The sequence below is a fragment of the Lathyrus oleraceus genome, chromosome 1, assembly GCF_024323335.1.
Source record: "Lathyrus oleraceus cultivar Zhongwan6 chromosome 1, CAAS_Psat_ZW6_1.0, whole genome shotgun sequence".
NCBI classification, from domain to species: Eukaryota; Viridiplantae; Streptophyta; class Magnoliopsida; order Fabales; family Fabaceae; genus Lathyrus; species Lathyrus oleraceus.
In genome coordinates, this window is record NC_066579.1 from 70,696,697 (window position 1) to 70,768,785 (window position 72,089).

Below are 72,089 nucleotides of genomic sequence, written 5' to 3' on the forward strand. Positions count from 1 at the left end.
GTGTTTTTCTATTAAAAGCGGTGTTCCCTGTTTTTCATTTGTTTTTGCAGTTTAAAAATAATAAAAAATGGCAATGTTTATTTTCATTTTTTTCTTCCTCTTGATTGGCTTCGTTCCGACTTCTATATTCTCCGGATCTCATTGATAACAATTCGGTTACACCTTTGTATGACTTCGACAATCCAATCTATCATGTCGAAGAAGAAGGCGAAGAAGATTGTGAATTACCGGAAGAATTAACCAAGTTGTTGAAACAAGAGGAGAAGGTGATTCAACCGCACGAGGAGCGGGTCGAGATTGTTAATCTAGGCACCGAGGTGGTCAGAAAGGAAGTAAAAATTGGGGTTTCCTTGAAGGCGAGTGTCAAGAGCGAAGGTGATGCCATTCAGTCTCAAGAACGCCGGTGCCACGTATCAAAGGGTCATGGTGACTTTGTTTCATGATATGATTCATCATGAAATCGGATGCTATGTTGATGACATGATAGCAAGGTCCCAAAAAGAAGAGAGGCATTTGGTAGATCCGGCAAAGTTGTTTGGCCGGTTGAGACAATTCAAACTGAGGTTGAATTCAAATAAGTGCACTTTTGGAGTGCAGTCCGGTAAACTGCTGGGGTTTATTGTAAGCGAAAGAGGAATTGAGGTTGATCCTGCTAAAAAAAAGCAATACAAGAAATGTCTGAACCGAGAACAGAAAAAAAGAGGTTCGTGGTTTCTTAGGTAGATTGAACTACATTTCATGGTTCATATCTCATCTAACAGCCACGTGTGAACCCATATTCAAAAAAAAAAAAGATCAAACGGTCAGGTGGAATGATGATTTCCAGGAGGCATTTGAAAAATAAAAGAATATTTGCAGGAGCCTCCGATTCTATTGCCTCCCATGGAGGGACGACCGTGAATTCTGTACTTGACGGTCCTCGAGGGGTCTATGGGGTGTGTACTGGGTCAGCATGACGAGTCTGGTCGAAAAGAGCATGCAATTTACCTTAGCAAAAAGTTTACCGACTGTGAAACAAAATATTCACTGCTCGAGAAAACTTGTTGTGCTTTGGCATAGGCTGCTCGCCGACTGAGACAGTATATGCTGGTTCATACCACTTTATGGATTTCCAAGATGGATCCGATCAAGTACATTTTTGAGAAGCTAGCATTGACCGGACGGGTTGCTCGTTGGCAGATGATTTTGACAGAGTATGACATTCAGTACATGTCTCAAAAGGCCATCAAGGGAAGTATTCTGCCTGATTACCTTGCCCAGCAACCCATTGAGGATTATCAACCGATGAAGTTTGAGTTCCCTGATGAGGACATCATGGTTCTCAAATCGAAAGATTGTGAGGAACCGATCCCGGAGGAGGGGCCTGACCCTGAGTCCGAACGGATTCTGATGTTTGATGGGGCAGTTAATGAGAATGGTCGTGACCTATAAGGATTGGCACGAGATGTTACCGTTTGCATTGCACGGGTATCAAACCTCGGTGCGTACATCTACTGGGGCAACGCCTTTTCGCTATGTATGGGATGGAAGTCGTGCTACCAGTTGAGGTCCAGATCCCATCATGGGGAGTCCTGATGGATGTAAAATTGAAAGAGACGGAATGGATAAGGACTCGGTATGAAGAGTTGAGCCTGATTGAGGGAAAGAGGCTGGCAACCATTCGTCATGGGCAGTTGTACCAACAGCGAACGAAACGTGCTTTTGACCGAAAAGTGCAACCTCGTGTGCATCATGTAGGAGATGTGGTGTTGAAAAGGATCCTTCCTCCCCAGAACGATCGTCGGGGCAAGTGGACACCCAATTATAAAGGTCCATTCGTGGTCAAGAAGGTTTTCTCTGGCGGAGCCTTGTTGTTGACGACCATGGATGGTGAGGATTTTCCATCCCCTGTGAATGTGGACGCAGTTAAAAAATACTTTGTATAAGAGACCCGCTGGACGAATAAAAAAAAAGTCCAGGCAAAAAAGGGCATCCCGGCGAACCAAAAGAAAAAAGAAAAAGGTTCGGGCAAAAATTAGGGATAAAAAAGAAAAAATTGTACACCCGGCAAGTCGAAAACCCCACAAGGGCGGCTTGGGCAAAAAAGGGTATCCCGGTGGACTGAAAACCCGAAAGGGCGGTCCAGGAAAAAGAGGGATTGAAACGAACAACTGCGTCTAGCATGATCGTTTGTACTTTGGTTATGACACCTGGATAATCCCCAGAAGGGATCAATCGGAAGCGTCTTGTTCAGAAGGCAGAAAGCACGGAGAGTCTTGAGGACATATGGGGTGTAACCGAGTTGGAACTCGATGAGATCACGGGTTCACATTGCCATTAGGATAGATTTTCCTTTTGTGCGCAATTACCTCTTTTCAGGGATTGCGTCCTGTGCTGCTCAGTCACGAGCCACCTTTTTCAATCAATAAAATGCATAGTCAGTCAAATAATTTTGTTTTTGTTTTCATTACCGCTGTGATTGCAAAAACATCCGTTTATTTTGATAAGAATCTTTGCATTTTGAGACATAGAGGTCCCTTCTGACGCATGTTTACAAGATTGAAAATGTGAAATCTTATTCGGAAGTCTGAGTGACCTAAGTGTTGAATCTTTGGCCCGCCTGGGGCACGTTTTTATCTAACGATCTCTTTTGCAGGTGTTGTTGGTTATTTTCACTCACTTGCAGGTTGTGATATGAAGCCTTTTGACAAAAGATCCCCGTGGAGTCCAATCAGGGACAAGGGATAGAAGAACGGTGAAAAGACGGCGAAAGAGCGGCGACGATCCTAGAGGGTAATCAAGAAGACTCTTCAAAGTCTGAGGATTAGAGAGTTGGCCCGGATCTGAGGAGATCGATTGTCTCGAAATAGAGAAAAGCCGAGAATACAAGGTGAATCAGAAGAGACCAAATGAGTATGGGAGCTCTCAAAAATGGAAAATTGACACCATGATTAGATGGTGAATGCCGGTGTTCGATGAGTCGACAGGTGTTCCATGTCAAAATTTCGTACCTCCCCAGCGGTTTGAGATTGTTATCTCCCCAGCAGTTCCGAGATCGGTGTTTCCTCAGTAGCCAGGCTTGAAGGGTTGGGATTGTTATCTCCCCAGCGGATTCGAGATCGGCGTTCCCTCAGCAGCCAGGCCTGGAGTTTGCTGCAATCCCCAACAGGGTTGAGAATGTTATTTCCCCAGCAAGTCTGAAGGTTGCTGTTTCCCCTAGCAGGGTTGAGAGTGTTTTCCCCAGTAGGGTCAGGATGGTTATCTCCCCTAGCAGGGTTGAGAGTGTTTTCCCCAGCAAGTCTGAAGGTTGCTGCTTCCCCTAGCAGGGTTGAGAGTGTTTTCCCCAGCGGAGGTGTCCGTGGATAGCTTGTTCCTCAACAGCCAAGTCTGGAGTTTGCTGCAATCCCCAGCAGGGTTGAGAATGTTATTTCCCCAGCAAGTCTGAAGGTTGTTGTTTCCCCAACGGAGGTTTGTGTTCGTAGTTTCTTCCCCAGCAAAGTCCCCAAGCGATCGGGTTCAGTGGAGGTCGTCCCCAGTGAGGATTATCCTTTCCCCAGCAGCAACACTATTCCCTAGCAGGGTGGAGATTGGAGTGATATCGAGTTCCTCAGCAGAGTGGCTTGTGCCATCCCCGAAGGGAGATATTTTTATGCATTCATCATTTAGAGAAGCGTAGCATATTGCATCATTAATCGCGTAGCATTTCCATGGTTATGGAGCATTACGCTGTAAAATTCATGCATTAGCATTACAAGCATAAGCTGGTCCCCAGCCGTGGTTACCTTTCGAGGATTGGTTTAGCTGGTTGGTGAATATGTTACTCCGAGGAGTTTAGCATCGCGACGTTGGGTCATCTGGGTTGATTTTAGAATTGGTTTCCCCAACATGGTTGAGAGGTTGGTGTTTTCCCAACAAGTGACTCCCTAGTTGAGTGGGTTTCTCTGTCGTTCCGAGAATGTCAGATCAGCAAGTATCCGCAGCAGAATTATTATGTCTCCCCACAGAGTTGGGAGATCGAATCAGGAATCGTGTGCTCAGCAAAGTGATCATTTGCTTTCCCAGCAGGAGTTTTCCTCCCCTTGCATCTTGCAGGTTTGGATCATATCCCCAGTAGAGGTGGGTCATTGTGCAACATCTGTATGGCACATTTGCAGCAGTTGTTCTTGACAGCATTCAGGATTGATAATCCCCAGAGAGGTTTATTTCCTCACCCGTCCGTGAAAGGAAAACGTGACTCCCCAGTGTAGTCCCTGGCAAGTGTCTACCTTGTTTGACATAAGTAGATGTCGTCCTTGCGATACCAGTAAGTGTCGTGTTGACCCCCGTAAGGTCTGTTTCGTTGGTGTCGATAAACATCATCCTTCGATGTTGATGAACATCGAGTCTCTTCCCATTCATCCGTTGATGCCTGGTCGTGGTTTCTCTCTTCCCATTCATCCGTTGATGTCTGGTCGTGGTTTCTCTCTTCCCATTCATCCGTTGATGTCTGGTCATGGCTTCTTTCTTCCCATTCATCCGTTGATGTCTGGTCGTGGTTTCTCTTCCCATTCATCCGTTGATGTCTGGTCGTGGTTTCTCTTCCCATTCATCAGTTGATGTCTGGTCATGGTTTCTCTATTCCCATTCATCCGTTGATGTCTGGTTGTGGTTTATCTATTCCCATTCATCCATTGATGTCTGGTCGTGGTTTCTCTTCCCATTCATCCGTTGATGTCTGGTCGTGGTTTCTTTATCCTCATTCATCCGTTGATGTCTGGTCGTGGTTTCTCTCTTCCCATTCATCCGTTGATGTCAAGTCGTGGTTTCTCTTCCCATTCATCCGTTGATGTCAAGTCGTGGTTTCTCTTCCCATTCATCCGTTGATGTCTGGTCGTGGTTTCTCTCTTCCCATTCATCCGTTGATGTATGGTCGTCGTTTCTCTCTTCCCATTCGTCCGTTGATGTCTGGTCGTGGTTTCTCTCTTCCCATTCATTCGTTGATGTTTGGTCGTGGTTTCTCTCTTCCCATTCATCCGTTGATGTTTGGTCGTGGTTTCTCTCTTCCCATTCATCTGTTGATGTCTGGTCGTGGTTTCTTCCTTCCCAGTCATCGGTAAATGTCTAGTCATTCTTTTTTGGTGTCGGTAAACATCATCTTTCGATGTCGGTAAACGTCGAGTTTCTTCCCAATCATCGGTAAATGTCTGGTCGTTCTTTTTTGGTGTCGGTAAACATCATCTTTCGATGTCGGTAAACATTGAGTTCCTTCCCAGTCATCGATAAATGTCTGGTCGTTCCTTTTTTGGTGTCGGTAAACATCATCTTTCGATTCGGTAAACATCGAGTTCCTTCCCAATCATCGGTAAATGTCTGGTCGTTCCTTTTTTGGTGTCGGTAAACATCATCTTTCGATGTCGGTACACGTCGAGTTCCTTCCCAGTCATCGGTAAATGTCTGGTCGTTCCTTTTTTGGTGTCGGTAAACATCATCTTTCGATGTCGGTAAACGTCGAATTCCTTCCCAGTCATCGGTAAATGTCTGGTCGTTCTTTTTTGGTGTCGGTAAACATCATCTTTCGATGTCGGTAAACATCGAGTTCCTTCCCAGTCATCGGTAAATGTCTGGTCGTTCCTCTTTTGGTGTCGGTAAACATCATCTTTCGATGTCGTTAAACGTCGAGTTTCTTCCCAATCATCGGTAAATGTCTGGTCATGTATCTTTTCGTTTATAAATATCAAAATCCTCGGTAGAGTCGTCGGTAAACGTCTGGTCTGGTTCCAGTTGTAAACATCTTTTCCTCCCTAGTCGAAGCCGCCATCGATAAATGGCCCCGCTTTCCTTGATATCAGTGTATATCAAGTCGACTGTTGTGAAGCCGCCATCGGTAAATGGCCCCTCTTTCCTTGATATCAGTGTATATCAAGTCGACTATTTTGAAGCCGCCATCATAAATGGCCTCGCTTTCCTCGATATCAGTGCATATCAAGTCGTGGTTTCTTTGGTTATCCCCTGCAGAGTGCAAATTCCAGGTTCTTTTGGTATTCAATCCCTGCTTACCTTGAAGGTCTGATAGCCGTTGCTCTCATCCATTCAGGTTCTCAGTTGATTGAATAGGGGCAGCTGTAGCACCTCAAATTTGCACCCCCCATTCATGCATTCATGTCATTTTTTTAGGTCATTAACATTACATATTGCATTGCATCATATCCACAAGAATTGGCATCAAGAGAATTCATCAGTGCAAGAGAGCAAGTTTTTTCTTGAGATGAAGGTCACATGATCATTCTAGAGAGATTATATGAGCCAAAGGTTCATTCTGAAGCAACTTTGCCAAGTGGTAGAGGCCCAAAGTCATCAGTGCATTGCCAGGTCATCTGAGGCCCATAAAAGTCAACTGAAAGTCAACTGAGGGCTAGGAGGTGGAGAAATGGTTTGAGACACTTCATTCATGTCAAAAAGGAGCTTATTCATCATGTCAAACATCTACCTTGAAGATTTTGAAGTCAGATCAAAAGTTTTCAAAAATGGAAAGTGACCTGTAATTCCAAGTTTCCAAAAATGGCAAGTTTTTAGACCACATTCAACTTGACTTTCCAACATCAAAGAAGATTCAAATGAAATTTTGGTCAACATGAAAGTTGAATATCTTTCTCTCCTCTTTCCAAAAAGTCCAAGATCATGATCATCTGATGAATGGTTAAGGAGTTATGAGCAAATGATCACCAAGTGTACATGAAACTTCAAAGTGCCATAACTTTTGATCCAAAAGTCCAATTTGAGCCACTCTTTCTGCATATTGCTTCTTGTGACCAATATTTTCCAAATCTATCATTGCATTGCATAAAAAAAATCTCACATGGCCATTGGTGCATACATGTGCTTTTTGGAGGGAAAATGAAGAATTTAAATTTGGTGCATCATACATGCTAAATTCCAAGCCAATTATACTCATGAGCTGATTTTAAGTGTATTTGAACCATGCATGTGTACTGTTCACGTCCATTTGGCCATGCATAGGGTGAATTTACCATTTGTGCATCACACCTCATATCTTCTTAATTTTTCATTAGCCAATGCCTAATCATGATTACAGCATCATTAACATGTGATATAAAAGCTTAATTGTAACAAAATTTCTCAGTTTCACAAGTTCTAGATCTAGAATCTCATTTCCCTCCAAATTTTCTCTCAATTGAAACTTCAAATTTTTGCATACAACTCATTGATTTTACTGCATAATTGTGTTCATTGAGTGTGATTGATGAAGAATCAAGCATTGATTTGAAGATTTTGGCCAAGATTCGTGCACATCAAGCTCATGAAGATGAACATGGAAGTTGCAAATTAATCAAGATCCACGCCATTTCAAGTGAGATTTCGTGCACAAAGCTTCATAACAAGAGTAAAGGAGAAGATCTGGACATTGCTAGAGCTTGAATTCACTGTTTCGTCATTCTGCTCTTCAAGAAGGTTGGATTTCGAACTTCATGATTCTTCATTTTATTGCCATAATTGTGTAGATTTTTTGTCACTGATCATCCTGATATAAATAGTTTTGGATTTGGTGAAGTATTGCATGAGATATGTTGGATTAAAGTTTTGCCATGCATAATGTTTTCCTTCGATTTGCATTATTCATGGAGTTATAGGCCTAGATAATGATAGATTCATGTTCCTGGCTTCGAGACGGTTCCAATGATATATGCCATGCGTAATTCTGGAAAAAATTTGATGAATGTCATTGTTCCTCCGCCGGTCTCGCCGGAGAAGAAGGCTGAGCTCCTCCGCCAGCCGCCGTCTGCAATTGATTGCTAGGGTTTGTTCCTAGCTGGCGCCACGCATGCGCCTGTTGGCGTAACCATTGGTTTGTATCCTTTGACCAGCGCCTCGTGGCATTTGACCTGATGACTGGGAGCCACATCAATTAGTGGAACACTGCGTTTCACTATTGAACACGCTCTCAACCCTGCGTTCCTCTGTTCGATTCCAGCGTTCGTTTGATTTGCATTTTCTCAATTGTTTTATTTGAGCGCTTCTATGACCTTGCAAACCCTGGTTCGAATCTCTGCCATGTATTTTTGAATTAATTCCATGCGCTTGTTTTACCTTGAATACTATGGTTCGATCCTTGACAATTGTTACTTTGTGAATTTGTTTTTTGATGCGCTTCTATTAACCTCATGGTCATGTGTTCAATACTCTGTCACAACATTTTCTGAATTAATTTTGCCAACGCCTCTATTAATCTACATGTCCTGGGTTCAATTCCCACTGACTGCATATTTTCAAATTTATTTCACCATTTCTTTTTCCCTCCATATTTTCTCATGCATTATTCATGTTATTTCAATATTATTTCATCCAATTCAAAAAATCATAAAAAATAGAAAATGAATCCAAATAAATCCAATTTTTTTTCTACGTGATCATTTGATTGTCTAATATTTTGTGATGCTGATTTCTTGATTTTATCATTTCTTGATTTTTAATTGAGATTGTGTGTTTGAACATGTATGCAAAATTACCGTGCTTCATTCAATTGATTGTGAAATGCTCATTAATTGTCCAATTGCCATGAAATTTGACATACTCATTCATAACACATAATATGATCTTTTGGCTTTTATTTGGCATTTTTTGCACATTCCATCTCTGTTTTGGACACATGTATGTATGGTGTGACAATGTGTCTCACACATTTTGATGTTGCTCTTGTTCATTTTCATATACATGTCAATTGAGCTCCTATGATTCTCATTTTTTGCATGATGCTTGTGTTTAACATGTTGTATGCACATAAAAAAATTCATGATCATTGGATGAGTTTCTGATTTAATGTGCATTTTCTCATTTGTATGCCCAATTGTTGATCTCATTGTATGCCTTTGCCTTAGCATGATCATTAGATGGATTTTCCTTAGGATTTGAGTCTGGTCCTTTTTAGGACATGTTCTTACTTGATTAAATGTGCTTCATATGGAATATTAGCTTCTGTTTTGACTTTTTGCTTTGCCTTTGACCCTAGTCTTTGCACTAGTGGTTTGTACTCACCTTTTGAGCTTTGTATTTCAGGTTCAAGCAATTGGCTCTAGTGGTTGATGTGATCTCACTTCATGAGATGCAAATTACTTTGTCCTCTAACCTTTTTTGTGTTGTAGGTTCATTGGTGATGAACTCACTTGAGTTGCATTTGACTTGTATTGTGTACATATTGGTTGCACCACTGTTGATTGTCTGTTTGGTTGTCTGAATACCATATTGACTTGTTTGACTTTCTTACAGGTACATTAGTCGCTTTTAGGTCATTGCTTGAGCTTTGCTTTGCTTGTGGTTGGCATACCACCTAGGTAATCATTCTCTAACTCCATGTAGTCTGGAAGCCCTGTCGTTTCTTTTGGCAGGCATTTGGCTGAAGTCCTCCTTAAGAGGCAATGACTGTGTTTATTTACATTTGTGCTAAAGACCTCCTTGTCGAGGCATGTTACTTAAGTCCTCCTAAGTGAAGAGGCAATTGACAGATAGAAGGGACTAGCAATCAATCCCCTGTTAATCGTTGTGTCGTTCATTATGCTCGCACTACGTGCTGAGGCTCTTGAACCTAACCCAAGATCCTTGTATATAGAGTCAGTCAAGTGGAGTAGGGTCCCACATTCTGGATCCCCACGTTTCCATTGATTGAAGCTCACCCAGGCCCGGGTTAAGAGCTATGAGGTCTTATTCTCATTACCTTTCATCTGCTCACCCTGACGGTCAATGTCAGTGGTTAAGAGCCCTCAGATACCCTTCCAGTTGGCTTGTTTGTCGAGGTTGATATGACCCCTTGACTAAAGCCCGACTTGTTTGTCGAGGTTGATATGACCCCTTGACTAAAGCCTCACCCTTGATGTTTGAGCCCCCTTGTTGGTGTGTTTACTTCATGTTATATGTTTTGTGTGGTATGATTGTATCCCCCTAGGTTTGCTAGACTTCACATAGTCTCTCGTTTGCATGTCAATTAAGGTAGCACGGCTCCTTCGTCTAGGACTTCCTTTCTTGCGTGAGCATTCCTAAAACACAAACAAACTTGATCTTCTCTTAAGGACACGTTGACTCCTTCTACTACAGGTGAGTAAGTCTCCCAAGGTCGAGCATCCGGTAGATTGCATAGTGACGTTGTTCACCTAAAAAACACAAAACAAACAGTAATAGTTTAGCCGAACTACGATAACTCTGATTCTCATGTCCATATGAGATACGTAGGCACGAGATGCGATGTCTTGTCGAGTTTGACTGACGACTAACACTAATCCTTGCTGGTTTTTGCCCTCGTTGCGATTCTTTTCTCTCGCCCTCGTTGCGATCGAGACCTTCCTTTTCTCTTGCCCTAGTTGCAATCGAGACCCTTCTTCTTTTCGTGTGTATGTGTTAGGAGTCGGATGTAAGACCAGCCATTGGCACTCCGTTTCCTGTTTGCGTTTGTTTGTTCGGAGTCTGATGTAAGTCCATCTATTGGCATTCGGTTTCCTGTTTGTTTGTTGTTTGTTTGAGGAGTCGGATGTAAGACCAGCCATTGGCATTCCGTTTCCTGTTTGCGTTTTGTTGTTCAGGAGTTAGATATAAGTCCAGTTATTGGCATTCCGTTTCCTTGGTGCGTATTTCTTTTGACGTCTCAGCGTCTTTTCAGCGTTTTGTTTCGGCGTGCGTTAGCCAAGCTACGAGTGCTCTGATTCTTACTCTGGTTAGAGAAGATACGTATGCATAGGATGCGATGTCCTAGCGAGCACGTTCCCCATTTCCCCGAACTACGTCGACTTTGATGTTTGTTTCTGACAAACTACGTAGGCCCAGGATGCGACATCCTGCCGAGTCCCCTTCCTCCGTCTTCTTTCACCTGTGTTTCATTCCAGTGTGTGTGCATTCTTTGAGCAGTTATTCAGCAACCTTATTCTATTCTTTTGAGTGTGGATCCCGTCGAGTACGACGGACGTGAGGGGTGCTAATATCTTCCCCTTGCGTAACCGACTCCCGTACCTTGCAATCTCTGGTCGTAAGACCATTCCTTTCCCTTTTTCAGGTTTACTTCGAGCGTTTCCTTTCCCTCCTTTGGGATAAATAACGCACGGTGGCGGCTCTGTGTCTTTTCCCGTCGGTTGTTTTTCGCGTATGCGACACCATGTAAATTACCATTTTTCAACTTTTGTAAAGATCTATGGAGTCTTGTCATTTACAAACTACCACTCCATTAAATAAAGTTGAACTTTTTATCCAATTGTTTCTACTCTTGTCTAATTCAGCCAAATAGATTTAAATTTTATTATGATCATTTTGAAATTAAATTTTAAATTAAAATTATATTTTCTTAAATACATAAAAGCAGTTATTTTAAGCAATCGATATCATTTAAAAGGAATGTCAACAGTACTTTGAAAAGCGGTAAGCCCTAAAATATAGAGCATTATTGGTTCTCCCCAAGCAGTGGGTGTAATCCCTATTTCATCCTCGACAACATTTTAGTAGCCGAATTTTGTTGGTTTCCCAGCCGAGTTTGTTGGCCTCCCTTGAGTTGGAGGCGCGTTATTTCGGCGGTTTGCACAGCTTCGACAGAATTTTGATTCCTCGTAAATCGTCAGAGTTGCTCCTAATTTTGAGCAGCTATTGCGTTTGTCCCCTGCAGTGTTATCTCCCATTTGATATGGTGTTGACCTAAAATTCCCCGCAAAGTTTGAAGCAGTTTCCTCAGCAGATCCTTTCCTTGTGCTTTACCCAGCCAGGATTGAGCCTTCAAAATGTTTGTTTGTTTTTCTCCAGCAGTTATTTCCCTCCCGTGAGGATTGGCTAGGGGTTGTATCGATGATTCAAATCAGTGACACTTGTATCCTTTGTGATCGTTTTGTCAGCATAATCATCATATATACATATACATATACACTCATATAATTTCATTATTGCATTGTGGCACTTTATGATTCATTGTTCGTTTTGATCCTCTGCTATGATGGTTTACTTTTTCCCCATGCAGATGTGGTTTGTCTATCCTCTTTCAATTGTAGAGTGTCAGCCCATTAAGCAGAAAGACTTTAACCTTTCTCTTTCCCCACTGAGATATTTCCTCGTGGATGATCATTATTTCAGTTTCCTCCGTAGTTGATTATCTGGATGGAACCATTCCCCCTGAGTTATATCCTCATTGGGATGAGTCCTTTGATTGACCTTTTCTTTCTAGATCTTACTTGGATAGAAGCTTTTGGTCCCCTGAGAACCTATTACCCAGTAACTGGTAATATTTTTCTCATGTGTTTTACTTTTACCCAATACCCGGCAAAGGTAACCTTGTTTCCCTAGCGGATTCGTCTCTACGTCTCCCGGGAAGTATATCCTTGATATGTTCATCCTAACCGATGGCGTATATTTTCTTCCCTTGTTTAAGTCTATCCTTGATATGTTCATCCTAACCGGTGACATATATTCTCTCTTCTTGGTATTCTACCCAGTAACCGTTAGTTGTAATCCCTATTTTTGTTCCCCATATAGTTAATCCTTGATATGTCCATCCTAACCGGTGACGGATTTCCTTCTCTTTGCGGTCTTCTGCCCAGTAACTGCTAGTTGTAAATCCTGCTTTTATCCCCTTTGCAGAGTTTATCCTTGATATATTCATCCTAACCGATGACGAATACTCTCTTTTTGGTATTCTATCTAGTAACTGATAGATGTAATTCCTATTTCCCCCTCTGAGTCTATCCTTGATATGTTCATCCTAACCGATGACAGATATTCTCGTTTCGGTATTCTATCTAGCATTCGATAGATGTAATTCCTACTTTTTCAGGCAGTTTATCCTTGATATGTTCATCTTAACCGGTCACGGATATCCTCCCTAGATTTCCCAAGGCAAGTCTATCCTTGATATGTTCATCCTGGCCGGTGACGGTTTTTCTTTCCTTTTTGAGTCTATCCTTGATATGTTCACTTTAACTAGTGACAAATATTCTCTCTCTTTGGTCTTCTGCCCAGTAACTGGTAGTTGTAAATCCTATTTTTGGCTTTCCCCATAAGTTTATTCTTACCCAATAGCTGGTAATGAATACACCTCTTGGTCGCCTTCAGCGAGTCATCCTTGATATGTTTACCCTAACCGGTAACGGATGTCCTCCATGTCAGATTTTTGTTATCCCTTTACCCAGTAACCAGGTATAGATAATAGATTTCTGCTCCTCCTGTGTTGAAGATCTTTTCTTCCCCAGTTGAGTTTGAGTGTGCATTCCCTCAGTGGAATCGTTGTTTCCTGTTTGGTTCAAGTATTTCAACTTTGTTCTGATTTACCCGTTCCCCCTACAGATGTTCCTCTTGTTCCTCGGCTGAGTCTTTCCATTGATTTATTTTTTATGGAATTCCTCGAGTCCCCCAGTTGTTCTTAAGTCGTTGTCTGGCCTACGCACACCCCTTTTTTCCCCAGAGTCTCTGTCTCCCCAGTGAGCTTTCCTTATGGAATGCATTATACTCCTGTGGACCTTCAGTCTCTCCGGATTCTTTTCCTTTGTGACAATATTTCCCCACAAAGATTATTTTAACATTCATATCATATGCATCATGAGGTCTCTTAGGGACCAAAATTTGTTTCTATATGTTGTTGTTTAAGCCCATTCTACTGAGTCGATGCGAAGATTTCAACCTTCATCTCCTCAGTTAGAACGTATTTAAATAGGGGCAGCTGTAAGACCACAATTTTGAATCTAAGATCCCTCATGATATCTCATCATATGCATTAGCATTGGAATCCCACCTTGGCATCCTCCTTGCCCCTCATTCATTGGGTTTGCATTAGGAGAGATCGCCAAGCATCATGTGATTGTATCATACTTTGTATTTTATCATTTTTACTAACCAAAATACCAAAAATATGTCTTTGTATAATCTAACTCTTTTGTAGGTAGAGCATGTGCTCACCTTTGATCTATCAAGCTCACATCTAGGGTTTTAGACCCTCAATGCCAGGAGTTCAATCAAAATTTGGTTTACTATGGCTCTAAGCATCATATATGAATCCCCATTATCTTCACATGTTATTTTGATCAAGAAATCATCAAGAGTTTGGAATTGGTTTGCCTTGGAAACCCTAATTCATCTAGGTATCTTGTGTAACTTCTTCAACAAGCTTCTTCACCAATTGATCAAATATTTCAATGGATACTTCAAATTCCATCATCTTATGCATATATGATCCTCCATTAGTCCCAAAAATCAAGAGAATGGCAAGCTAGCAAGTTGGTTCATGGTGGTTGACCAGAGGAATTCATCTGATCAAAACTGGGGTTCCCTAGACCCTATCTCCTACACTTTTTGTCATATGAAAATGATTCCAAGAGAAAAGTTAGTCTAATTGACATTCCAAACAACTTTCATGTTGAGGTCTAGAGCTAGTTTGGCTTGGAAAGTCATTTTTTATGGTGAAAGATTATAGGTCATTTTGTCTAAACCCTAATTTGGAGGTCAACTTCCCAAGGCCATAACATTCTCAATTTTTATGAGATAAAAATTTTCCAAGTTTCACAATCAAATTCAAGATGTCTACTTCAACTTTTATGTTTGGAGGAAGAGCAAATTCAACCATTATATGCATGTGATATAAGGATACATTATAGGTCATTTTGGACCAATGTCCTTGAACAAGTCATTTTCCCCAACTTCAAAAATGCATAACTCCATCATATTAAATCCAAATGAGGTCAAATTTATGACCATTTTTAAAGGATTTGAGATCACTACAACTTTTATGAATGAACTTTTCTCATTTGAAGCTCACATAAAATGTTAGCCAAGGTGGAATAAGTGAACATATGGCTTGACACTTTGAAATTTTTTTGACATATTTGATTTTCCCAACTTCCACCTCCAAATTCATCATGATCCAAGTTTCAAATGAAAAAGTGTTCAACACAAAAGTTGTTCCTCTTGATCTATCCTTTCTAAAAAGTCGAATTTCATCCCATTTGGACAAGATATGAGTGACTTGCGCATGGATGACCATTTGGCACAAGTGAGCTTGAAACTTTCATACATAATTGCATGGCTTACCAATGTGACTTCAGCAATGTTTGTATTTGTTTTTGGACCTAAAGAGATTATTACATGGGCCTATCACACACCCATGCACCCATGCAATGTACATTGCTATTTTTGGAACTTTGATTTCAAGTGGGCATTTAGCAATCATATGGCTATAAATAGAGACCCTTGTTATCAGAATTAAGGACCCTGTGCGCCATCTTTGAATCCCAATCTCCCAAACCCTCTTATTCAAAGGATAACCTTGATAATTTCCTTTGGAAATTGAGTTTGAATCTCACTGTTTTGAGATTCAAATCTCCAAGAGTCTTGTACCTTTTGCTGATGCATTTCCATTCCTTCAAGTGTCCTGAGCAAGATCAAGAGCAAGTGGAAGCAAGATCGAGTCTATAGAGACCTGCATTGAAGGTATTTTCCAGAAATTTTCATCTCTTCGATTCTCACTCAATTCTCCATAATCCTTCTTGATCTTTGGTTGTCTGAAGTCCTACCAATGTAGGCAACAAGATTGAGTTGTTTTGAGGACCACTTGATCTGCCATCTCAATTAATGAGGGAGATCAAGTGGTCCACATTTTTTACTATTTCCTGATTTTCATTTTATTTGGTTTATTTTCATTAATGAAATTCTGGTATCAGATATGAGATGTCGAAGGTAATGTCACGACACTAATATCTGAACAATATACACAGGATAAAAGATAAAGAACGGTAATGCAAGTGACACAAGCAATTGTTAACCCAGTTCGGTGCAAACTCACCTACGTTTGGGGGCTGCCAAGCCAGGAAGGAAATCCACTAAACAGAATTAGTTCAAAGACTCTCAGTAAACAACTTCAAGTTACAGTCTTTTCACCTAATCTCTACCCGTGTGACTTCACCTAAGAACTCTTAGATATGAGATCCTACTCACTCCCCCTCAATCACAGCAGTGATGTAAAACAAGTATGACAATGAAAAGAAGACACTCTTCAAGAACACATACTTGATCTTGCTTAAAAGCTTCAACCAAGTAAACACACACTCATGCTTCAAAGCTTAGAGTGGACAAATCACAACTCATAAGTCAGTCCAATTCAATCATTTATGGATGAATGAATGGCTCACAATACACACGACCACACAAGACTAAAACCCTTATTCTCTCTCAATATTTCGTTCGTTATTTCTTGTGTTTAAAACCAGGTATTCCATGCCCTTTTTATAAAAGTGTTTGGCTGGCTTGGACATCATAAAACCCTAAAACTATTTTCCATTCATATCTTCTCATGACAGCTGATTATATCTCGTTGGAAAATAAGTCAATCTGGTTGTAATTACTGATTGAATGGCGTGTTTGATCATCTCATCAATCACACAGAGATTAGCATAAAAAGCGCAATCACACAATACATAACATTTAGACTGAATGTTCTGTATACAAATGTCATGACACCAGGTCTGACATCTCAGTAAAATCCTGCACATTCACATTTTAAACACCCTGCAGGAACCTGTTATCTTATGTCAAGACAACACTTGTGACAACTTGTGAACAATATAGATTTTACCAAAATTGCTGCCAACACATAGAACCAACAAACTCCCCCTTTGGAAAATTTTGGCTAAAACATACATCAGACCATTTGGTTCACAAGAGAATAATCACATCAGCAGTTTAAGCAGTAGAAGTTATAAAACACACATTACTAGCTAGGATAGCAACTAGTAAACACATATTAAGCACACATGCGCTTGTGCTCCTTCTCCCCCTCGGTCTTCTCAACACAGATAACACCTTCAACAACACCTGTAACATACACCTCCTCATCTAACATCACCTGTACTAAACAGATTATCTCCAACATACATCATCTTCAATATCATCGGTCATCTGTTTATAGCATAACTACTTTAGCTACAGCTCCTTTAGCTACTTCTCCCCCTTTTTAGCCAAAAGAGACCAAAGAGACCAATGAGACAAAGTAAATTTCTATTAGTCAAATAGAATGTCACACAGAGTGTCAAAACATAATGTTAGGTGTTACATAACCACAAACAAACACAGCTCAACAAGCTGAGATAAAAATCCAGAAAAATCAAAAGGAACCAAAAAAAAATACATCAAGGCATAAAAACATGACTGCCCAAAAGAACCACCATCAGAACATCCAGAACAACACACCATCAGTACAGTGGGGGACAACTTCAATAACATTTAGTCAGAGGAGCTTGCATCTTCATCAACTTCAGACCCAGACCTGCCACTTGATTCATCTTGAGATTCAGACCTCTCACTAGAGGTTTGGGCTTCTGTTGCCTTGGCCTGTCCAACATTATCTCTATCAGCTTGATCCAAGCTTTCAATCAGAGCCTCCAAAGCTTCTTTCCTGGCTTTAGCTACCCTTATCCCAGTCTCCAATTCCTTACAAGTTTCTTTCAGTTCAATAATCATACCACCTTAAGAGGCTAGCTTCTTCACAACAGATGTCATGACAATGTCATTGACATGACTGCCTTCAAATAATTTATAATGAACTGACAGAGGAGGTTTTCTTCTACTAGGAAGATCATTTATGCTCATAATTCTAGGTTGTTGGCTCAGGATTATCCCACAAATCATTGAGGGAAACGATATGGGCAGCTTCACGACATTTGTAGAAGAATGTTTGACAATTTGTTCAAATATGAACCTACCATAATCAAACTTCAGCTTTGTTCGAACAACAAATATGAACCTTCCAAGAGCATTTGAGATTGTAGAGATGTGATTGGTTGGTACCCAGTTTGCTGACCCTATCTTGTGCAAGATAGCATACTTCACAGTTAGCTTTCCAGCAGGGAGATGCTTCTTGCTAGGCCATTCCTTGACCTGACTAGCAGTTATTTCCCTACAGACCTCATTGTCTGTGGCTTCTAGTTCACATGCACCTTCTGTTCCTCTTCCTAAGAACTTATTAATCACAGTTGGAGAAAAATTGATACACTTCCCTCTAACAAACACTTTACAAAACTCCTTGCTGTTTTTATCAGCAATGTCCTCAGGGATGTTCACCACAAATTCTTTCACCAGTCCTTCATAACACTGAGATAACCCAGCAACAATTTTCATTAATCCAGCAGATTTAATCAGGTTCATGACCTCTTTAACCTCCACAACATCCTTGCCCAGCTCTCTTTCCACAGCCACTCTTCTTTGGATTACAAACTTCCATTTCGCTGCTCCATCTTCAAGATGGAAGGAAATATTATCCAAGTGTACAACAACAACTTTTGTAGGGGATTTTCTAACAGTTGTCTTCTTGATAGGAGAGATGTCAGGGACATCTTCTTCAACATCTTCATCTGAGTAAGAACTTTCTCTTACTTTTCTCTTCTTCACCTCCACTTTGCTCCAAGACTTTGAGGGGCCTACAACAGTAGCCTTCTTAGCAGTTTTAGGTGTCATCATCTCAGCCACAGACCTTCCCTTTCTGGTCTTCATCCTCTTAGCCACACTAGGCTTCAAGTGATGAAGCAAACTATCATCTTCATCATCTGAACTCTCAACTTCTAGGTCAATCACCTTCTTAGCAGAGTCATGCTTCTTAGACTGAGAAGCATGGGCAGTAGGTGATGCCACAGATTTACTAGACAAAGTTTGCCCTAAAGAGCATAATCCTTCAGCAATTATATCTTTTTCAGACCTAAAGGAATCATCCTCCTTCTCATTGTGAGGTCCAACCTCAGGAGAGGGTCCCTTCTTGATAGAGGAGTAGAAATTTCCTTTACAGAGTGTCCTTCATTGAGGATCCTCGTGACAAGATTTCTAATGACACGATCAGTGTGATGCATGTCATCCTTAGAGCTATGGGTATTAGAACTGTTACCTTGAGTATGGCATGCAGTGGAGGAAGAACCAGGAGCGTCGCCTGGAATGATAGACAGGGGAATCACATCCAAAATATCTTCATTAAGAAAGTCCATAGAGGGTGTTTTATCTTTGTGCGCAGGTTTGGTAGTTTTAGAACCAGATGGTGAGGGATGTTGTGACATCTTGTTGTTCTTGTGGAAAGTTTTATGTTGCCCTAGCAGATAAGGTTGATGAAGTTAAAGGAAGGTAGAAATTTTTGAGTAGAGGCTGCGTGTGAAAAGGCTATAGATGGAAGTTCCAATACTAGGTGATGATTTACCATAAATGGGGCACTTTATTTTAGGTGGGCAGACAATATTTTTATTACCTTTTCCACTCCAAATTAATTGCTATAAATTCTCATGGACACAAATCCCTAATTTCCCTCTTAGACATTCAAATTGATTAGCATCCAAAGCCTTTGTAAATATATCATCTAATTGCATTTCAGTAGTAACATGCTCCAGGGCTACGATTTTCTCTTCCACTAGTTCTCTAATAAAATGATGACAAATATGAATATGTTTTGTCCTGATGTGCTGAATAGGATTCTTAGAAATATTTATAGCACTCAGGTTCTCACAGTACAATGTCATGACATCTTACGTGACATTGTATTCAGTCAGCATCTGTTTCATCCAAACCAGTTGAGAACAACTACTTTCAGCTGCTATGTATTCAGCTTCAGTAGTGGACAGAGACACACAATTTTGTTTCTTACTAAACCATGATATTAAGTTGTTCCCCAAGAAGAAACATCCTCCTGATGTGCTTTTCCTATCATCAGCACTTCCAGCCCAGTCAGCATCACAGTATCCAGTCAGCATAGATCCAGATCCATGAGTGTACAACATCCCATAGTCACTAGTGCCATTGACATATTTCAGTATCCTTTTCACTTGGTTTATGTGACTGACTGTTGGTTCAGCTTAATATCTAGCACAAACACCTACAGCAAAAGCAATGTCAGGTCTGCTTGTTGTGAGATATAGCAGACTTCCTATCATGCTTCTGTAGAGACTTTGATCTACACTAACACCATTTTCATCTTTGGAGACTTTCAGATGTGTAGGAGCAGGTGTTCTTTTATGACTTGCATTCTCGATGCCAAACTTCTTAACAATGTTATTGGCATATTTGCTTTGAGATAGAAAGATAGAATCTTCCATCTGCTTGACTTGTAGCCCAAGAAAATAGGTCAGCTCTCCAACAAGGCTCATTTCAAAATCAGACTGCATTTGTTTAACAAAATGTTCGACCATCTGATCCGACATCCCACCAAACACAATATCATCCACATATATTTGAGCCACCATGAGTTTTCCTCCTTTATTATTAACAAATAAGGTCTTATAAATGCCTCCCTTCCTGTATCCATTGTTAATGAGAAACACTGTGAGTCTATCATACCGAGCCCTAGGAGCTTGTTTCAAGCCATAGAGGGCTTTTCTCAACTTATACACATGCTTTGGAAGATTTGGATCTGTAAACCCTTTAGGTTGTTCAACATACACTTCCTCATTTAAGTAACCATTCAAGAAGGCACTTTTTACATCCATTTGAAATAGTTTAAACTTCAGAATACATGTCACTCCAAGCAATAGTCTAATGGACTCAAGGCGAGCTACAGGGGCAAATGTTTCATCAAAATCAACTCCTTCAACTTGAGTGTATCCTTGTGCTACTAATCTTGCTTTATTTTTAGTAACCACCCCTTGTTCATCAGATTTATTTTTGTAAACCCACTTTGTTCCAATAACATTTATTCCTTCAGGTCATGGAACCAATTCCCATACTTCATTTCTCTTGAATTGGCCTAACTCTTCCTGCATGGCATTGATCCAGAATTCATTAGTTAAGGCTTTCTTGACATTCCTAGGCTCAATCTTGGACATAAAACAACTATGTGAGATCACTTCCCTTGATCTAGTTGTGTCCCCTTTATTTGGGTCTCCTATAATGAGATCTTTGGGATGATCCTTCTGAATTCTGATGGAGGGTCCCTTATTAATTTTGTCAGCTTCAGGTTCAGCTTGAGTGAGTTCACTCTCATTACTTTTGTCTGGGAAATCAGCTGGGGCATCATTTAGAGATGTCTCAACATCGTTTGTGACATCAGTCTGTTGATCATCAACCACAATATTGATAGATTCCATCATTACTTTTGTTCTGGAATTAAAGACTCTATATGCTCTGTTGTTTGTTGAGTAGCCCAGAAATATTCCTTCATCACTCTTGGGATCCATCTTCCTTCTTTGTTCATGATTAGTCAAGATATAACATTTACTACCAAACACATGGAAGTATTTTACTGTAGGTCTTCTTCCTTTCCAAACTTCATATAAAGTAGTAGGAGTCCCTTTCTTCAAGGTTACTCTGTTGTGAATATAGCAGGCTGTGTTCATAGCTTCAGCCCAGAAGTGGTAGGGCAATTTCTTAGCATGAATCATAGCTCTGGCAGATTCTTGGAGAGTTCTATTTTTCCTTTCTACCACACCATTTTGCTGAGGGGTAATGGGAGATGAGAACTCATGACTAATTCCTTCAGATACACAGAATCCAGCAAATTTGTTGTTCTCAAATTCTTTCCCATGATCACTTCTGATTCTAATAACCTGACTTTATTTTTCTCTTTGAAGTCTTAGACAAAGATCTTTGAAAACTTAAAATACATCAGACTTTTCTCTTATAAAATTGACTCAGGTGTATCTGGAGAAGTCATCCACCACCACATAAGCATACTTTTTCCCACCAAGACTTTCCACCTGCATAGGTCCTATCAAGTCCATGTGAAGAAGTTCCAGCACTTTGGAAGTGGTGTCATGTCTGAGCTTCTGATGTGACATCTTTGTCTGTTTTCCAATCTGACACTCCCCACAAACTCTTCCTTCATCAATCTTTAAGTTTGGAATTCCTCTGACAACTTCAACAGATATAACCCTCTTCATTCCTTTAAGATGCAGATGGCCCAATTTTTGATGCCATATCTTCACTTCTTCTTCTTTGGCTAGAGTACACATTGATGAATAACCAGTTTCTTGAGAACTCCACATATAGCAGTTGTCCTTAGACCTGACTCCTTTCATGATCACTTCATTTTCTTTATTAGTAATCAGACATTCAGTTTTTGTGAAGTTTACAGTTAGACCTTGGTCACATAGTTGACTGATGCTTATTAGGTTTGCAGTCAGTCCTTTAACAGGTAGGACATTGTCAAGGTTAGGGACTCCATGGCAGTTTAGCTTTCCAATCCCCTTGATTTCACCCTTTGCTCCATCACCAAAGGTTACGTACCTGGTGGCATGAGGATGAAGGTCAGTTAGCAGGTTTTTGTTTCCAGTCATGTGTCTAGAGCATCCACTGTCAAAATACCAGTCTTCTTTGGCTGAAACTCTGAAGGAAGTGTGAGCTATTAGGTTAGTAATACCAGTCCTAGGAACCCATTGTTTTCTGTTGACAGTGATGTGACATTTGGGTCTAGGTTGATGATGAGAAGGACTAGGATAACCATACAACTTAAAGCAGAATGGTTTTATGTGACCAAATTTTCCACAGTAATGACATCTCCATCTTTGGTGTTTTCCTTTATGTTGTCTTTCCTTATGGTGTTGTGACACATGCTGTGACATCTTTGGTTTGCTACCAGTGTGACTACACTCAGGTTTGGATTCATTGAACCCAAGGCCAGACTTGTCTCCTGCCATTTTTCCAGTCTGGAGAATTTTGTCTAAGGTGTCAGATCCATTGCTTAGCATTCTGACATACTTTGTCATCTCATCCAGTTTGGAGTTCAAGAACATTGTTTCAGTCTTTAACTTAGAGATGGTTTCCAAGTGTTCTGCCTTCTCATTCTCCAGTTGTGTTATCACTTTCTTCTGACTTTCCACTTGTTGACACACTTCTTCACTTCTGTGACATAACTTTCTATAGTTATTGACTAACTCATCAAAGGTTACTTCATCATCACTTGAGTCTTCATCAGAACCCCATCTTCTAGTCAATGCAGTCACAAGATTTGCAGACTCTTCTGTTTCACTTTCATCAGACCAAGTAGCAGCAAGACTCTTCTTCTGTTTCTTGAGGTAGGTCCCACATTCAGCTCTAATGTGTCCATGCCCATCACATTCATGGCACTGAACTCCTTTTCCTTCTTTGGACTTTTCATCAGATCGTGTTCTTCTTCCAGCATTATTGGACCTACTGATGTCAGATGAGATGTTCTTGACATTAGACTTAGACCTTACATCCATCTTTTTCAGAAGTTTGTTGAACTGTCTTCCTAATAATGCTACGTCATTTGCCAGATCTTCATCAGTATCTTGACCACTTTCTTCCTCTTTCTCTCCAGATTTTGACATGAAGGCTATGCTTTTGACTTTCTTTTCAGATCCATCACACATTCCCAACTAAAATGTTTTGAGGGATCCAATTAGCTCATCCACTCTCATATTGGAAATGTCTTGAGACTCTTCTATAGCTGCCACTTTCATGGCAAATCTCTTTGGAAGTGACTTGAGTATTTTCCTCACTAGTTTTTCATCTGACATCTTCTCACCCAGGGCTCCTGAGGGATTAGCAATTTCAAGGATATTCATATGAAATTCATGAATATATTCATCTTCTTTCATCCTCAAATTTTCAAACTTGGTAGTGAGCAGCTGCAGTTTAGACATCTTCACTCTAGAGGTGCCTTCATGAGTGGTTTTGAGAATATTTCAAGCATCTTTAGCCACCTCACAGTTGTTCACCAATCTGAAGATGTTCTTATCAACCCCATTGAATATAGAATTCAATGCTTTAGAGTTCCCAAGGGCTAGATCATCCTCCTCCTTGGTCCATTATTCCTCAGCCTTCTTATCAGTTGTAACTTCTCCTTCCTTAGTAATAACTGGATGTTCCCAGCCTATTAAAACAGCCTTCTAAGCCTTATTATCCAAAGATTTCAAGAAGGCTACCATTCGAGGTTTCCAGTAGTTATAGTTGGATCCATCCATAATAGGTGGTCTATGAACAGATCCTCCGTCTCTATCCATAGTACCAGAAAGTAACATCCCTAGATCTCACCCAGAACCAGAGCAGGATGTCTGCTCTGATACCAATTGAAATTCTGGTATCAGATATGAGATGTCGAAGGTAATGTCACGACACTGATATCTGAACAATATACACAGGATAAAAGATAAAGAACAGTAATGCAAGTGACACAAGCAATTGTTAACCCAATTCGGTGCAAACTCACCTACGTCTAGGGGCTACCAAGCCAGGAAGGAAATCCACTAAACAGAATTAGTTCAAAGACTCTCAGTAAACAACTTCAAGTTACAGTCTTTTCACCTAATCTCTACCCGTGTGACTTCTACCTAAGAACTCTTAGATATGAGATCCTACTCACTCCCCCTCAATCACAGTAGTTATGTAAAACAAGTATTACAATGAAAAGAAGACACTCTTCAAGAACACATACTTGATCTTGCTTAAAAGCTTCAACCAAGTAAACACATACTCATGCTTCAAAGCTTAGAATGGACAAATTACAACTCAAAAGTCAGTCCAATTCAATCATCTATGGATGAATGAATGGCTCACAATACACACGACCACACAAGACTAACACCCTTATTCTCTCTTAATATTTCATTCATTATTTCTTGTGTTTAAAACCAGGTATTCCATGCCCTTTTTATAGAAGCGTTTGGCTGGGCTTGGACATCATAAAACCCTAAAACTATTTTCCATTCATATCTTCTCATGACAGCTGATTATATCTCGTTGGAAAATAAGTCAATCTGGTTATAATTACTGATTGAATGGCGCGTTCAATCATCTCATCAATCACACAGAGATTAGCATAAAAAGCGCAATCACACAATACATAACATTCAGACTGAATGTTCTATATACAAATGTCATGACATCGGGTCTGACATCTCAGTAAAATCCTGCACATTCACATTTTAAACACCCTGCAGGAACCTGTTATCTTATGTCAAGACAACACTTGTGACAACTTGTGAACACTTTAGGTTTTACCAAAATTGCTGCCAACACATAGAACCAACAATTAATTCATATTAATTTTAATATTGATCCAAAAAATATGAGAGTTTCACCGAAAAAATTTAAATAAATTCCTCTTTCATTTTCTGAATTAAAATTATTTTTTGGATCATTATTGATATTTTTCATGATTTAATTGTTTTTGTGATTATTTTTAATTATTTAAAAATAGTTTTAAGTTTCCAAAATTAATGAAATTTTTTCTCCAAGGTCCTTTGACCTTGTTTGACCTATGATAAATCTCATGGCCATTTATTTGGTGTTTTGATGATGTTTTAGGATTTTGACCAACCATAATTTTATTTAATGCATTATTTAATTGATTTTATTTGTTTAAATGCAAAATAAATTGTGTTGATCTTTTGATATTGACTTGTTGAGTTTGACTTGTGTTTTTGGGCCTTGGTCAAGGTTGATTTGACTTTGTTGAGTTAAAATCATTGGATTTAGGGGATTGAAGAAATATACATTTCATCTCCCAAAATGAATGAATAATTTTAATTTGATAAAAGTCCTCCTTTGACCAATTTATGTTGATCCCATTTTCCCCTCCCTCTTCATCTCAATCCCATTCTATTCTCATTCATTTCATGGACCTATGATGTCTCTATATCCTAAGGCTAGTTGATTGCAAAATCAACATAAGTGTGGATGAGATTAGGTCCACCCCTTTTGTATATTCTTTTAGGTGTGGTATGTTTTAGAAGTATGGTTCATAATACCATATCTCTAACATGCATTAACAATAAAATTTCTATTGCTCGGCCTCAAATAGTTGTGACTTCTACATAAGTCCAATTATGATTGCTTAATATAGCGGTAAATTGTTGACACAAAGGCATAACATTCTAGTAAGTGAGATTGTAAGTCTCTCCTCTTTCATGGTATTGTGTGGAAACTTGGCCCTTTTTCCTTCCTTTGGAAGATGTCTTGGTTCAAGGATCCATGCTTATGAATAGTGGGTTGAGTGTTCTCTAAAGAATGACTTAAACAAAAAAAAGCAAAAGCAATACTAACTTCTAATCAACTAACAACTAACATTTAATTTCAAGCCATTTACTTTTATGCACTTTAATTTTAAGTTTTTATTCATTTGCCATTATTCATACCATTTAACTTGTTTACTTTAATGACATTTTCACTTTGCTCATTTAGGCCTTATCTTGTGATTATATTGTGATTGTATATACTTGTTTGTGTTTATGATCTTTTAACCTTAATGTACATAATAACAACAAAAACCCTAAAAGACATTTGTGTGGACTATTGGATTGCTCTGAGACATTGGACTTAGAATTAGGCAACACTCCCTATGCAAAAGGACTTGGCCAATGCCAACTTTCATGAAACCAAGTGCTTGGGATTTGAAACTTCATCTGAAGCAAGTATTGTGATCTCATATGAGTTCATCTGCCACATGGTCTTATTGAAGTTGTTACTTTGAACCCGTGTCTGGTACCTATCTTTGAATTCATTTGATGCATGAGAGATTATGAAGAAGATCATGGAGTTTCTAAGCTTGGATGTGGATATCTTTATTTGATGCCTTACTCTTCATCTTACTATTTGTGTATTGATATTTCTTGATTCTAAAGTCCAAGGGAAATTTGGGTTTCTATATGACATTCTTGTCTATTGGATTGCATCTCATTGGTCAGATCTTTTCAACTCTTAACTTTTAATTTTTGCTTAGGGTTAGTCTCTTCATCTCTTCCCCACTTCTTAAATTTCAAATCTTTCCCTCCTTTTAAAACCTTCTTTGCTTATGTTTTCTAAACTTAGACTTTATTTCCAATTAGAAACTTTGGCCTTATGCCATTGCATTTTAAAAAATCTTTCTTAATCAAACTTGTAAATGAACCTAATTATACCTGACTTAACATTTCAAAAGACAAAAAGAAATAACACTCATTCAAACCTTTTTAGGCCTTTTGTGCCTTTGATAAACCTAAATTTTTGTTAAAAGCAATGCATCCCCTTTGAAATTGTTACCACAAACTACGAGGTTTTGATCCCTCATTTTATGTTGGTACGTAAGCACAAGTCCGAAGATATTGTCAAACACAAAAATATAATTAATGAATTCTTTTCTCATCCATCCACTCCATTTATTGCAAACATCATTTTATACCAAAAAACATACGCACACAAAAAAGGGCTCCCTAGAAGTACCTAGGACACTTTTGGTGCTAACACCTTCCCTCTGTGTAACCAACCCCCTTACCTGTAATCTCTGGCATTTTATTAGTTTTGATTTGAAAACTTCTTATATGTGGGTTTTGTTCGTACTTTTCCCTTTTACATTGGAAACAATAAAAGCGCGGTGGCGACTCTAGTTTAATTGACGTTGAGTTTGTCCATAGCTTAATGGTCATGAATTTACCGCTATAGGTACATAGGCACAAGTCTGAAGGTCTTGTCAAACACAAAAATATAATTAATGAATTCTTTTCTCATCCTCACACTCTATTTATTGCAAACATCATTTTATACTAAAACACATACACACATAAAAAAGGGCTCCCTAGGAGTACCTAGGACACTTTGGGTGCTAACACCTTCCCTCTGTGTAACCAACCCCCTTACCTGTAATCTCTGGCATTTTATCTGTTTTGATTTGAAAACTTCTTATCTTTGGGTTTTGGTCGTACTTTTCCCTTTTCCTTTCGAAACAATAAAAGCGCGGTGGAGACTCTGGTTTTATTGACGTTAAACTTATTCATAGTTTGATGGTCATGAATTTACCGCTACACTCACCATCCATATTTGTAAGAATCAAGGCCACACCATAGAAGGATTTATTGACAACATACGGGCCATCATAATTAGGAGTCCACTTGCCCCTAGAATCAGATATGAAATATTGAATCTTTTTAAGCACAAGGTCACCTTCTCTGAATACGCGAGATCGAACCTTCTTGTCGAATGCTTTCTTCATTCTCTGCTGATATAACTGACCATGGCATAAAGCCGTCATCCTCTTTTCTTCAATCAAATTTAGTTGGTCATACCTGCTTTGACACCATTAAGCTTCGGATAACTTAGATTCCATCAAGATACGCATTGACGGGATCTTTACTTCTATTGGGAGTATTGTTTTCATGCCATAAAGAACAGAAGATAGGGTTGACCTTGTTGAAGTCCGGACGTACGTACGATATCCATGTAGAGAAAAGGGGAGCATCTCATGCCAGTCCTTATAAGTCACTACCATCTTCTGAATGATCTTCTTGATGTTCTTGTTGGCAGCTTCAACAACACTGTTCATCTTAGGTCTGTAGGGAGAGGAATTATGATGTTCAATCTTGAACTCTTCACACATTTCCTTCATCATTTTATTGTTCAGGTTTCAACCATTATTAGTGATGATTCTGCTTGGCACACCATAACGGCAAATAAGTTGATTCTTGATAAATTTGACTACCACCTGCTTGGTCACATTGGCGTATGAGGCTGATTTAACCCACTTTGTGAAATAATCAATAGCCACCAGAATGAAATGATGTCCGTTGGAAGCTTTGGGCTCAATCATACCAATCATGTCGATGCCCCACATAGAGAAAGGCCATGGAGAGGAGAGAATGTTGAGAAGATTCGGAGGTACATGTATCTTGTCAGCATAAATCTAGCATTTGTGACACTTCTTCACATACTTGCAACAATCAGCTTCCACTGCCAGCCAATAGTAACCCGCTCTTAATATTTTTTTAGCCATTGCATGTCCGTTGGAATGAGTATCAAAAGAACCTTCGTGAACTTCTTGCATTAACAGGTGTAGCACCTCAAATTTGCACCTCCCATTTGTATATACATTTCATTTTTAGGTCATTAGGATTGCATTAGCATTGCATAGTTCATTACATCTCATCAGGCAAGACTGGTCAGGAGATTCAGCTGTGCAAGGCAACAAGAGCATTTTCCATGAGATCAAAGCCCTAGGGTTGGTACATTGAGCTTACATGACCCCAAGGATCATTTTGAATTAGCTTGGCCAAGTGTTGAAGGCTCAGAACTCATCAGTACATGATCAATTCATCTGAGGCCCATAGAAGTCAACAGCAAAGTCAACTGTGGATTTGAAGGTGGGAAGTGGTTAGAGATGATTCATTCATGTTCAAACAAGTCTCATTTTACATTTCAAACATCAACATTGAAGAATTTGAGGTCAGGTCAAGACTTTCCAAAAATAGCAGGTGACCTGTAATTTGAACTTTCCAAAAATGGAAAGATTTTGGACCAACTTCAACTCAAGATTACATCATCAAGAAAGCTTCAAATGAAATTTTGTCCAACATGAAAGTTGAAGATCTTTCTCTCCCATTTCCAAAAAGTCCAAGATCATGAATTTCTCATGTGTGGTTAAGGAGATATGATCCAATCATGGCAAAGTGTGTTTCAAAATTCAAATGAGCATAACTTTTTAACCAAAGCTCCAAAATGAGTGGTTCTTTTTGCATTTTGATCCTTATAACTTGTAGTTTCCAAACATACCATCACATGACTTAAATTTCCTTTTCATGGGCATGTGCTTATTCATGAAGTTTTTGGAAGAAAATTGCATAACATCATATTGAATGATCATGAGCATACAAAACCAATCCTAAAGCTTGCATGGACTTATTTTAAATGGATTTGGGCCAGAAATTGGTACTGTTCACGTGCTTCCCATGCATGGAGGGTGAAAAACTCATTTTGCACTTACACCTTCAAAGTTGCTAATCACCTTTGGCTTTGGCTTAAACATGATTTAAACATCATTAGCATGAAGTATAAATGGATAATCATAACTGTTTCCACCATTAGCTGCAATTTCAGATCTAGATCCAAAAATCACCAAAACTTTTCTCTCAATTTTTTTTTGCAAATTCTTCAAACAAGAGCATGTTTTATTGATTGATTTGTAATGAGGAAGCATTGTTAAGCAAGATTGGACGTGGAATTGGAAGGAATCGTGCCATATTTGTTCATGTGCAAAGCTTGAAGGTTCCATGGAAATCGCAAATTGAGCTGGATTCAGTTGTGTTAGAGCATTCAACTCATCATCAATCACTTCAATAAGCATTGTGGAGGAGATTTGAGGCTTGGCTGAGCTGGTAGCACGCAATTCCAGGTTCTGCTCATCAAGAAGGTCAGGTTTCGACCTCTTTAATTCTCAAAATCTTTGTGATATTTGTGTAGATCCTTCATTGGTGATGATGTTGATGTAAATTTTGAGTGAATTGGTGCATTGTACACGAAGTTATGCTGGATTCAAGTTTTGATGTAATTTTTTCTTTTGTTCGATTTGCTCTTGATATGATGATTCATGCTTAGCTTTTGTTTGATTCGTTATCACCATTGAAAGATCTACAAAATGATGTATTTGATTTTGAATTCTGGAGAATTTTTCTGGAAATCACATGAACCTCATGCATTGTTCATTGGCTGCGTGAGGAAGAAGATGAAGATCATCTTTCAGCCACGGTTTTGTGCTTCTGGAAACGTTTTTCTGGTTTGCATGTGTGTCCTAGGGCTTGTTATCCATTGGTCCATGTGTTTGCCTGGCTTGCAGTTTGATTGGCCCTGAACGCTTTGACCCGTGCCACTCAGCAGTTGACTGCTGAATCAGCAGGCCAGCGCATAAGTGAAACGGTGCGTTTCATCTTATGGCGCGCCACAATTCAAAATTGGCCATGGTTCGAATCCGGCTGAGTGTAGTTTTTCAAATGCCTTGCCATTTATTCATTTTCCCTCCTTTTCTTATGCTATGAGCTCTACTTGTTTTTTTTATTTTTCTCAACTTCAAAAAATCATTATAAATAGGAAAATGCACCAATTGATCCCCAATTTTTTGCACAATGATCCTTATCCTGTCTACGTTTTTATGATTATTGAATTGCAAATTGTGCCTGGCTTGAAAAATCATTTGTCCTAGGGTGATTGAACATGTGTCCATTTATGCTATTGCCTTGTTCCTTTCATCATAAAATGCTTGTTCCTTATCCAATGCTTCTGAAATTTTGGGTGTGGATTCTAGACATGTTGATGAACATTTTGGCTTTGGTTTGAGATTTTTCCCATGCTCCCATTTTGTTTTATGCTCATGCTAACTTGGTGTGACAATTTGTGTCACACATGTGATTGTCTTGATTGTGCTATGTGATTGCCATGCCTAATGATGTCCAATGCTTCTGATTTTTTGGGTGATGTATGTTATGGATGTCTAGATTGCTCATGATTTTTTCCAGATTTTTTGGTATCATTTCTGTTTTGATTGAGATTTTTCATTCCTGTTGACCATTTGGATGCTTTGAAAATGCCTTTGACTTCACTTGATCATGAAATGCATTTGGTTAATGATTTTGATATGAGCCTTTTTAGGATATGTCAATAAGTGTTTGAGGTTGTTTCATGTCAAGTTTGAGGATCTGTTTTGAATTTTTTCTCCATCTTTGACCCTAGGCTTTGACCTAGTGGTTTGTGGCTTACATGTGGGTTTTGATTTCAGGTTTAAACATCCAAGTCCATAGTTGATGATGCTTACTCATTTGAGCATTGATGTTTGCTCTTGATTACTAACACTTGTGTGTTTTGTAGGTTGATGCTAACTCATTTGAGTTTGCCTTGTGGCTTGCACATTGTGAACATTGTCTGTCTGTTTGTTATTGCATGTTGATTGTTTGTCTGTACAGTTGAACTGATTGGTTTAGATTCTTCACAGGTACCTAAGTTGCTTATAATTCATTTGAACTTGCTTTGCTAGCTTGTGGTTTGCTTAACCACTGAGGTATAATTCCTTTGACTTCATGTAGTCTGGAAGACCTGTCCTGTTATGTGGGCAGGCACCTGTCTGAAGCCCTCCTTAAGAGGCAATGCTTGTGAATGTTTAATTTTGTGCCAAGCAGGTAAAGACCTCTTAGAAGGCAATTGGCAGATAAAAGGGATGTGCAATCCATCCCCTGCTATTCAGTTGTATCATTCACTTTGCTCACACACCATGTGTTGATGCATTGTGGATAATAACCCAAGATCATGTTGTGTCAGTCATTTGTGGAGAAGAGTTCCCACATTCTGGACTCCCACACTTTCATTTGTCTGAAGCTCTCCCAGGCCAGGGATAAGAATTGTGAGGTCTTACCCTCACTTCCCATTTCATCTGCTTCACCCTAACTCTCAATGTTAGGGTTAAGAGCTAACCACGCCCTTTTCCAGCTGGCTTGTTTGTCGAGGTTGACATGACCCCTTGACTAAAGCCTAGCCTTGTGTGAGCCACTTGTTTGTATATAGTGTGTGTGCTTGCTTTTGTGCTTATGTTTGTTTGTGCTGTTTAGGCTAGCTTGCTTCCTGTGCAAGTTAGGATAGAAGCCTCAACATAGGGATAGTATGCATGACAACTTCTAGGCTCGAGTCGTAGTCTCCCTAGTAGTTTGTTATCTCCCTTGTCTCTGGTTAGGATAGAAGTTCTTTCCCTGTTAAGGGGAACTACGTCGCCCTGATCCTCATACCAGATGAGGTACGTAGGCAGGAGATGAGCTGATCTCTCTGGGCGCCCTTTTCTTTTTCAACCCTTTGTGTTTGTTGGAGTCTGACGTAAGTCCAGCGATTGGCAGTTGGTTTCCTGTGTCTTGTTTGCTTGTTGGAGTCTGACATAAGTCCAGCGATTGGCAGTTGGTTTCCTGTGTGTGTGTTTGTTGGTTCAGAGTCTGATGTAAGTCCAGCGATTGGCATTCGGTTTCCATGTTTGCCTGTTTGTGTTGGAGTCTGACATAAGTCCAGCGATTGGCAGTCGGTTTCCTGTGTGGTTTTGTTTGGCGTGCGTTAGTCGAGCTACGAGTGCTCTGATTCTTCTCCGGTCAGAGAAGATACGTATGCATAGGATGCGACATCATAGCGAGCACGTTTCCCATGTCCTGAACTACGTCGACTCTGATGTCTGTGTCTGACAGGCTACGTAGGCCCAGGATGCGGTATCCTGCCGAGTCCCGTTTCTTCCGTCTTTCTGTGTTTGCTTCCAGCCTTTTGCAGTTTTGAGTAGTTTTTAGCAACCTTATCCTTTCTTTTGAGCGTGGATCCCGTCGAGTACGACGGATGCGTAGGGGTGCTAATACCTTCCCTTCGCACAACCGACTCCCGATCCCATCTCTCTCTGGTCGCGAGACCATGTCTTTTCCAGGTTTACTTCGAGCGTTTCCTTTCCCTCCTTTGGGATAAATCACGCACGGTGGCGGCTCTGTTGTTTCGTTTCCCCACCGGTTTTTCGCGTAATGCGACAGCTGGCGACTCTGCTGGGGATAAAGAGAAGTTGACCTCTTGCTGGTCCATCTTCCCTAAGCAAGTCACTCCTATCGCTCTTTAGGATAGGGTTTGGTTGCTTTTGCTGTTTCATTTATTGCACTTATTTGTTTATGTTTGCATTTATGCTTGCATTTATGTTTGCATTTATCATATTTTCATCTGTGCTGGCTGTGTTTGTCTCTCTGTCGGGGTGGGAGTTACATGAGGTAAAAGGCCCAATACCCAGGCTATGAGTGAACTCTAGGACACCTAGGAATAAAGTGATTCTTGGGAAGCGGGTGGTATTGCGCCACTTAGCGGAACATGATATCACGAGCAGTTCAGATCCTGATGGGGTATTATCGGTACATACATTTGGTGTGTACATGATGATATTCTATGAAAGGGTTGTTTATCCTGCGTTTCTCTTGACCTTACCTTGGCCTAGATTACACCCGTGAGTGGGGAGGGAATGATCATTTTTACAGGTACCGTTGGTGACTTGTTGGTGACTCTTGGGTCCTGTTGGTGACTATTGGGTCAGAATTGTGGGTCTCAGATGACTTTGGGTCTCAGATGAATTTGTGGTTCCGAATTCAAGCCGAAGCTTTGAACCTGTGCTCCGAGATGCACAGCCAGCCAGTCGTGTCTGCATCATTTGCATCATAGCATATTTATTTTCAAAAAAATAATGCAATAAAAAAAATCAAAAAGAAAGAAAAAGAAAAAGCTAATATCCTCATGCATATCATGTCTCAGGTTCATTCAGGAGTCTATTCACTGTGAGAGATGGCATTCGCTCCCGAATTGAAGAGGAAGACTTGCACCTACAGTTTTCACCGTGAGCCATTGACGTCTTTGATAGAGTTGAGCAACTTGGTGACCGGCGGTAATCAGAAAGTGTTTGTTGATCAGTATGGGGATTTGTTGACACTGTTGAAGATGGTGGTAGATCCAGTGCCGTTGCAGACTCTTCTACAGTTCTATGATCCGGAGCTCCGTTGCTTCACCTTCCAGGATTATCAGTTAGCACCCACTCTTGAAGAGTACTCCATTCTGATGAATGTTCCGATCAGGTATCAGGTTCCTTTCTTGGATGTTCCGAAGGAGGTTGATTTCAGAGTTGTTGCCAGAGCTTTTCATTTGAGTATCAAGGAAGTGAGTGACAATTGGAAGTCGAGTGGTGATGTGGTAGGGTTGCCTGTGAAGTATTTGTTGAGGATGGCTAAAGAAGAAGCAAAGAAGGGAAATTGGGAAGCTTTTCATGCTCAGTTGGCTATCATGATTTATGGGATTGTGTTGTTCCCAAGTATGCCTAACTTTGTGGACTTTGCTGCAGTCACTATCTTCCTTGGAGGAAATCTGGTTCCTACTTTGTTAGCTGACACTTACTATGCTATTCACAGCAGGCATGGTAAGGGTGGAGCTATCAGATGCTGTCTCCCTTTATTGCTCAGATGGTTCTTGTCTCTTCTGCCAGTCAGTGGACCTTTTGTGGATGCTCAGAGCACTCATAAGTGGACTCAGAGTATTATGTCTCTTACCTCCTATGATATCAGGTGGCAATCTTACCGAATGGATGTGCGTAATGTCATCATGAGTTGTTGAGAGTTTCGTAATGTGCCACTTGTAGGGACTAAGGGTTGCATCAATTACAACCCGGTTCTTTCTCTTCGCCAGTTGGGGTTTATGATGAATGGAAGACCACTTGATGCTGAGATAGCTGAGAGTGTATATTTTGAGAAGCGGAGTGACCCTGCTAGATTGGAGCAAGTGGGAAGAGCTTGGAGGACCATTGGTGTCAAGGATGGAGCTGTATTAGGGAAGAAGTTTGCAGTTGCTATGCCTGACTACATTGATTGGGTCAAGAAGAGAGTGGAGACTTTGTTGTTGCCCTATGATAGGATGGAGTCTTTGCAAGAACAACCACCTTTGATCCTTGCTGAGAGTGTACCTGCTGAGCAGTACAAGCAAGCCTTGATGGAGAATCGTCGGTTGAAAGAGAAGGAACAAGATACCCAGATGGAGCTTTACAAAGCCAAAGCTGATAATTTGAATTTGGCTCATCAACTCAAGGGCCTGCAAGGTGAAGATGTTGGTAGACTGAAGGGCAAGAAGAGGTCCTATGAGGAGATGGAGACCTTGTTGAATGCAGAACACCGTGAGTGCTTGAGGTTGCAGAGAGCTGAAGCCAGTTATCAGAAGAAGATAAGAGACCTGGAAAAGCAACTTAGGGACAAGGACATCCAATTGAAGAAGGAGGTAGACCTAAGACGTGCATCAGAGGGCCAACTTGGAGGAGAAGTTGTGGAGCTCATAAGACAACTGAAGAAGAAGTTCACTCCTCTGCCAGAGTGTTCAGAATGCGACCTGTTGATAGACCAGTGCCAGTATCTGAAGACTCTCATTCCTGGAGGACATCTTTCCTAGCTTGTATCTGTTGTTTATGTTGAGAATCACCTCCAGGCTTGTTGGATGGGACTCATTGTTGTACTCTGGTCATTTGGATCTTTGTCTGAACATTGTTGTATAATCCTTGTTGCTCATGTCTATAGATGAGATTGTTGATGTTTCACTTTGTGCTCATTATCCTGTGTATGCTGCTGCTTTGTTGTTCATTGCAGGTTGCCATTTCTTGAAAGATGAATTAGGCTCTTGAATGCCTGAGAAATGAACATATCATGTGCATCATACGCATCATTAGCATCATACACATATCATTTTGCATTACATGTGTTCTTGATCGAGACTTCTCACTCTGGTTCCTGTTTTAGGCAGGATTGTTGATCAACGTCCGCACCGCTACGCAACCCGGTTGAATCAACAGAGGAACATGGACCAAGTGCAAGCTGAGTTGGCTGAGATGAGGGCTAACATGGCCCAATTCATGACGATGATACAAGGGGTCGTTCAAGGGCAAGAGGAGCTGCATGCCTTAGCCCAGAGACAGGAAGTTGTGATTATGCCACCCAGCCGTGCTTCACCAGTGGGTGTACCTGTGAATGATGGTGTTGTTGCTGCTGCTCCCGGCAATGATTACGCCGTGGGTGATGATTTGAGAGGAATTCGAATTAATGGACAGCCTCTTGCTGCAGAGACTGTTAATGCCAAAGCAACCCGTGCTCCCGTTCGCCATCCTGCTCCGCTAGTTGACAGGCAGGAAGACATGTTCACACTGCTCAGTGAAGATGATGAGGTTGTAAGAGTTGAAGAGAGGGATCGGAAAGTGGATGCCCTTGCTGAGAAGATCAGAGCCATGGAGTGTCAAAACTCTCTGGGGTTTGATGTTACGAATATGGGCCTGGTGGAAGGATTGAGAATTCCCTACAAGTTCAAAGCGCCTTCTTTTGATAAATACAACGGTACTTCTTGCCCTCGTACCTATGTGCAGGCCTATTATAGGAAGATCTCTGCTTATACAGACGATGAGAAGATGTGGATGTACTTCTTCCAGGATAGCTTGTCTAGAGCTTCCTTGGACTGGTACATGGAGCTGAAGAGAGAATCCATTCGAAGTTGGAGAGACTTGGGTGAGGCCTTCTTGAGGCAATACAAGCATAATATGGACATGGCGCCGAGCCGGACTCAGTTGCAGAGTCTATGTCAGAAATCTTGAGAGAGTTTCAAGGAGTACGCCCAGAGATGGCGTGAATTAGTTGCACGGGTGCAACCTCCTATGCTGGAAAGGGAGTTGACCGATATGTTTATCGGGACTTTACAAGGTGTGTTTATGGACCGGATGGGAAGTTGCCCATTCGGTAGTTTCTCTGACGTGGTAATTTGTGGAGAGAGGACAGAGAGCCTTATTAAAGCTGGAAAGATTCAGGATGCTGGTTCCTCATCTTCAAAGAAGCCATTTGCTGGGGCACCTCGCAGAAGGGAGGGTGAGACTAATGCGGTGCAACACCGGAGGAATGTGAGCAGAGGGCAATATCGCCAGGTTGCTGCTGTAACCATCCCAACACCTCAACCACGACAACAGCAACAACAGAGAGTTCAACAACCACAACAACCACAACAACAACGTCCTTTTCAGCCGAGACCGAGGATGCCGGATCGTCGTTTCGACCCGTTGCCTATGACATACGCTGAATTGCTGCCCGAATTGCTCCGATTAGGGTTTGTTGAGTTGTGCACTATGGCTCCATTGACAAAGATACCACCTGGGTATGATGCCAACGTTCGTTGCGATTTCCACTCTGGTGCACCGGGGCACCATATTAAGAATTGTCGGGCTTTCCATCATAAGGTCCAGGACTTGATTGACGCCAAAACTATCAATTTTGCTCATGTGCCTAATGTTGTGAACAACCCTATGCCTCAGCATGGTGCGCATAGGGTGAACAATGTGGAAAGGAAGGAGGCCGAAGATTTGGTGGTCAGTGTTGATGAGATTCGGACACCGTTGGTGGTTGTGAAGGATCGTCTGTTGAGTGGGGGAGTATTCCCGGGCTGTGATCAGGGTTGTTCAGAGTGTGAAGATGCAGTGAATGGTTGTGACAAGTTGAAGACTGGTATCCAGAATCTGATTGATGAGGGTTGTCTATAGTTTAGTCGGGCCGTGAAAGATCGTGGGGTGGTGTCAACTGTCACCATTTATTTCAAACCGTCAGAGGGACGTTGCCAGAGAACCGTCAGTGCACCTACAACCGTTGGTACTCCTGTTACCATTTCTGCTCCAGTAACTGTCAGTGCTTCCACTACTATTGTTGTGTCTGGCAGAAGGACTGTTGAGAATAGTAGGGTCGTGTCGTGGAAGTATGACAATGCTTATCGCAGCAACAGAAGGGCTGAAAGTCAGGCAAGGCCAGTTAATCAGTCTCTAGTGACTATTGGTGTGCCGAGCAGAGCTCCTGTGACTGTTGGTCCAGTTGTGGACAATGTAGGAGGACCTGGAGGGTTTACCAGGAGTGAACGTCTGTTCGCACCGCAACCTTTAAGAGATAACAATGCTGAGGCACTCGCCAAAGCTAAAGGTAAGCAGGCTGTGGTTGATGAAGAACCAGTACAGAAGGGGGCGCCTGAGGGTTCGTTCGAGAAAGATGTGGAGGAGTTTATGAAGATAATTAAGAAGAGTGACTACAAGATTGTAGATCAGCTGAATCAAACTCCATCCAAGATTTCTATACTCTCATTGTTATTGTGCTCTGAGGCACACCGTAACGCCTTGCTGAAGATGTTGAATCTGGCTTATGTGCCTCAAGAGATTTCTGTCAACCAATTGGAGGGTGTGATTGCCAACGTCAGTACGAGGCATGGATTGGGGTTCACAGACTTGGATCTGACGCCTGAAGGTCGTAACCATAATAAGGCCCTGCATATCACTATGGAGTGCAAAGGCGCAGTATTGTCACATGTGCTGGTGGATATTGGCTCGTCTTTGAACGTGTTGCCTAAGAAGATTCTAAGCAAGATAGATGTTGAAGGGGTTGTGCTCACTCCGAGTGATCTTATTGTTCGTGCGTTTGACGGATCCAAACGGTCTGTTTTTGGTGAAGTCACGTTGCTACTGAAGATTGGCCCGGAAGTTTTTGATATCATCTTCTATGTGATGGATATTCAGCCAGCATATAGTTGCTTATTGGGGCGTCCCTGGATACATGGGGCTGGGGCAGTTTCGTCAACTCTCCATCAGAAACTGAAGTATGTCTGGAATGGTCAGATTGTGACTGTGTGCGGCGAGGAAGACATTCTGGTGAGTCACCTATCCTCTTTCAAGTATGTGGAGATGGATGGAGAGATCCATGAGACTCTATGCCAAGCGTTTGAGACCGTTGCTCTTGAGAGGGTGGCTTTCGCTGAGCAGAAGAAGCCAAGTGCCTCAATTGCATCATACAAGCAGGCTATGGAGGTTGTCAACTCGGGCAATGCAGAAGGCTGGGGCAGGATGGTGGATTTGCCTGTCAAGGAAGACAAGTTCGGTATTGGTTATCTACCTCTGCAAGCAGAGCAGGTTGAGCAGAAAGGGCCGAGTACCTTCACCAGCGCTGGGCTGATGAATCATGGTGACGTCTTTGCAACCGGTGGTGAAGACTGTGACAGTGATTATGATCTAGACAACTGGGTTCGCCCGTGTGCACTAGGGGAGTCGATCAACAATTGGACGGCTGAAGAAGTGGTCCAAGTTACTCTTCAAACAGAGTAATTTTCTTTTGTTTTTCATTTTGCACAAAACCCTACGTTCTGCCCAAGACGTAGTGGTTCATTGTAGGGCCTCATCATGTTTTTCAATGATATCATTAATAAAGGACATTTTGCAAACAATTTTGTGATCACTGTCTTTCTGTTTTTATTTTCATTGTTCAAAAACAATAAAAATGGCAATGTTTTTGTTTTTGTGACTTTCTTGAACTCTTTTTTCTAAAATAAAGCATTAAACATGCATAAGTGATCTTATGGACTCCACTAGGAACAGTTCTGTTATGGCTCAGTATGATTTCAATAATCCCATCTACCAAGCTGAAGAGGAGAGTGAGGAAGACTGTGAACTCCCTAAAGAATTGGTCAGATTGTTGAAGCAGGAGGAAAGGGTCATCCAGCCTCATCAGGAGGAGTTGGAAATCATTAACCTGGGTACTGAGGACGCCAGAAAAGAGATCAAGATCGGGGCTGCTTTGAAGGAAGATGTCAAGAGCAGGTTGATTGAGATGCTGAGAGAGTATGTGGAGATATTCTCCTGGTCGTATCAAGATATGCCTGGGTTGGATACCGATATTGTGGTGCATAGGCTACCTCTCAGAGAAGATTGTCCTTCAGTCAAGCAGAAGCTTCGGAGAACTAGTCCTGATATGGCTGTTAAGATCAAGGAAGAGGTTCAGAAGCAGTTGGATGCGGGTTTTCTGTCAGTTACTACTTATCCCCCGTGGGTGGCCAACATCGTTCCCGTGCCGAAGAAGGATGGTAAAGTCAGAATGTGTGTCGATTACCGGGATTTGAACAGAGCAAGTCCGAAAGATGATTTCCCATTACCTCACATTGATGTATTGGTTGATAATACGGCTCAATCCTCGGTTTTCTCTTTCATGGATGGATTCTCTGGATATAATCAGATTAAGATGGCGCCAGAGGACATGGAAAAGACGACATTCATTACACCTTGGGGCACGTTCTGCTATAAAGTGATGCCATTTGGGCTGAAGAATGCCGGTGCTACCTATCAGAGGGCTATGACGACTCTCTTTCATGACATGATGCACAAAGAGATTGAAGTGTACGTGGATGATATGATTGCGAAGTCGCAGATAGAAGAGGAGCACCTGGTAAATTTGCAGAAATTGTTTGAAAGGCTGAAAAAGTTCAAACTGAGGTTGAATCCAAACAAGTGTACGTTTGGGGTGAGATCCGGTAAGCTGTTAGGCTTCATTGTCAGTGAGAAAGGGATTGAGGTTGATCCAGCAAAAGTAAAAGTTATTCAAGAGATGCCTGAACCGAAAACAGAAAAGCAGGTTCGTGGGTTTTTAGGGAGATTGAACTACATTGCAAGGTTTGTATCTCACCTAACTGCCACGTGTGAACCGATATTCAAATTGCTAAGGAAGAATCAAGCAATCAGGTGGAATGATGACTGTCAGAAAGCTTTTGACAAGATAAAAGAGTATTTGCAGAAACCTCCAATCCTCATACCTCCAGTTCCTGGGAGACCTCTGATAATGTACCTGTCAGTGACTGAGAACTCGATGGGGTGTGTATTGGGACAGCATGACGAGTCTGGTCGAAAAGAGCATGCCATATACTACCTTAGCAAAAAGTTTACCGACTGTGAAATCAAATATTCACAGCTTGAGAAAACTTGTTGTGCTTTGGCCTGGGTTGCTCGCCGACTGAGGCAATATATGTTGAACCATACTACCTTGTTGATTTCTAAAATGGATCCAGTGAAGTACATCTTTGAGAAGCCGGCTCTCACTGGACGTGTTGCCCGCTGGCAGATGATTTTAACTGAGTATGATATCCAGTACACGTCGCAGAAGGCCATCAAAGGTAGTATTCTGTCAGACTACCTTGCCGAGCAACCGATTGATGATTATCAGCCGATGATGTTTGAGTTCCCTGATGAAGACATCATGTATCTTAAGATGAAAGATTGTGAAGAGCCTCTTGTCGATGAGGGACCGGATCCTGATGACAAGTGGACATTGATGTTTGATGGGGCTGTGAATGTGAATGGCAACGGTGTTGGGGCAGTGCTTATCAATCCTAAAGGGGCTCATATACCTTTTTCTGCTAGGCTTACTTTTGACGTAACCAACAACGAGGCTGAGTATGAGGCTTGTATCATGGGGATAGAAGAAGCCATCGATCTGAGGATCAAGACTCTGGACATATATGGAGATTTCGCTCTAGTGATTAACCAGGTCAATGGAGATTGGAATACTAATCAACCGCATTTGATTCCTTACAGAGATTACACTAGAAGGATCCTGACATTCTTCAAAAAGGTGAAACTGTATCATGTTCCCCGGGATGAGAATCAGATGGTTGATGCCTTGGCTACTTTATCTTCTATGATCAAAGTTCATTGGTGGAATCATGTGCCACATGTTACGGTGAATCAGCTCGAGAGGCCTGCGTATGTGTTTGCAGCCGAGTCTGTTGTGGATGAGAAATCGTGGTACTATGTGTAGCGGTGTATTCATCACTTTATGATTTATTGATTAAATCAAAAGCAAAGCATACAAAGAATCGAGTCGCCACCGCACTTTTATTTATCCAAAGGAATGGCTAAAAAGCGAACAAAAGCCTAAGAAGTTTTACGCATAGAAAACTAATGAAAAGATCAGAGATCTGGGTAAGGGGTAAATTACGCAATGGGAAGGTGTTAGGCACCCAAAACGTCCTAGGTACTCCTAGGGAGCCCTTTTCACACTTGTTGAATGAAATGTTATTTGTTTATGAAATATTTATTGTGCAAACATGGATTGAAGGGATGAGAAAAGAATATACAAGTTATTATTTTTGTGTTTGAACGGATGAACCTGTTGCCTACGTACCTTTCCATGGAAGGTAAGGATCAAAACGCCGTAGTTCGGCTAAAAGATTTCCAAAATATGAGTGGGTTCATTTTAAACAAAAGCCCTAAGGTCTTTCGTTATCCACGGGAGAAAACTCAACCTTATACAAACAACAAGTCCACCATGTGTGAAAAAGCTTCAATTTGCTAGTGAGGGGTTAACCCTATAATAAGCAAGGAAGTCTTACAATTCAATCACTAAGGACAAAAGGTGAGATTAACATCAACCAACTAGGATAAATCAAACCTATGGCTAATGTATGAAAACTTATCAAGAATGGACAAAGCCACAAAACAATTGAATGAGTTGGATTAACCAATTAGAATTTATTCACAAAAGATGATCAAAGTATGATTAAAGTTCAATTCAAAAGAAGTATTAAGAAAATGAAGTTTGAAAAGTCAAAGGCTTAAGGCCTAGATTTCTAATTTGAAAAGAGATGAAAATGTTGGCACAATAGTTTTCAAGTTGGTATTAACATGCAAATGGAGGTTTAAAGAAAGAAAAAAAGGATGGAGGGTGAGGGAGTGTAAAACTTCTTAGATGTTCACCTCTTGAAATCATATGGAAGATGATTCAAGTGATTCCTTTGGAAAAGGCAACAATGAGCAATAACAAATAAGCAAAACAAATGGATATCGGATGTCAATCAATTGACTTATACCAATCTCACAAACAAAGGTGGATACCGGATACCAATCAATGGATTTACACCAATCTCCCAAAACAAAACAATGATACCAGATGCCAATCACTAGACTTATACTAGTCTCACAAATGAAAGAAAGAAAACCGGATACCGGATGCCAATCACTGGACTTATACCAATCTCCTACCATATCACAGGAAACAAATGCCAATAACTGGACTTACAATTGATTCCTCAATGGTCATAGGAAACAACTGCCAATAAATGGGCTTACAGTTGACTCCTCAAAACAAGATGATCACACAGATATGAACAATGATTATGCAATTATGTACAATTAATGATGATAAATGCACAAAGGCACACATAAGCAAATATGCACAAATGAATCAAGTAATCAGACAAACAAGTCAATTAGCACACACTATATACAAGCAATTAGGCTCAAGCAAGGTTAGACTTTACAGTCAACTGGAATGGGGTGATATTGTGCTCTTAACCTTAACATTGAGAGTTAAGGTGAAGCAGATGAAATAGAGATGAGGGGTGTGCCTCATAGCTTTTATCCCTGGCCTGGGAGAGCTTTGAATAATAGAAGATGTGGGAGTTCAGAAAGTAGGAACTCTTCTCCACAAGTGATTGACTCTATAGGATCTTGGGTTAGTATCCACAATGCATCAACATGTAATGTGAACAAAGGGATGACACACTAAATAGCAGGAGATGGATTACACATCTCTTTTATCTGCCAATTGCCTTATCAAAGGACTTTTCCTGCTTAGCACAAAAATAAACACACAAGAACATGGCCTCTTAAGGAGGACTTCAGACAGGTGCCTGCCCAAGTAACAGGACAGGTCTTCCAGACTACATGAAGAAGAGAGGTTATACCTAAGTGGTTAAGCAACCAAGCAAAAGCAAGTTCAAATTGAACTTAAGCAACTTATGTGCCTGTGGAAACATCAAACAAATCAGTATACAACTCAGACAATCAAACAACGGTTAATATCAACAGTCAAACCCAATAAGCAAAGGCATAAGCCACAAGTCAAGCTCAAATGAGTTAACAACCCTACAAAACACACAATATTAGTATCCAAAGGCAAACATCAAATGCTCAAGTGATGGAGCATCATGAACTATATAACTTGGATGTTCAACCTGAAATCAAAGCTCAAACATGAGAAGCAAACCACTAGGTCAAAGCCTAGGGTCAAAGATGGAGAAAAAATTTAAAACAGAAGCTGAAAATTAACATGAATCAACTTCAAACACACCTTGAAACAATCCAAAAGGTCTCACATTCATATCATATACCAAATCCATTTCATGATCAATTGAAGTTCAAGGCAATTTTAAAGCTCAAATGTGACCAACCAGAATGAAAAATCTCAAATAAATCAGAAATCAATCAAATAATTCCAAGAAAATTCATGCTCATTCACAACATCCATAATAGGTATCACACAAAAAATCAGAGCAATTGGAGATCAATAGGTAAGGCAAACACATCACATAAGATGAATAAGCAAAGGTGTGACACAAATTGTCACACCTACATTCACATGATCATAAAACAGAAACCATAAATGGTAAAAAAACCAAATCAACACCAAAATGTCAAGCAAAGTGTCTAGTTTCAACATGCAAATTTTCAGATTCATTGGATAAGCAAACAACATTTCACAAAATATATGGCAAGGCAAGGTACAAGAAGCATACATGTTCACAAACCCTAGGCAAAATAATTTTCCAGCCATGCATAATTTATGGAAAAATGATCATAAAATTCTAGACAGAAAATGTGATATGATGCAAAAATCCTCATATTTTTTGGATCATTTATCAATTATTTATGAATTTTGGAAGGTGAAGAAAAATTAAAAAAAAGCATATGAAGCATGTACATGAATATGGAGGGAAAAGAAAATAATGCAAGGCATTTTGAATAATTGGCACAAGCTGGAATCGAAGTGAGGCTCAATTTGAAATTGGCGCCAGGTGCTAAACGCACCGTTTTATTTAAATTTTCCTGGCCAATCACAGCGCGCGCATGGCATCAGCATGCAACCAATGGCGCTAAAACCCTAAGGAACAAAGGCAACGGTTTTTGGACGGATCAAAGCGTGGCCTAAAATTCTGAATCATCTTCTTACAAGCACGCGATGAACAGTAATGCTTCAAGAACACGATGAACAAATTTTCCAGATCTTAAAACTAAGCACATGTACATGTAGCATAAACATCATGGATCAAGAATCAAGCAATGGTTAAGCATCTAACATCGTGTATCATGAGGATCGAACAAAACAAGATTCATCATCAAACTTTTAAACAGTCGAATCTCAATGAATATTGCATGGATTTTAGTGATTCAAAGCTCAGATTAACCACAACAACATGATCTACAACATTAGCATAAGCAATTTGAGAAAAGAGAGAATCAATTTCGTGACCTCTTGAAGAGCAGCTTTGGAATTCAATGGAATCAGGCCTTGCAATGCTTCAATCTTCCTCTAGCAAGCTTGTACAAGTGTTTGGAAGAGATCTTGAGGTTCAATGGTTCTTGATTCGAGCAGAATTTGATTTCACCATGGATGAGTTCAAGCTCCAAGCTGCTCCAATGTGCACGAATTCATGTGATTCCAAGTCCAATAATGATCAATGATGCTTCAGAGTGATGAATCAAGTAGTGGATTGTGCTTTGGTTTGAAGAAATGTGAAGAAAATTTGAGAGAAAAAGTTTGAAGAATTTTCTAGGTCTGAAATTTGTGTGTGTTGTTAGCAGAAAACAGTTATGATTTGCTATATATACTTCTCCCTAATCACTCTCTTAATCATGCTTAGCCAAATGGTAATTGGATTAGCAAAAATGAGGTGCTTGTGCAAAATTGCAATTTCACCCTATGCATGAAAATGCATGGTGAACAGTGCACGAAATCACTTGATTTTCACTTAAAACCACATTTTAAAATCAATGGTAATTGCCAAATGTTCAAATAATTCACCAATTTTAAACTTTAAAAATTCCCTCCAAAAATCAAGTGAATTGGCACATTTTCATATGATGACAATTAATGAAATACAATGCATGTTTTGGAAAGTAGAAGTCAAGAGAAGAATGTACAAAAAAGAGCCACTTGAATTGGAGCTTTGGTTGAGAAGTTATGCACATTTGAATCTTCATGTACACCTTGCCATGTTTTGATCATATCTCCTTAACCACACATGAGAAATTGATGATCTTGGACTTTTTGGAAATAGGACAGAAAGATCTAAAACTTTCATGTTCAACAAAATTTCATTTGAAGCATTTTTGGTCATGTAATTTGAGGTTGAAGTTAGGTTAAAACCTTTCCATTTTTGGCAAATTTGAATTATAGGTCACTTTCTATTTTTGGAAAGTTTTGACCTGACTTTATTTTCTTCAATGTTGATGTTTGAAATGTCAAATGAGACTTGTTTGAACATGAATGAAGTATTTCTAATCACTTCCCACCTCCAAATCCACAGTTGACCTGGCAGTTGACTTTCTAGGTCTTCAGATGACATGGCAATGTTCTGATGAAATTCAAGCCTCTACCACTTGGGATTTTGATTCAAAATGATATCATAGCTCATATGAACTCTTGTGAATGATTGTGGTGTCCAAATTCTCAAGAATGGCCACCACTTATTGCTCAATGAATGCCTTTGACTATCTTGACCTGTGATTGCTTCATCTGCAAGACAAAGGTTAGATGACATATTTTTGTACTTTTGGTTAGTGATAAAAGAAAAGCAATGATATACAAATGCAAAACATGCTTGGTGATCAAGAATCACTCTCAAAAAGATAACCCACCCACAGGGAAGGAGGCAAGGTGCACAATGATCCTTGAGGCCATGATATGGTATGATATGATGCCATGAGGGATCTTAGGGACAAAATTGGGGTCTTACACTATGATATCAAGAATTTCCTCAAGAGCCAGGAGTATCCTGAAGGTGCGTCGAAGAATGATAAGAAAACCCTGAGAAGGCTAGCTGGAAGCTTTTATTTGAATCAGGATGATGTGCTGTACAAGAGAAACTTTGACATGGTTCTGCTCAGATGCGTGGATAGACACGAAGCAGACATGTTGATGCAAGAAGTGCACGAAGGATCTCTTGGTACCCATGCTGGTGGTCATGCAATGTCCAAGAAATTGTTGAGAGCCGGTTATTACTGGATGACTATGGAATCCGATTGTTTTAAGTACGCTCAGAAGTGCCATAAATTCCAGATTTATGCTGATAAGGTGCATGTACCACCAAGCCCTCTGAATGTCATGAATTCGCCTTGGCCGTTCGCGATGTGGGGCATTGATATGATTGGGAAGATTGAGCCTACTACTTCCAATGGACATCGCTTCATCCTGGTTGCGATTGACTACTTCACCAAGTGGGTGGAAGCAGCCTCCTATGCCAATGTTACCAAACAAGTGGTTGCCCGGTTTATCAAGAAGGAAATCATCTTTCGTTATGGAGTTCCTGAGAGAATCATTACTGATAATGGTTCGAATCTCAATAACAAGATGATGAAAGAGCTTTGCAGAGATTTCAAGGTTGAACATCACAATTCTTCTCCTTACAGACCGAAGATGAATGGTGCTGTAGAGGCGGCAAACAAGAATATCAAGAAGATTGTGCAGAAGATGGTCGTGACGTACAAGGATTGGCATGAGATGCTGCCTTTCACTTTGCATGGGTATCGTACCTCAGTACGTACGTCGACCGGGGCAACCCCTTACTCCCTTGTGTATGGTATGGAAGCAGTCCTACCTGTTGAAGTGGAGATTCCTTCTCTGAGAGTCCTGTTGGATGTCAAGCTTGACGAAGCCGAATGGATTCGGACGAGGTTTAACGAGTTGAGCCTTATTGAAGAGAGACGGTTAGCAGCGGTGTGCCATGGGCAGTTATATCAGAGAAGGATGAAGAGAGCCTTTGATCAAAAAGTGCATCCTCGAAGCTATCAGACGGGTGATCTAGTTTTGAAGAGGATCCTTCCTCCCGGTACAGATAACAAGGGCAAATGGACTCCTAATTATGAAGGTCCATATGTTGTTAAGAAGGTTTTCACTGGTGGAGCCTTGATGCTTACAACTATGGATGGTGAAGATTTTCCGTCCCCTGTTAACTCAGATATAGTCAAAAAATACTTCGCATAAATTGACCCGCTGGACAAAAAGAATAAAAGAGTCCAGGCAAAAAAGGGCATCCCGGCGAACCAAAAAAAAAAAAAAGGTTCGGGCAAAAGTTAGGGATAAAAAATGAAAAGAATTTGTACACCCGGTAAGTCGAAAACCCGCAAGGGCGGCCTAGGCAAAAATGGGTATCCCGGTGGATTGAAAACCCGCAAGGGCGATCCAGGCAAAAGAGGGATTAAAGCGAAGACTACAGTCTGAGTTATCTGTACTTCATCGCGCTTCAGTGCCTACCATTTCCAAAGATGTGATCGGTCCAGTCATTCTTCTCAGAAAGCAAGGAATTGGGAGAAATTGATGATCTGTGAGTCATAACAGAATTAGGAAATAGTGGATGCCGTGTTCACATTGCCATTAGGATAGTTTATTTTCCTTTTGTGCGCAATTACCTCTTTCTAGGAATTGCTTCCCGATGTATTCGCCTTTTCAGGCCCATTTTCAATCAATAAAAGTCGTTATTCAGATAAATTGCTCTCTTGTTTTTATTTTACTATTTTGTTTGCAAAAACGTCCGAATTTTTGATAAACATTGCATATAAAAACATGAAGGCTAGACAATAACGTGCAGAAAGATAAAACATTTGAAAATCATTTTGAATGTTGAGTACACTTGTGTATCTTATCCATGCAATCCCCTGGGGCATGTTTGTCTTGTTGTTTTGCAGGTCATTACCTTTAGTTCCTGGCCGAAGCAGGTAAGTCATGGTTTGTTCAGGGATGTTGTCAGCACTGTCCAGTAGTGTGAGATGGGGATCCTCCCCAACAGTTGAAGCAAATTCAGGACTTGTCTACCCAGCGTATTCCAGATCAGGAATTCCTCAGCAGGATTGAGGATAGTTCCCCAGCAGGCTTGGAAGTGCTAGTTTCCCCAAGCAAGTCTGAAAGCTATATGATTGTTCATCCCCAGCAGTGGGTAGCAGGCCTGAAAGTAGGTTTATCCCCAGCTAGTTGGAAGATCGTTAATCCTCACCGAGTTGGAAGGTTGTTGTATCCCCAGCGGAGGTGTCAGTGGAGTAGTTTATTCCTCAGCAGTCAGGTTTGAAGTACTTCTATCCCCGGCATGGTCATGAACGCTTTTCCCCGACAGGGTTGTGGCTGTCTATCTCCAACATGGTCTGGTCTATTATTTCCGCAACAGAGTATGCCTCTCCCCATTAGGGTCGTGAATGTTTTCCCTAGCAGATCTCCCCGGTAGAGGTTTGTGTTGATGGTTTTCCCCAGCAAGTTCCCCAGGGGGATCAGGTTCGGTGGAGGTTATCCCCAGTAGAGTTTATCCTACAGGTGGATTGGTCATTATCCTCAGTAGAGGTGAGCATTAGTAGTTTCCCTAGCAGAGTCCCCGAGCGGATTGGATTCAGGGAAGGTTGTCCCTGGTGGGATCCTTTCTCCAGCAGCAATGTTATTTCCCAGCACGTTTGAGAAGTTGGCATGTTCCTCAGACAGAGTCTCCCCATAGAGTTGGAGAATCTATTCAGATTTGTGTGCTCAGCAGAGCAATCCGTTTGCTCCCCAGCAGGAGTTTTCATCATTCTGCATCTTGCATGTAGTAATCATTGCATCCTCAAATCGCGTAGCATTTCCATCCAATATGGAGCATTACGCCAAAAAAAATTCAAACATATGCATTCATGTGTTAAACCTAATCAGACCGTATCCCCGGCAGAGGCGGATCATTGTTCAACATCTGTATGACACATTTGCTACAGTTGCTCCTGACAGTATTCAGGGTTGATAGTTCCCCAGAGAGGTTTATTTCCTCATCCGCAGTGAAAGGAAAGCTTGATTCTCCCCAGTGAGGTCCCCAGCAAGTGTTTAGCCTTGCCTTGACGTATTGAAGATGTCATTCTTGTGATACCGGTAAGTGTCATGTCAGTACCCGCGTGTGTTCTCTTTTTGGTATCGGTAAACACCATTGTTTCGGTGTCGGTAAACATCGAGTCACCCCAGTCATCGGTAAATGTCTAGTCATCCCTTTTTGATGTCGGTAAACATCATCTTTCGATGTTCGTAGCATCCCTCTATCCCCAGAGAAGTGGTCACCTCTCCGTTGGTGTCGATAAACGTTGAGTTTTTCCTATTCGTCCGTTGACGTATAGTTGTATCCTTTTCCAGTCATTTGTTGATGTCTGGTCACCTCTCTGTTGGTGTCGATAAACGTTGAGTTTTTCCCAGTTGTCCGTTGACATCTGGTTGCATATCTTTTCCCAGTCATCGGTAAATGTCTGGTCGTCCTTTCCTTGGTGTCGGTAAACATCACCTTTCGATGTCGGTAAACATCGAGTCTCACCCCAGTCATCGGTAAATGTTTGGTCGTCCTTTTTTGATGTCGGTAAACATCATCTTTCGATGTCGGTAAACATCGAGTCTCACCCCCAATCATCGGTAAATGTCTGGTCATCCCTTTTTGATGTCAGTAAACATCATCTTTCGATGTTTGTAACATCTCTATTCATTCCCATTCATCCGTGGATGTCTGGTCACCTCTCCGTTGGTGTCGATAAACGTCGAGCTTCTCCCGGTCATCTGTTGATGTCTGGTCACCTCTCCGTTGGTGTCGATAAACGTCGAGCTTCTCCCGTTCGTCCGTTGACGTCTGGTCGAGTCTTCTCATTCATCCGTTGATGTCTGGTCACCTCTTTGTTGGTGTCGATAAACGTCGAGTTTTTCCCATTCGTCCGTTGACGTCTGGTTGTATCTCTTTCTCCCCATTCATCCGTGGATGTCTGGTCACCTCTCCGTTGGTGTCGATAAACGTCGAGCTTCTCCCGGTCATCTGTTGATGTCTGGTCACCTCTTTGTTGGTGTCGATAAACGTCGAGCTTCTCCCGTTCGTCCGTTGACGTCTGGTCGAGTCTTCTCATTCATCCGTTGATGTCTGGTCACCTCTCCGTTGGTGTCGATAAACGTCGAGTTTTTCCCATTCGTCCATTGACGTCTGGTTGTATCTCTTTCTCCCGGTTCATCTGTTGATGTCTGGTCACCTCTCCGTTGGTGTCGATAAACGTCGAGCTTCTCCCGTTCGTCCGTTGACGTCTGGTCGAGTCTTCTCATTCATCCGTTGATGTCTGGTCACCTCTCCGTTGGTGTCGATAAACGTCGAGTTTTTCCTAGTCGTCCATTGACGTCTGGCTGTATCTTTCCATGGGTAAAAAAATCAAACTCCCCAGTAGAGTCGTCGGTAAACGTCTTGTCTGGTTACTGTTGTAAATATCCTGTTCATTCCCCGCAGAGTGCAAATTTCTATGATTCTTTGGTATTCAATCCTTGTTTACCTTGAAGGTCTGACAGTCGTTGCTCTCATCCGTTCAGGTTCCCAGTTGATTGAATAGGGGCAGCTGTAGCACCTCAAATTTGCACCTCCCATTTGTATATACATTTCATTTTTAGGTCATTAGGATTGCATTAGCATTGCATAGTTCATTACATCTCATCAGGCAAGACTGGTCAGGAGATTCAGCTGTGCAAGGCAACAAGAGCATTTTCCATGAGATCAAAGCCCTAGGGTTGGTACATTGAGCTTACATGACCCCAAGGATCATTTTGAATTAGCTTGGCCAAGTGTTGAAGGCTCAGAACTCATCAGTACATGATCAATTCATCTGAGGCCCATAGAAGTCAACAGCAAAGTCAACTGTGGATTTGAAGGTGGGAAGTGGTTAGAGATGATTCATTCATGTTCAAACAAGTCTCATTTTACATTTCAAACATCAACATTAAAGAATTTAAGGTCAGGTCAAGACTTTCCAAAAATAGCAGGTGACCTGTAATTTGAACTTTCCAAAAATGGAAAGATTTTGGACCAACTTCAACTCAAGATTACATCATCAAGAAAGCTTCAAATGAAATTTTGTCCAACATGAAAGTTGAAGATTTTTCTCTCCCATTTCCAAAAAGTCCAAGATCATGAATTTCTCATGTGTGGTTAAGGAGATATGATCCAATCATGGCAAAGTGTGTTTCAAAATTCAAATGAGCATAACTTTTTAACCAAAGCTCCAAAATGAGTGGTTCTTTTTGCATTTTGATCCTTATAACTTGTAGTTTCCAAACATACCATCACATGACTTAAATTTCCTTTTCATGGGCATGTGCTTATTCATGAAGTTTTTGGAAGAAAATTGCATAACATCATATTGAATGATCATGAGCATACAAAACCAATCCTAAAGCTTGCATGGACTTATTTTAAATGGATTTGGGCCAGAAATTGGTACTGTTCACGTGCTTCCCATGCATGGAGGGTGAAAAACTCATTTTGCACTTACACCTTCAAAGTTGCTAATCACCTTTGGCTTTGGCTTAAACATGATTTAAACATCATTAGCATGAAGTATAAATGGATAATCATAAATGTTTCCACCATTAGCTGCAATTTCAGATCTAGATCCAAAAATCACCAAAACTTTTCTCTCAATTTTTTTTTGCAAATTCTTCAAACAAGAGCATGTTTTATTGATTGATTTGTAATGAGGAAGCATTGTTAAGCAAGATTGGACGTGGAATTGGAAGGAATCGTGCCATATTTGTTCATGTGCAAAGCTTGAAGGTTCCATGGAAATCGCAAATTGAGCTGGATTCAGTTGTGTTAGAGCATTCAACTCATCATCAATCACTTCAATAAGCATTGTGGAGGAGATTTAAGGCTTGGCTGAGCTGGTAGCACGCAATTCCAGGTTCTGCTCATCAAGAAGGTCAGGTTTCGACCTCTTTAATTCTCAAAATCTTTGTGATATTTGTGTAGATCCTTCATTGGTGATGATGCTGATGTAAATTTTGAGTGAATTGGTGCATTGTACACGAAGTTATGCTGGATTCAAGTTTTGATGTCATTTTTTCTTTTGTTCGATTTGCTCTTGATATGATGATTCATGCTTAGCTTTTGTTTGATTCGTTATCACCATTGAAAGATCTACAGAATGATGTATTTGATTTTGAATTCTGGAGAATTTTTCTGGAAATCACATGAACCTCATGCACTGTTCATTGGCTCCGTGAGGAAGAAGATGAAGATCATCTTTCAGCCACGGTTTTGTGCTTCTGGCAACGTTTTTCTGGTTTGCATGCGTGTCCTAGGGCTTGCTATCCATTGGTCCATGTGTTTGCCTGGCTTGCAGTTTGATTGGCCCTGAACGCTTTGACCCGTGCCACTCAGCAGTTGACTGCTGAATCAGCAGGCCAACGCATAAGTGAAACGGTGCGTTTCATCTTATGGCGCGCCACAATTCAAAATTGGCCATGGTTCGAATCCGGCTGAGTGTAGTTTCTCAAATGCCTTGCCATTTATTCATTTTCCCTCCTTTTTTTATGCTATGAGCTCTACTTGTTTTTTTTATTTTTCTCAACTTCAAAAAATCATTATAAATAGGAAAATGCACCAATTGATCCCCAATTTTTTGCACAATGATCCTTATCCTATCTACTTTTTTATGATTATTGAATTGCAAATTGTGCCTGGCTTGAAAAATCATTTGTCCTAGGGTGATTGAACATGTGTCCATTTATGCTATTGCCTTGTTCCTTTCATCATAAAATGCTTGTTCCTTATCCAATGCTTCTGAAATTTTGGGTGTGGATTCTAGACATGTTGATGAACATTTTGGCTTTGGTTTGAGATTTTTCCCATGCTCCCATTTTGTTTTATGCTCATGCTAACTTGGTGTGACAATTTGTGTCACACATGTGATTGTCTTGATTGTGCTATGTGATTGCCATGCCTAATGATGTACAATGCTTCTGATTTTTTGGGTGATGTATGTTATGGATGTCTAGATTGCTCATGATTTTTTCCAGATTTTTTGGAATCATTTCTGTTTTGATTGAGATTTTTCATTCCTGTTGACCATTTGGATGCTTTGAAAATGCCTTTGACTTCACTTGATCATGAAATGCATTTGGTTAATGATTTTGATATGAGCCTTTTTAGGATATGTCAATAAGTGTTTGAGGTTGTTTCATGTCAAGTTTGAGGATCTGTTTTGACTTTTTTCTCCATCTTTGACCCTAGGCTTTGACCTAGTGGTTTGTGGCTTACATGTGGGTTTTGATTTCAGGTTTAAACATCCAAGTCCATAGTTGATGATGCTTACTCATTTGAGCATTGATGTTTGCTCTTGATTACTAACACTTGTGTGTTTTGTAGGTTGATGCTAACTCATTTGAGTTTGCCTTGTGGCTTGCACATTGTGAACATTGTCTGTCTGTTTGTTATTGCATGTTGATTGTTTGTCTGTACAGTTGAACTGATTGGTTTAGATTCTTCACAGGTACCTAAGTTGCTTATAGTTCATTTGAACTTGCTTTGCTAGCTTGTGGTTTGCTTAACCACTGAGGTATAATTCCTTTGACTTCATGTAGTCTGGAAGACCTGTCCTGTTATGTGGGCAGGCACCTGTCTGAAGCCCTCCTTAAGAGGCAATGCTTGTGAATGTTTAATTTTGTGCCAAGCAGGTAAAGACCTCTTAGGAGGCAATTGGCAGATAAAAGGGATGTGCAATCCATCCCCTGCTATTCAGTTGTGTCATTCACTTTGCTCATACACCATGTGTTGATGCATTGTGGATAATAACCCAAGATCATGTTGTGTCAGTCATTTGTGGAGAAGAGTTCCCACATTCTGGACTCCTACACTTTCATTTGTCTGAAGCTCTCCCAGGTCAGGGATAAGAGCTGTGAGGTCTTACCCTCACTTCCCATTTCATCTGATTCACCCTAACTCTCAATGTTAAGGTTAAGAGCTAACCACACCCTTTTCCAGCTGGCTTGTTTGTCGAGGTTGACATGACCCCTTGACTAAAGCCTAGCCTTGTGTGAGCCACTTGTTTGTATATAGTGTGTGTGCTTGCTTTTGTGCTTATGTTTGTTTGTGCTGTTTAGGCTAGCTTGCTTCCTGTGCAAGTTAGGATAGAAACCTCAACATAGGGATAGTATGCATGACAACTTCTAGGCTCGAGTCGTAGTCTCCCTAGTAGTTTGTTATCTTCCTTGTCTCTGGTTAGGATAGAAGTTCTTTCCCTGTTAAGGGGAACTACGTCGCCCTGATCCTCATACCAGATGAGGTACGTAGGCAGGAGATGAGCTGATCTCTCCGGGCGCCCTTTTCTTTTTCAACCCTTTGTGTTTGTTGGAGTCTGACGTAAGTCCAGCGATTGGCAGTTGGTTTCCTGTGTCTTGTTTTCTTGTTGGAGTCTGACATAAGTCCAGCGATTGGCAGTCGGTTTCCTGTGTGTGTTTGTTGGTTCGGAGTCTGATGTAAGTCCAGCGATTGGCATTCGGTTTCCATGTTTGCCTGTTTGTGTTGGAGTCTGACATAAGTCCAGCGATTGGCAGTCGGTTTCCTGTGTGGTTTTATTTGGCGTGCGTTAGCCGAGCTACGAGTGCTCTGATTCTTCTCCGGTCAGAGAAGATACGTATGCATAGGATGCGACATCCTAGCGAGCACGTTTCCCATGTCCCGAACTACGTCGACTCTGATGTCTGTGTCTGACAGGCTACGTAGGCCCAGGATGCGGTATCCTGCCGAGTCCCGTTTCTTCCGTCTTTCTGTGTTTGCTTCCAGCCTTGTGCAATTTTGAGCAGTTTTTAGCAACCTTATCCTTTCTTTTGAGCGTGGATCCCGTCGAGTACGACGGATGCGTAGGGGTGCTAATACCTTCCCTTCGCATAACCGACTCCCGATCCCATCTCTCTCTAGTCGCGAGACCATGTCTTTTCCAGGTTTACTTCGAGCGTTTCCTTTCCCTCCTTTGGGATAAATAACGCACGGTGGCGGCTCTGTTGTTTCATTTTCCCGCCGGTTTTTCGCGTAATGCGACAACAGGTATGCTTCGTGTCTATCCACGCATTTGAGCAGAACCATGTCAAAGTTTTTCTTGTATAGCACGTCTTCGTTTAGAAAGAAGTTACTAGCCAGTCTTCTCAAGGTCTTCTTATCTTTGTTTGATGCCCTAGGTGGGTACTCTTGACTCTGGAGATATAACTTGATGTTGTGGTACCATGGCTTGTCATCAGAAACTTCTTCCATTACAAATACATGAGCGGGTCTCCAACGATTCACAATGATCATGGAAGCCAAAGTTGCCAAGGCATCTGCCATTTGATTTTCCTCACGAGGGATGTGATGAAATTCAATCTTGTTGAAGAAAGTAGATAACCTCCTTGCATAGTCTTTGTATTGGATTAGGCCAGGTTGACGAGTTTCCCATTCTCCTTTAATTTGATTGACAACTAGAGCTGAGTCTCCACAAACATCGAGATTTTTTATTCTTAGATCAATGGCTTCTTCTAGACCTATGATGCAGGCTTCGTATTCCGACATGTTGTTCGTGCACTTAAATGTTAATCTTGCAATAAAAGGGACATGTGAGCCATGTGGAGTGATGACTACTGCCTCAATCCCATTACCATAAGCATTAACTGCTTCATTAAATATTAAACCCCAATGAGAACCTGGCTCTGGCCCATCAAATTTTAAGCACATCACATCATCATCTGGGAATTCAAAATTTATAGACTTATAATCGTCGATTGGCTGATGAGCTAAATGATCGGCCAAGACATTTCCTTTGATAGCTTTCAGGGTGTGATACTCAATGTCATATTCGGACAAGAGCATCTGCCAACGAGTAATTCTTCCGGTCAATGCAGGCTTTTCAAAAATATACTTAATCGGATCTATCTTGGATATAAACCAAGTTGTGTGATTCATCATATATTGACAGAGACGCTTGGCAGCCCAAGTCAGAGCACAACAAGTTTTCTCTAGCATGGAATATCGAGACTCACGGTTAGTGAATTTCTTGCTCAAATAATAGATGGCATACTCTTTTCTTCTTGGTTCATCTTGTTAATCCAAGACACAACCCATAGATTCTTCTAGCACAATCAGATACATAATCAATGGTCTTCCCTCAACTAGAGGGGGAGAGATAGGGGGTTCTAGCAAATACTCTTTGATATTGTCGAAGGCTTTTTGACAATCACCCATCCAAACACAACCCTGATCCTTTTGGAGGAGCTTAAAAATGGGAGCACAAGTAGCAATCATATGAGATATGAACCTTGAAATGTAGTTCAAACGTCCAAGGAATCCCCTCACCTGCTTTTCTGTTTGAGGTGTTGGCATTTCTTGAATGGCTTTAACCTTGTCAAGATCAACTTCAATACCCTTTTAACTGACGATGAAGCCTAAGAGCTTTCCTGATCGAACCCCAAAGGTGAATTTGTTTGGGTTCAAATGGATTTTGTATTTTCTCAAACATTGAAACAGTTTCGAAAGATACTTAATATGATCTTCCTCAGTCTCTTACTTTGCTATCATAGCATCTAAATAGACTTCAATCTCTTTATGCATCATGTCATGAAAAAGAGTAGTCATAGCTCGTTGATAGGTGGCACCAGCATTCTTCAAGTCGAAAGGCATTACTTTGTAGCAAAATGTGCCTCAAGGTGTAATAAAAGTTGTTTGCTCCATATCTTCGGGCGCCATTTTGATTTGATTGTAACCGGAAAATCCATCCATGAAAGAGAAGACCTTGAATTTGGTGGTGCTTTCGACCAACATTTCAATGTGTGGCAGAGGAAAGTCATCCTTAAGACTGGCTTTGTTTAGATCTTTGTAGTCAAAACACATGCAAACCTTCCCGTCCTTCTTGGGAACTGGCACAATGTTGGCCAACCACTACGGATACTCTGATGTGACAAGGAAACCTGCATCAATCTACTTTTGCACTTCCTCTTTGATTTTGATCACCATGTCTGGACGAGTTCTTCTTAACTTTTACTTGATTGGTGGGCACTCTGGCCTCAACGGTAAATGATGTTCCACAATATCGGTGTCCAACCCTGGCATGTCTTGGTATGACCAAGCAAACACATCAGTATATTCTCAGAGAAGCTCCATCATCCTCTCTTTGACCTCTAGCGCGAGCAGTGCTCCAACTTTGACTTCTTTTCTATCCTCTTCATACCCCAAGTTGATTACTTCCACAGGCTCTTTGAATGGTTGAATGGTTTTTTCTTCATTTTTGAGCAGTCTAGAGATTTCATCTGGAATGTCTTCCTCTTCTTCTTCTTCTTCCGTTTCATACACAGGGAATTCAAAGTTGAAAGAAGGCATGGGGTCATTGGTTTTAATGGATATATCATGAATTAATTTTGAAATGTGAACAACAACAGGAAGATCAACCGAGATCCAGTTTTGGTGAATCACTCCGCGAGCTATGAAGTTGGTCGGAACATCTTTAGAATTGTCTTCCACAATTGCATTGGCTTCAGATGCTTCGACTTCTGACCCAGGGATATATTCAAGTTCTATATGATGAGGAACACAGAAAGGCACATATTCATCTTCTGCCTCAAGATCATATTCAGGGTCGTCGCAGTAGGGTTCTCATGCTGAATCATCATCCTCAGTGATGGCACTAACTTCTGGCAAAGTAGGATTGATGAACCCTCCATTATGGAAAGTTTCTTTGATTGAACGAACATATCTACTTCCTTCTACAATCTTCTTGGAAGTAGGAGAAAAGCCTAAACCCTCTCGGTGTTTGTTTTTTGGGAGATCCAAAACTGTTCCCCAACCATCGGTTTTACCATCATTTACTAGCCGTTATGCATCCTTGAATGAAAAGATGGATACTCCTTACTTGACATCTTTGTCAATCAAAGAAAGGGCTTGGAATTGAGTTCCAACAGCTTCTTCAGGTTCAAGATAAGAGAAATATGATAAGTGACTCACAACCAATGTTTGCTCCCCACAGACTGCCACTAGCTTCCCATTCTTCACAAATTTAAGCTTCTGATGCAGAGTGGAAGTGACTGCCCCAGCTTCATGGATCCAAGGACGACCCAATAAACAACTATACGCAGCTTCTATGTCCATCACCTAGAATGTTATATGGAAAGTATGAGGTCTGATGGTCATAGGAAAGTCGACTTCTCCAATGACTGTTTTTCTGGAACCATCAAAAGCTTTGACAATAATCCTGCTACTCTTCATAGGAGCACCTTGAAAAGAAAGTCTGGAAAGTGTTGACTTCAGAATGACATTGAGAGACGAGCCTGTATCCACTAACACACTTGACAAGGAGTCATTCATACAGTTGATTGAGATATTTAGTGCCATGTTATGATTTCTTCCTTCTTCGGGGAGCTCTTCATTACTGAAACTCAAGTTGTTGTAGGCCGTGATGTTAGCGATGGTACCATCAAACTGTCTGACCGTCACATCATGGTCTACATAGGCTTGTTCTAAGACTTTCTGCAAAGCTTCACGGTGAGCCTCAGAGTTCATAAATAAAGATAACACAAATATCTTGGAAGGTGTATGCAGTAATTGTTCCACCATATTGTATTCGCTTTTCCTGATGATCTTCAACACCTCATCATCATCACTTTTGGATTCATGTTGTCAGATTGGCCAACCGGTTCAAAAGGGATCTTAACATGAGCCTGCTTTCATGTTGCGACATCCTCAGTCCTTTTTGCAAATATACCCCCACTCCTTGTGACCCTGCTTACATCAGCGATGTTAACAATGGAGGGTAGAGGAACATCATTTCCATTCTCAGTCATTGTAGCATTGTACTTATAAAAAACTGCTTTATTAGATTGGTAGGGAACTGTATAGGCTCGGAGTCGTTGAACTGAGGAACTATGACATTCACTTCGTTGTCATTATTGACCATATTGACCTGATTATAATCTCTGGCTTGGTAGGCTACAATGTAACATTGGTCCATTTGATCCTGGAGATCTGTTACAATAGTTAGGCATCCTTGAGAGCTTCTAGAGCAAACCTTGCCAGAGGCGTAGTTATATGGAGGCACAAAACCATTCTTGTTATATCTGGTGTGTTTCTTTACTAAGTTATCGCCCAACAACCGTACATCATAGATCTGGAAACTGCCCGAGCAACCATATACCATGTTAACCGAGGCTAAACCATGTTGCGGTAGAGGATTAACTTGAACATTGGGGTTTATGTCCTTAAATGAAAGGATACCACTCTTGATGAGCCTCTGAACATATGAATTTAGACCAAAACAGTTTTCAATGCTATGTCCTGGTGCCCCTTGATGGTAAGCACAAAATTGATCTGCCTTATACCAATAGGGAAGGTCCTTTGGCACAGGTGGTGGAGACCTTGTCTGGACATGATTTTTAGCTAGCAGTGCAGGAAACGATTCTGCATAGGACATTGGGATAGGATCAAACTGTGGCCTTTTTTTAATATAATTTTGATTGTTGAATTGGAAGCGAGCCTATTGTGGAGGTTGTTGATGTTGTTGATTTGATGGTTGTTGCTAAACATGTTGTTATTGTTGATGTTATTGAGGATACTATTGTTGATGTTATTGAGGATACTATTGTTGATGTTGATGTGAGAACTGGGGTTGATAATTTGGCGCTACCATTGGTGAACTAATGATTGGTGAAATGGATGCAACATGTTGATACTTTCTTCTTTGTCTGCCATATGAAATGACACTAACATCTGATTTTTTCTTGGAGAAATTATTGGCGAATTTCTTAACATGACTAGAAGCGTCGGCTTCCTTAGTCAAACGTCCCTCTCGGACTGCTTCCTCAAGTCGCATACCCATGTTTACCATCTCGGTGAAATCACTAGGTGTGCTAGCGGTCATGCGGTCATAGTAGAATGAACTCAGAGATTTCAAAAAGATTTTAGTCATCTCTTTCTCTTCAAGTGGAGGGAAAATCTATGTAGCAATTTCATGCCACCTTTGAGCATATTCCTTGAAACTCTCTTTGTCTTTCTGAGACATGGCCCAGAGTTGATCACTGTCTGGAGCCATATCTATATTATATTTGTATTTACGAACAAAAGCTTCACCAAGGTCGTTGAGAGTACGAATCTTCATGCTGTCAAAGCCCATGTACCACTTAAGAGAGACACCAGTTAAACTGTCTTGAAAGTAGTGGATCAGAAGTTGATGGTTGTCAGTCTGAGTGGACATCTTCCTAGCATACATCACCAAATGACTTTGAGGACATGAATTTCCTTTGTATTTCTCGAAGTCTGGTACTTTGAATTTGGGTGGAATTTGAACATTAGGAACCAAGCAGAGTTCGAAAGAAGTCTTACCAAAAAGATCCTTACCTCGAAGAGCATTGATTTCCCTTTTCATTTCTAAGAACTGATCTTAAAATCCCTCTAACCTTTCATCTACTCCCATAAATTTGCTTAGAGTAGCGTGAAAAATGTTTTCTTCATTATAAGGAGTTGTATGCACCACATGAGGAGGTACAGACATCACATCAGTCGCTACTGGAGCTTCAGCGTTTTGAGGGAGGTATCTAGTTAGCATATAACCGTGAGGCATCCCCCAAGTGAAACCGGGTGGCATGTGATATTATTGATCATTGGTAGTCGCCACTAGAATGGGCGTCGAGACGTTCTTAGAGATTGTTGTTCGTTGCATGGATCTTGAGAATTGTTCGATGATTGATTCTGAGCAGCCACCAAAGTCTCCATCATAGCAGTAAGCCTTTCCAAACTGTCTTTCAAGGTGATTACTTCCTCCCTGAGCTCTTGGTTTTCTTGTTCAAGCTGACTCATCCTTCTCCGGCGACTGGCTCGAGTATTGTACTGGTGATTCAGTTTGACTATTGGAAGTAGAATACACGTGTAAGTTTCTTAAAATGCAGGAACTTGTGCTTGAATGATGGATGTTATGTAGATGCAAAAGATGAGTTTTAATTTTTAAGAAACTCAATAATTTATTGCAAATATTATAGAGACAAAATTTGGTATAAGCTCAACAAAAACCTCTTTTTATTAAATAATTGAGGGATTACAAAAGATGAAATACAATTTCAACGATCCTAAACAATACAAGAGGAAAACATCTAAGTCTATGAGTCCTCAGAAATCTCATCTATAAAAGGTCCTGTTGCTAGCTGATGCTTCCTCTTCTGCCTCTTTAGCTTAGCGTTCTCGACCATAATCTTGTCGATGATTCCCTTACAAGCACCTGAGGTGGGAGGTATGTTGGAGTACTCATGAAATGGCTGGACTTTAGAGATAAGTAAACCTTCTTGTTCCTCCTGTTTCTTCACAACTTGGTGTTCCATAATCTCAATCAAATAATCCGTCTCCTTTAGCTGCTGCTCCATCTTCATCTTCTTATCATTCAAGACATGGTACTTGCCTTCCCAAGTGTCTCTTTCCAATTTCAACCTAGCCAAAATTTCTTGAAACTCGTCCCTATTTTCAATAGGAATAGTGGATGGTGATGTTATAGCATAAGGGAATGAGGGCTTCTCAGGAGCATAAGGTATCTTAAGTTCACTAGCTCTAGCACAAACCCATTGGGTGTAGGGCTCAAAAGCAACATAATTCTTTCTTCCAAATCGGTCTTTTCCTTTCCTGTGAATGTTGCGCCAAGCATGTATGATTATATCCTTCAAAATGGAACTCTCTTTTTCATTGAGGTAAAAGAAACCTGACAAAAGAAGGTTATCAGGTTTATCTGCCATAGGATATCCTAACTGGCATCTGGCAAGGATGGGGTTGTAGTTAATTCCCCCATGTACACCAATGAGAGGTACATTAGGAAATTCGCCACAACTGTCAATAATTACTCCAACGTCATAGGAGGGGTCATACCAATGTATATTCCATTGATTAATGGACATGAACCTCTAATACCATCTGAGCTTTTATGGATTCTCCCTGAAGAGCCTGGATCTGGGTAAGTGAGATATAAACCACTTATATAGGAGAGGTGCACAACAAAGAATGGTTTCACCATCTTTCTTAGTCCTGTGATGGATAGAATGGTAGGTATCTCCAAGTAATGTGGGTACTAGGTTACCAATTAAGAATATCCATACAATATTAACATCCACAAAGTCATCAATGTTTGGGAAGAGCATAATTCCATAAATGAGTCGAGCAAAATGGATTCAAAGGCATCTCTACTATCTGCTTCTGCAAAGATAAAGGCTTTCTCCATCAGGAATCTAGAGGTTAGACCTAGAATCCCTCCTTTTTTTAATGAAGTTGGCCTTCACAACAGACGTTTCTAGGTGAAGTGCTTCTGTAATAGCTGTTGGTGTAGGGGTCTTCTCTGAAACATTGAATGGTAATTTGTCAGAGACTGGCAAACTAAACCAATAAGAGTATTCTTCTAGAGTAGGCATAAGCTGGTAGTCTGGAAATATGAAGCAATGGTAGAGTGGATCATAAAACTGTACCAGGGTGTTGAGAACTCCATCCTCAATCTTGGTCTTCAAGATACCCATAAGTCTTCCATACCAAGCTCTGAAATCCTCTGGACTAACTATCATAGAACCAAGCTTCTTCAACTCTGTTAAGTCAGGACTTTTGAAAGTGTATTTCTTGGTATTCCTCCTTCCAAGTTCCATTTTACCTATCGATATTTGCAAAAGAAAACTATTGAGTTTCATGGTTTTTATGCAAAAAGGTTTTTATGGATGCATGAATGCATGAATCCATGTTTCACAAATAAGGGTTTAGAGTTTTGACATTAAGCATGGAGCCAAGGGTCTAACCATCCCACAATGTATGAACTAATGAATTTATTTTTTACCTGTAGAATAAGGTTCTCAAGTGGTCCCCAGAGTCATAGATCCATCTTTCGGATATTATCAATTTAACGACTTGCTCGCAGACAAATAATATTCTCAAGAGAAACTCGTCTGAGTGTAGCATCACGTAACAATTACCTTAGATGTTACACTTGGATAATCTCTGCACTACATCCTAAAAAGGCTTAGAGAGGTTTAAAGGGTTCTAAAGGTCCTAAATTTCTTAGACTCCCAGTTCGAAGATGATAATGCCACTACGATTTACTCGCAACAACAAATATTACCATCAAAGGGGTCTCCACTGAGCGGGGTTAGATCATATGTTAATCATGCTTAGGATTACTCTAGACACGTAACTTTGATTATACCACCATCCTATCTTATTTGTATTCTCTAATTCGGGATAGGATTTCCTCACCACTTATAGATCTCCATAATGAAACCCAAGCAAACATAGCAACAAATAATAAACACATATAAACAAGTTAGGTCTCACCCATTTAATATTCTTTCCCCAGTGAAGTCGCCATTTCTGTCGCGGTGAAGAATCAGAGACCAAGCTATTGATTAGACTTGACTCATGAATCAAAATATCACCATCGAACTTTAATTTATTCAAGGGAAGGGGAAAAGATTCAAAAATAACCCAATATGTATATGAAAAACTAGAAGATTAAACTTAAGCTAAGCAAAGGGGGGATTTTAAGGTACAGGGGTGTGTTATGAAAAGGGAAGGTATTAGCACCCTAATCATTTGTAGTACTCTACAGGAACCTTTTAAATATATGTGTTTGGTTTAAAATTGTTTGCTATTTGATTGGGGAGATGAAAAAAAGAACATCTTTTTAATGTTTGATGATTTGGAAAGACATTGAGTCTTATGCCTACGTACCCGTGAAGGATCAAAACCTCGTAGTTCGGGTTCAAAAGTAAGAAGGGATTTTTTGGGGTTGATTTTATGAGAAAGATACAAATTGTCATCTTAAGGAGAAAAATCACTTTTAAACCACCACAGACATATGGAAGATAGATATTTGCATCAAATTGAAAGAAGGGCTCTCACTTGGATATAGAATCAACAAGTATGCCACATACCTCTTCCAAATGGAAAAGAATCAATATTAATCTCAACAATGTTATGAGATAGGAGATTTAAATCTCAACTAGGGATGACTCATGTCTAATCCTTTTATGAAAAGGTTTTAAACATGGAAAATCCAAAGTGGCAAAAGGGGTTGAATTAAGTTTGTGTTTTTTAGGTCTTATGAAAAGATCTTTGAATATGCTTAAGTATTTTAAAGCATTTGATTAAGAAATAAAAGGGAAAACAATGACCTAAGTCAAAGTTTATTATGAAAGTGGTTATAAGAAGGAGAGAGGGAGAGAGAGATAGAGAGAGAGAGAGAGAGAGAGAGTAGTAAGGTTTACATTGAGAGGAACCTAAGATTGTATCTAGAAGTTTTGGATTAAGGGGAATCAAAGTTGCATAGGATGCAGATGAACACACACATGCAAAATGACAAGAATGTCATGATTCCCTTCCCTTGGATATAAACAATAACAAGGTTAAACATGCATTAACATTAAGGCACAAAATATGGCTAACTACAATAACAATCACAAGATGAGTGAGGTATGGGTGACAATATTGATCATGGTTTTTAGGCATTGAGATAAACATAAATAAGACATGACGAAGTTTCACATAACATCACAAGACACAACATATTGATGGTGAAGACAAAATCATATTTGACATGGTAAAAACATTCATTGATACATGGTAAACACAACATGAACCAATTTAGGTAAAACATGCATCACATTATAAGTCTTCACAAAATAAACATTAAACTTGAATCGAAGTTCATGATAAGACTAAGCTTAAGTGGAAATCTAATCACCTCTTAACCATTCATTCAAACATGTTTTCAAGGTGAATCAATTGATACATTGGATGAAGATAATCAAGTTCAAACATGTTAAGGATAACAATCAACATTTAAAAGAGTGTTCTTTAATCATACAAACTTTCAACATCAAGAACAAACAAGATATAAGCCAAAATAATCAATTAGGAGCCTTAAAAAACACTTAAAAGCACATGTTTTCCATCCAATCAAAAGTGGTTAAATAAATAATATTTTTGGGATTTTTTGGTGTCATCATAAAATAGACATTCTCATGAATACATGGTAAAAATAATGGCTCAAAAATGTTAAGGGATCATGAAATTATGTATATTTGAAGTTATGAAGAAAAATGAACATTTAACAAGTGAGAAAAAATAAATATTACACTAGCCCTGTTCGAACCCACATCCTTGGGGTTTCATGTATTGTTTGGAAAAAATAAAAACCAAAGTTTGGGGCGAGGGGGATTCAAACCCTAGACCTTTTGGTTACAAATGACTTTGGATAGACGCTTCTACCACTGGGGTGGCTATACATCCATTAATTAAAACACAAACAATTATATATATTATATAACATGTTTCCTTTGACTTTTTCAATGCCAACTCAGTATCATCTTCAACCTCTCTCTCTCATTTTCAATTTTTTCCCATTATTTTTCAAAGCTTCCATCAATCATATTTCTCTCATTTCTCAATCATTTTTCATGAAATAAAGATCAAAATTGCTTAGAAAAATGTATGGAACACAATGGTATGATATGTTTTAGCTAATACTCAAAGATGAAGATGCACGAAGGAAAAAAAACAGAACTGAAACTTTAGGCTTCAAGCAACTTAAATTCACATAAACAACAATATAAATGACATGTAAGCTAATGACCCTTCTTAACACAATAAATGTTACATGTTTGCTTCAGAAATCAAAATAAAATTACGTATGTATGATGAGTTTCAAAGTGAAATAATATACCTATTGGAGCAAGGTCCAATGCCTCTTCAACACTACTTTCAGCTATTGTTCGATGTTTCTCCTAATGCTTATTAGTTCTCAGAAGATGATTGGAACCTTTGGTTTGCAAAATGCACGAGCCAAATGAGAGAATGGAGGTTAAGGTTGAAAAGCTATAAAGAATGAAGTTTTTCTTGGAAAGCTTGGTGTGTGGATAGATGAGGCTTTTTCCTATATTTATAGGGATCCTTGAGGGTTCAAGAAGTCTCGGATATCATAAAATAATTATGGCTTGTACTTTATTGCTTGATTGGTTGGTTCTTGCACAATTCTCCAAGTGGGAAGCATGGAAAAAGAAAGGAGTTCATGGAGTATTTTATGTTGTCCTTGCTGAAGCATAGGGGTTGACTTGAGGCTTGGAGTTGGTATGTATCAGATCCAAGTCCATTTGGGAGCTCAATGGTACTTCTTGTTGGATTAAAGCTACTTTATACAACAACTGGAATAGTTCATTGTGTATTAGTTTAGTTACTTGGATAATAGTTCAAAAGTGGGTGAAACATTCTGATTATGGGGGATTTAGAAGCAAGAAGTACATGTATTTGTGGATTTGTTTGGATTTGTAATGTACTTTGGCTTGGAATTCGACCTATGAACCATTCCATGAGGATGTCTTTCCAAATTCGATTCTCTTAGCTCAAGCATGGGAAATTCTTGATTTTGGACATTTTGGAAAGATGGAATCATGATATACAAATTTCATGTTTATCACTTTGCTTGAATCAGTTGGGATCTTGGTGAAAAATTGGCATAAAGTTGGTCACTTGACTAGGTCAGCATGCTGAAAATTTCACTAAGTGTTTTATCACTTGACAAACAAATGAATCATCCACTCCATGGCCTCATATCTCCTTCTTCGTACATTTTTTGAGGTTTCATCACCTAGTACAAAGTTGAAATATGAAGCAAGGTCTTTAATATGATAATTGGAGCAAAGAAAATGGTGGCTTGGATCACAAGTTATGGTCTTGGAAAGTTAGGTACTTGGACATAATTTTTAGGGACTTGGTAAAAATTTCAAATTCTCCATCTTTGCCCTTTTTGCAAGTAACCTTGATTTTCTTGACTAAACTTGACCAAATGACTTCAATGATCATATTTTCATAATCCTTGACTTGAAAAGTCCATAGTTGACCAAAAATCTTAAAAATCAAACTTTGACTTTGCCTTAGTTGACTTTGTATCAAATGAATCCAATTCTTGCAATATTTAATGAATAGGATCTCTTGGGCATATTGGATGATGTGAATGGATCACTTATGATATATTTGAAGTCTTTGAACCATACTTCAAGCTTTGGTATCATGCCTTGGCTAAAAAGTCAACTAGTTGACTTTGGGTCAAAACCCTAATTGAGGGTATCAGATGAACTCTGGCCTTGATGAATTTGAGATGGAATGATATTGAACTTGATTCTTGTTGATGGAAGTCACTTGATAACTTGGGAAGGATGAGGAGTTTGAAATTTTGAAACTCATGCCAAGTCTTGATTGATCAATCTTTGAAAACTCTTGGTGCAAAACCCTAACTTAAGATAAACAAAGTAAAAAAAAAACTTTTTGTATTTTCAATAGGTTAGTAATGCAAAGATGCTAGATGTAATGCAAATGATACAAATGATGGTGGCATTTTAGGTTTGAAAATTAGGGTATGACGGTAACCAACCCCTTTACCTGTAATCTCTAACATTTTATTTGTTTTGATTTGAAAACTTCTTATCTTTGGGTTTTGTTCATACTTTTACCCTTTTCCTTTGGAAACAATAAAAGCGTGGTGGAGACTCTGGTTTTATTGACGTCAAGTTTATCCATAGCTTGATGATCATGAATTTACCGCTACATAAACTAAGTGGCGACTCTGTTGGGGAATAGTCCTTAGTGAGTTTAGCCTACTTTTTGTGTGCATATATTTGTATATTTGATTATTTATTTGTATATATTATTGTGTGATACTCTGTCTATTATGCTTGATGATCTCTGTATGGTGAGATAAGTTCTAACCCGAACTTGAGTGCAATCTAAGATAGGAGGTTGGTATAGTCATGTTGACTTTGAAGGAGTAGTCCTGAAAGAGTTGACATGAGATGCCCCACTCTATGGAGACCTCTTTGGAGTTACTGATGTCACACGAGTAAGTCGTGGAGAGACATTACTTTCTCTAAATCTGGGGTACAAGAAACTGAGGACCGTAGAACATTTAACCCAACTTGGCCTATTTAGGACATAACACGGAAACTGTTAAAGTGTAGACTTGATAACAGTTGTTACGTGATACTATACTCAAACGAGTTTCTCTTGAGAATACTATGGGTTGATGAGTCGGTCATCCTAACCTATAGTATCTGATAGATGGGATTAAGACTATGAGAACTTTTATAGAACACAATATATAGGTTTTTACCCTTAGTACACTCCTTTGGGATGGTTCTTAACCCAACTCCATGCTCGTGACTCACAACAAACCCTTTGATTCTTGGTTGATCCGATCAGTCTCATCAATATCAATGGAACTTGGGTGTTGATAAGATGAAAACCATAATCCACCAAAATGGATGATTGATCTTGATGATGACTTGATCCATCCCTTGACCTTTATTTTCCTTGTGTGTGATCCCTTGTATGTGATTGTTGTATTCATGTATACATATGTATCATGACATTCATCACAGAAAATAAATTTCAAGGAATTGAGGTCTTGTTTGCAAATATTTTCAGACCATGGATTATGAACGAAGGAACACTAAGAAGTATAGTTTCAGATGTCTTTATTTGAAAGAACTAAGGAAGTTGTCATCCTTTGTACTATATCCCTTGGACTTCAAGCAACGTCGTGGGAAGCCCTTGTCTGTGTTATCTACTGATGTGGTTGAAGGACTTCTGAGTGCTTTAGTTCAGTTCTATGACCCCCTTTATCGGTGTTTCACGTTTCCAGACTATCAGCTTGTGCCCATGTTGGAGGATTATGACCATCTCTTGGGTATACCTGTATCCGACAAGGTACCTTTCAGTGGATTTGAGGAGATCCCGAGATCTCATGTCATAGCTGAGGCTCTTCATCTGAAGAAATCTGAGATTGATGCTCATTTGGTGAAGAAGGGAGGAATTCTTGGGTTGACTTTTGATTTTCTCATTGGTAGGGCTATTATTTTTGCTCAAGTCGGTAGTATGGATGCTTTTGAAGCTATCTTGGTGTTGCTCATCTATGGCTTGGTTTTGTTCCATAATATTGACGGTTTTGTTATTAACGGCATTGGAAATTTCTTGATTAGGAATCATGTTCCGACTCTATTGGGTGATATGTATTTCTCTTTGCGTTTGAGGAATTCTAAAGGTGGTGGGACTATTGTGTGTTGTGTTCCTCTTATGTACAAGTGGTTTATTTCGCACTTGCCTCAGACGCCTGCTTTCATGGAGAACCAACAATGTCTACGGTGGTCCTAGAGACTTATGTCTCTCATTAATGATTATATTGTCTGGTATGATTCTGCATTGGGTAGCTTGGACATCATTGATAGTTGTCGTGAATTCTCTAATGTGCCTTTCATTGGTACACAAGGAGGAATCAACTATAATCTAGCATTGGCCAATCATCAACTTGGGTTCCCCTTGAGAGATAAACCTAATAATACTAAGTTAGAGAGTCTATTCTATCAAGAGGGTAAAGATCCCCAACTTTTGAAGAGTATAATGGTGCGTGCTTGGCGCAATGTGCATAGGAAAGGAAGATCCGAGCTTGGTCCATGCAACTGTGTAGCTTTGGAAGCTTACACTATTTGGGTGAAGAAGAGAGCTTTGGAGCTCAAGATGTCGTATACTTTTGAAAGACCTATATGCGTGGTTGGAGCCATCAACTATCCATAACCAAGATATAGTGGAGTTGGAAGACGCACTTGCTAAGATGAAGCAAGAAAGAGATTTGTGGGAAAAGCGGTTCCATGCTCTGAACCGAAAGCATGAGGAGCTGCAGCTTGTGTCGAACGACAAAGATGCGCTTATTGAGATTCTTGAGGATCGTGCAATGAAGAGACATAGAGAATTAGAGGATTTATTTTCCTCTAGTATGCCTTAGCCTTCCTGTGCTTGGAAGAAGATTGTTGATCAGCTTGTTTTTGAGAAGGCTCAGATGAAGACATCCTTTAAGTCTGAGATTCGACGCATCTGAAGGAAATATGCTCCCATAGTCAGATCATCTGATGCAGTTGCTAGGGATCTTTAGGATGACAATTTCATTTTCTCTTGTATTTGTACTTTGGTGTTCGAAATTGTACTCGGTGTAATCCTTCAAATCTTATGAATAAAAAGAGATTTTTATGGTCAATTGAATTGTTATTATTAATTATTGTTATATTTGCAAATAAGACTTCATATGTTCCTTTAAATTAAAAACAATAAAAAACATTGCCTTTCATGCATCATTTGCATAGTAGGTTTCTTCCGCCATGTGTCTTATCAGTTCTTCTTCTGTGTATCAACCAAGCTAACTCATCCTTACAACACCCGAGCTAATCGTTTGAAAAGAATGGAGCACCTTGAGCAAGAGAACAGATAACTGAAGGACGAGATCTCCAAACTCACAATCTTGATGGAGTCTGTGATAGCTGCTCATAACCAACAGTCTCTACCTCCTACAACTCCTCCTCCTCAGAGGACTATCATCTCAGAGATTACTTCATCAACTATTCATGTGGCGGATAGCCAGTCTGTTCCTACCATGCCATTTGGATTCCCGTGGGGAATGCCACCAAATTTCGTGCCTGAAGGGTATGCGCCTACTTTTTCTTATATGTCGGCATCTAGCCCAGTCCTGATTGTGCCTCCTCCTATTATTCATACTCTGTCTTGTGTTGAGAACTCCATTTACCACTCTGAGTCGTCTGAAGGTCCAGATGTTTATGAGAAGATGGATGAGATGAAGGACCAATTCCCTGAGATGCATAAGGAATTAAAAACTCTAAGAGGAAATGATTTATTTGGGAAGAGTGTTGTTGAACTGTGTTTAGTTCCCAACGTCAAGATTCCGGTGAAATACAAGGTCCCAGACTTTGAAAAATACAAGGGGAATACTTGTCCGTTGAGTCATCTCGTCATGTATGCTAGAAAGATGTCTCCTCAAACTGATAACGACCATCTTCTTATTCACTAATTCCAGGATAGTCTGACTGGAGCTGCTCTCAGATGATATATGGGCTTAGACAGTGCTAGCATCCGTACTTTCAACGACTTGGGTGAGGCCTTTGTCAAGCAGTACAAGTATAATATGGATATGGCGCCAGATAGAGATTACTTGAGGTCAATGTCTCAGAAGGACAAAGAGACATTCAAAGAATATGCCCAGAGATGGAGGGAGTTGGCTGCTCAGATTAGTCCACCTTTGGAAGAACAAGAGATGACTAAAATTTTCTTGAAGACGTTGAGTTCATTTTACTATGAACGAATGATTGCTAGTGCCCCCAGTGACTTTACCGAGATGGTAAACATGGGGATGAGATTGGAAGAATGAGTCTGTAAGGGACGTTTGTCCAAAG

The 72,089-nt window shown here is 40.2% G+C and overlaps 1 protein-coding gene across 1 annotated transcript; it reads right to left on the minus strand.

The window, feature by feature from the left end:
- Positions 1–16,720: 16,720 nt before the first annotated feature.
- LOC127091879 (uncharacterized) lies at positions 16,721–56,772 on the minus strand. The gene is made up of 2 exons (XM_051030605.1): positions 55,921–56,772; positions 16,721–16,822 (listed from the first exon to the last, which is right to left on the minus strand). Exons 1-2 carry the CDS (start codon positions 56,770–56,772, stop codon positions 16,721–16,723), a joined length of 954 nt encoding a protein of 317 aa, XP_050886562.1.
- Positions 56,773–72,089: the final 15,317 nt, after the last annotated feature.

Coding starts and splice junctions, on each gene's coding strand:
- LOC127091879 (XM_051030605.1), bottom strand. CDS start 56,772: ATGAATCACACAACTTGGTTTATATCCAAGATAGATCCGATTAAGTAT. Junction 16,823..55,920: donor ACAAGAAAAACTTTGACATG/GTTCTGCTCAAA, acceptor TGTTTAGTACAG/GTGATGTTAGATGAGGAGGT.